Genomic DNA, 66,957 nt, shown 5'->3' with positions numbered 1-66,957 from the left:
ATGCATTCATCATTATTATGTTTGAAACTTATAACCAATTGGGATATGACAGCAAAAAATCATATAACAGAGGTCTTAGGAAAATATGTACTGTTCTTTTTATCTTCATAGAATGTTTGCGTAAAAAATTTCAAGTAAAATTTTGTTACAAAACTGCATGTTACTCTTTGTGTTTTTTAGACTTTGTAACACATGAACACAACTTTTAAATTCATACAATTGACAATTATTAAGTTTAAGATTGTGTCACTTAAATTTAAAAAATATTAAATAGAATAAATGTTTTAAAATTTATGTAGATATTGTAGCTGATGCAAGTAGTATACAAGGTATTCCTCCAACTCTGTTCACTTCATTTTTATTGTTTCAAATAATAAGAGAAGAATAAGAATTATTTACAAAAAATTAGGAGGAAGACATACTTTGTTGTAATAGTTTCTTTGTAGGCGAAAAGGTAAAACGCTCTGTAGAATTTGTGTTGTCAAGGCATATAACTTTTATGTCTGACTTCAATAGAATAGGGATTATATTGAAAATAATTCCTTATACATTTGAGTTTGTCGAATTTATTACTTGCATTGTGAAATATTTCTATTATATTTTGCAGTGTTACTGATATACTACCCAACAAAACATCCAAAAATAACAATTGTAAGGTTCGAGCGGGCCAAAAAATTGTGTTTCTGGTATGAAAAATATGTGTGGTTTAGACTTTCACAATGTCTCAATATCAATATTCTTGTAAGAATAACGCCAACAATCTAACACTGCTGTTTGTAATAGTCACTATTTACTGTTTGCTTGTATCTAAAATATTAAACGTGTACTTATCTAAGCAAATGTTGTACTAAATTACAAGCCTCATTACGATAAACAATATATGCACACATACACATCTAAAAAATACTAATAAAATTAATCATTCTGTAAAGAAAGATAGAAGGAATTTTAGTAACACTGAATTTTACAATTAATCTAATGAAGTACTTTTATGTTCATTATTCAACATTTTATGAAATTGGAATATAAGACACTTCACTAAAAAATGAAACTGACATGAAGGTCTTAAAAGGTCTTGAAAGGTCTCTGAAGATCTTTTGTATATGATATCACCATATATATATATATATATATATATAAAAGAAAATACATCGTCATCATATTAGATCTGTTTTAGAATCTAAATATATTTTATAACTTACTGTTTTCTGTTATTTAAAGTAATAAGAGATATTTCAGATAGACAAAGTTGGTATACATCTTTTATAATATCCTTTTGTAAGTTAGATTTAGGATACTCAGTAATTTGTTAAAGTATTTGAAGACGACCTCTAAATCTTTATTATACATGAAAATTGTAAAATAATATCATTCTTAATAGTTCGCTTAATAATGTTAAAACAGTCTGATAGAAATCATTTGTCGCTATGTCTATTTAATGAGGCTTATCATTTTTTTTTAGGCCATAAATCTCTTAAATATACTATAAATATTTACACATATTAATAAGTCTCTAAGTAGTAACCAGTCATACGAGGTTCTAAACATGGTTTCTTCTAAGTTACATGTACCATTTTATAATCATATAGGAGATATACATTATATTGTATACCTAAACAAATATTTTTTGAGTCGTTTGCTTAAATAAGAGAGAATTTATTTTAGTATAACCAAAGAAAAAAATCTAAATATTTTCAAAATGTATATGACTGACTGTTTTCATAATTACTATTACTAATATTTATTACTAGTAATAGTAGTTAGCAATACTAATATTACCAACTACTACTACTAATACTTTGTGGTCGTAGGCTTTTTGCAATAATAGCAGCGACACGGTAAAGTCCTAAGTTTCTATGTTATTCATTTCTGGTGGTTTTAGACAAGTCCACAGTAATTTTGTAAATAGGTAGATGTAAAATGACAAATGATAATATTAATTAAAATCGTTTTACATATTGTTTTTGGAATATACAGTAAAAAATTCAAATAATTGGAAATTTGCTGTACATATAAATATATATATATATATATATATAGATACATATCTTTTCTTTCTTTTTTTTCTTTTTTTCTCTTTTTTTTTTATTTAATTTGTACTTTACAATTTGTCCAGCTGGATATTTGGTAAATTTTTCTAACCTAACATACATACATATGTATGCAATATCTGTATAGATGTATATTTCAATATTAGAATATGAATGATTTCTTATATGTATAAAATTAAATTATAACTTACAATGTTTATAAAAGGTGACCTTCACGGATATTTAAATTGTCTGTTTTAGAACTTTAAGCGCTACATATGTACATAGAACACGAACGTGAAAACCACTAACTTTCAAATAATCTTTTTATGAGATATGGACGTCACAGCAGAAAGGAAGTTTCATACTATCACAATTATATAATAGAGGTTTATTTAATGGATGGAGTGTTTAAAGTGTTCAATTTGTTAATAGTAATTTTGATGGAAGTGCAGAAATGCTACCTACCTTTCCATTTCGATGATTCTTAGACATGTTCTAAAATTCAAAATTTCGAACAACTGTGAGACTGCAATAAATGTCTATTATAACGATAGATATACAAAGAGTTAGAGTACGCGAGTCATATAGTCTTAAATTATCGTGTAAGTGGATGCGACATAGGAGTAGAAAGAACGCTGCATAAAAGTGTCTTCTGTCCTTGTCTAATCAGGCATGACACTGACAATGTTTGTGTTGGCTATACACTTATATGTTTGCTATACGAATGACCATGCGTTATTAGACAAGGACACAAGAGGCCTTTATGCAGCGTTCTCTTTCGCTTTCGCTTTCGCTTTCTCAGCTCGCTCTCGCACTCTATCCTTATATCTCTATGATTATAATTTACAGCTAAATTAAAAGTGAATATGATCTATATTTCCGATTTGGTTTAGATTTTTCAATGCCGTTGCCAGAGGGTTGGGTTGCATGAAATAATAACGAATCAATTATTAGAATAGTAGGCGAATGATTAATTAGATGACATTATTCTATGAAAATAATATTTTTTATTATTTCACGTAGTGATTCGAGAAGCTAACTCAAACTCAATACATAGATAATATTCATTTTTGATTGAATTACGACAGATATTTCTTACAGCCTCGAGTATGTTGGTTGTGCACGGTATTTTAAGTTCGCTTGATCCCCGTTGATAACAATGGTTAAGATTACTCTATTTACATATTACAGTATAATAAGTATACTGCAGCAACCTGCATTTGGTATGGCAATGCTCGAGTGCCATGCTATGAAACTTCAACTCGTTTATATTTATATTATTTAAAATCTCGTCAACTTTATATTTATTTGTATTAAATTGCAATACATTGTAACAGAAAGTCCTTATAACAGTACATTATAACAGAAAGCTTGTATCTGTACTGATACAAATTACAGTAAATGTATTAATAGCGTGCGCGTTAATGGAATTATGCGGGATGTTCGGCCACAGGTGTAAAAATATTTAAGGGGTGATTCCTGAAACTAAAATAAAGCCAAAATCAAGGATAAAAAAAATTGCGTTTCGGGCTCTGTTTTTTTAGTTATTCGCAACTAAATATTAGTTTCTTTCTGAATGGACTCTCCACTACTATCTTGTTATATAACATGTTTAGATTTTAGAAATTTGGTAGGAGGGTAAAACAGTTCTGGAAGGGCAGGATCATTTCAACAGCCAAACATAAAGTACAAACATAAAGTTTAATTTAGTAGAGGTTTAGGTTATTCTACTGTAGATATTTTTGAGCCTTTCCGTTTTTAGTTTTTTAAACGTTTTGATTTCTTTTACTTTTAAATATTATTTGTCATTCATTTACGATTTTTCTTACAAAGCGTCGCGCAAGATGGTTTACATCGTCAAATGTCATAATATTCTTTTCTACGATTTGTGCTAGGCAAGCCTATGTGTCGTTCGATTTGAGGATCCCTGTGCGTCTCGCTGTTTAGGCTGACCTACTTTTGTTCAGTTAAGGAGGTTTGCTCGGACACAGAGACATTTCGGCTAAGTTTTAATTGACAATAACTAAAAAACAAAGCTGAAAACGCAATCTTTTTATTCTTGATTTGCATCTTATTTTAGCTTGAAGAATCGCTTAAATTTTTCAATTTTTCTACAGCTGTAGAGTATCGCCCTGTATATGTGTATATATATATATATATGCCCACAGAACCCTGAGAAACAAATAGCGTGGAAGAAATCTGAACACATTTACCATTTATAGAAGACTAAAGAGAAAACACCCCACTGACCTCGCTAAAGAAACAAAATAGTCAAACTCGAAGATAGTATCCCACTGGGGGTAGCCATCCACATATTATTTAGCAATTAAGTTAGAAAAATTTACCAAATTTCCAGCCGGACAAATGCTAAGTACAAATTAAATAATAATAATAATAATAATAAAACTTACCATTGGGGAGCTGAAGGTACTTGTTTAGTTTAGAAATTTAGCTGTGTCTGGCAATAAAAACGAACTGATCGCACGCTCGATGGCCGCTGACCATTGATATTGAGCCGATCGGAGGATGCTCGATCTTCGATTCCATCAGCGATTAGCACGAGCTGTAATTGGAAAATAATATCATTTAGGATTCAATAAAATCGTCGAAAGTATTAGTAGAGTACATTGGTTGACAGAAAGTAAGACAGAAATATTTTGGCAATTGTTTGAAATGCTCAAAGTTTTCGCCGACTAGTGGTAAAATCGAAGGATATTTGCGTAGTTGAGAAAAGGTAACGTACCTTTTCAAACGGTTATGCCCATGCCAGTCGACAAAGACATAAAAGGTTGGTGATTACCAATATGAGTTTTCATGACGAAATATTTTAGAACTTAAAGTAGACCCAGACGAGTAATTAGCAATCGAGGCTTTTGTTTTCTCGACTGGGCCATTCAAAGAATTCCTAACTAATAATGCGGTCGAACATGTTACATTCGGTACTCCACAGGCAAATGGAACACCGATGCTGGCAAAATTGTCGGAAACACCCGGGAAATGGCAGTCTTGAGTCTAGAGTCCAGTCGAATTCGCCTAGAACAATACAGTTTGCAGGTCAACGGGAGAAAGTCTTTCGCAATTGTTGTTTGAAATAAATCAGCTTGGCTTCATTAAGCGACAGGAATAAGTGACAAGCCTGAGCAAGAAAATGAACGCGTCTACGACAGAAAACCTAAAAATGCGACAGGGTATCAAACTCGACGATACGTGATGATCGGATACGTGATTCGGACGTCGCACCGGGAGTAGATAAGGAACTGGTACCGAAATTTGAAAGCCCCTACGTTATTAAAAAGATTTTAGAGAAAAATAGATATGTTGTTACAGATATAGGTGGGTTTTAATTAACACGTATGCCCTTTACAGGAATAGTAAGAGTCGATCAGATGAAATTTTGCATTTCAGAGGATAATTAACAATTAATAATTCGATTATTTATAAAGCACACCTTCTGTCATTTTACTTTTGTATTTGCGTGATTACCTCGAAAATGAAGATAAATTCGCCGGTGATATTTTCGATATGTGTGTATACCCATGCGATATACATAGGTTAAGAATATATTTTTGTAATATTTATCGGAAATCCGTGTCTACGTATGCATCGCATTATTTTAGATTTATTGTTACATCAGTTTTGGTTTGATTTTGCCGTCGGAATATCTTGCATTTCATTTGACTACATCGTACTGACAAGCTCTGTTTGGATTCGTTCTGTAGTTGGTATTTCTTTCGTTTATGCTAATGAGAAGTCGTAAATTCGTGACTATTATCAAGGTCGTCACTATTGTCAGGAATGGCTGTAGACGGTTATTTTACGACTTTCTCAATTGGCCTCTTTGGAAACTTAGAGACAGTTCAGACCATCACGAGCTCTGAAACAGTTAAGCATCCCTAAATATGCCCTGACCGTTTTTCCATCGTATTGTGTGCTAAACGCTTCAGTTGAAATCCAGGCATCTTTGTAAAGTTTTAACCCTTCTCCTTACACTTTGTACTCATCTTAACAATAAAGGTTATCTTTATATATGTATTTAGGATATGTCTATATATTGTAGTATCTTTAATTTTGCGCCACCTTCGAAAAGGTTGCGGTATATATAATATGCTGTTTAGTAAGTGAATGAGTAATCCTAACTATTGCCATACGTGCGTATAAATAAAATATAAATATGGTTGAAATTATTTAATCCTTGTAACATTCCTTATTTGTATAAATACAAAGAAAATTATTTGTCACTTTGCAATGCATTTCAAAATTGATAATATTTCTCTGGAAAAGATTTTTCATCTTATTCTACATTTTTTAGTGTAGCAACCAATAATACAGGGTGAACGTAAAATGGTTTTCATTGTTATTGATAAGGCGGTAATTTCTTTCTATCTATTTATTACTGTTGTTTCGTTTCTTTATACTTATTAATGAATAAACAATTGTGTGGGCTATCCAGTGCTGTATGCGAATAAGGAGTAAACCAGCTATACTGCGCCAGCAGTATTATACTTTGAACAGTGACAGAGAAGGATATTTCTATAACTTAATAGTGCGTCAGACATCACGTCGCGGCGAACAGATTTCCGTCGAAAATGAATAATTCGCAGAAGATCGTATCCTGTGACGATTTATGCCGACTAAAGAATATACAATGACCAATTAGATTTATATGTCGGGTTATCGTTAGAAATTTTAGGCGTGAAATAATTAATAAGTATAGCAAAAGCTATTGACAATGTTTCTGGGCTCAATAACGAATCCACGGTCAACGGGTAAACTCTTTGTACAATGGAATACATTTTGTAGCACGCAGACACGTTAACTCAGACGCTGGGTTACTTTCAGACTGACAGCCAAGACGATGACAGTAAACTCTCCAAGGTGATTGCAAAATAAAAGACAGATACAGTCACATATGTCAAATACATATCGATCGGGAATATCAACAAATTCCCAAGCGCCGTAACTAGGCAGTCCCGCGTAAACCAGCATTGCTCCTGATCGAGACTTGATTGCTTATACAGCGTGTCCCTCAACATCGGTACCTCCTCTGTAAGACATTTCGTTCATCCCGTGACCGTGGCTACGTTCGGCGACCAGTTACGTCACCTCGAGCCCAAGTATTGGGGATCTTCCTAAAGAAAGGCCCGATGTCCCTACATCTCCGACATATATAAAGATTGACGTTACTGTCGTTGAAATATTTGGGATAATTTTGTATCTGTCTGTTTCCCCTTGCCTATTGAGAAAGGCACTGCTATAACCGCGTGACAGGACAAAAGTTTGAACAGGAGGAACGAAAGTGACGTCATAAAAGATAGTTGATTGTTGATGAGATCTCAATGGTATCTTACGAGAATTTGCGAATAATTCATTTAAGACTGCAAGAATTCAAGATATATAAAAAAATATTTGGTGACAGAAATGTATTTCTCTTCGATGACATCTCTTTCATGCAATTATTCCCAGCAAAAGAACATTGTTGTATTGTATAAAAACAGTGGTGTGCTGTAAAGATTAATTTATAGTACCAAGTTTCATTCTGCGAACTCATCATTAATATGAGGTAAAAGGATGATACAGAGTTTATCGACCTATTAGATAATTTACAGTTTGGCGAAATAACAACTTCTGAGTTTGAAATACTATGAGTGCGAAGGAGTGATATATAGCAGTAAGAATATTCCAGATAGTAAGATTCGTAGACGAATATAACACAAAAATGATTGATGAATTAGCGAAATTACGTCGTGTGTACGTTATTCATTGAGTAGGCGAGAGTCGGGAAGCAGCTACATGCGAGAAAAAAACTTCCGAAAATATTATTCATGCAGATGTAAATAATCATGGATAACTGTTGCATGCAATAACATTAGCCGAGGGATCACGAGTTATGTTGCGACGAAACATACCAATTTCCGTTGGTTCGATAAACGACGCAATGGGAATGGCAAAGAAATTTATTTGTCAGTACTTCGAAGAGGTCAGCTGAAAGTGAGAGAATTGGAAGCAGATTCAAATATGCTGACGGCTACATTCCCATATCTCCAGTAATAGCAATGTTTCAACTGACGAAACGTTTCGGAGATGTTGAATAAAGAATGTCATCGCTTGTGCTAAGCTGGACAGTAGCGGTACACAGATTACAAATGGCTATAATAGATAGGACCGTAATTGATCTTGGCAAAGAGAATTTTGCAAAAGTGCAAATCTATGCCGCTTCTAGTCGTGTGGAAAGTTTAGGCAGCTTGGACATATCTGAATCTGAATAGCATCGAATGAAATTTTTATCAAACCATGTGACGAAAGAGCACTTGCAGCGACCAGTTTCCATGGAGAAACGCTCAGACACAAAGAAATGAAATTGGCGAATAATAACATATCATTCGCAATAACAATAGTTAAGAATGGAAAAGTAGGAAATTTGCAAGCTATCTCTACAAGACGTATAAGATTACGTCACAATAGCTTAATTCAATCCAAAGTAATCAATAAACCTTTAGAATTCTATCTTGCTTTTGGCATCAAATGTGAACAAATGGTTATTTATAACAGTGTCCTCTGCGGGAACCAATGCGGCTTCGCAAATCGTGCCCAAAGACGAGCAGGTTATTATCCGCTAACTGTGAGAGGGCGATTGCGAAAACCGGTAGGCGTTTTCAGCTACTGAAGATACCGTAACCCGTTGCGATTCTTTCAACCGCAGCAGGGTCGAAGGTTACAACAGCGAATAGTTGTTTGTAGATATTTGCTATTATTAATTATTATATCAGGAAATCAGAATTTATATTTCGAACGAATATATATTTCAAATCGAATTTATATTTTCAAAATAACGCCCTTGTAAGTTGGTAATAAGTTGAACGCCCTTCGCCGACAAGAGGTCGGATTGATAGCTCGTCTACGCACTACCTCAAATTCTCTTGCAGCCGCCTCATTCTCGCTTTTGGTTCGTTTCTTAGAATTCGCGACAGAATTTGTTTGTACAACTCTACAATTCGCGCGATGCTCGGTGCATCCTACAAAAACTTCATCGCAACCGTCCGTCTCGTTTCCACCCGACGCTATTGCGGTTATGTTTGTCGCAACCGATTCATCTAACGAAATTTTGTTCATTACGACGGTGTCCTTGAGACAAGCACTCGTGGGAACTACAACTGCCTGCTTGTGTTGCACGTTCTCGACACGAGATAGATCTACCTCACGCGCTCCCGTCTCTATGTATACTTTAAGGACCTCTGGAAACCCATCGGAATTCTCGTTTTTTATTCTACTAATGGAGATATCTCCCCTCTTCATGTTTATCTCGACGGTATCCAGGAAGTCTGTACCTATCAACAACGAGTGTTGCATCGCAGTGTTCGAAACTACGTGTATCGTTATATGATACAATTCACCGTCTATAATAATATCCGTCGGAAATTTCCCGAGCGTAAAATTTCTTTTAGACCCGATACTGTGAAATTCAATAATGTCTCGACTTAATTTGGGCGCTCCGATTCTTACATACTGATTATACCGCATCAAGGTTAACTCGCTACCGGTGTCTACCAGCGCGCTCAGTTCGAAATTTCCGATCTTCACGTCTTTACCACGCTTCGTCGGTAACAATCGAAACACACTACCAACCTCTTTAATGGACTCGCTCAGATTGTCGCACCTCGATGCAATGTATCCGTATTCTCTACACTTGAAACATTTAGGTCCCCTCGACTTGTTCGGACACTCTGCACACACGTGTTCTTCATCACCGCAATTATAACACCTTTTATACTTCGCTACATCTTCCGACTGCTTGTATCTTCCATTGTCCTTAGCTCTCACCGGTCTCATAGTTGACTCTGCTATACGGGATTTTTGTTCCTCATAGATGATAAGATTTTCTTTTAGCTCTTTTATTGATTTAGCCCCGTACAATATTGTTTTATTGACTTCTTTGTCTCTTATTCCATCTATGATGTACCTTATCTTTGCTGCTTCTTCCATATTCATTTGACTGGCTATACCAAGCATTCGGTACATGTACGCTGTACATCCTTCGTCGTCTCTTTCTCTCTTTTTTTTTTTTTTTGTTTCCTGCAGTTTGCGGTGTATCTGCCAAATGTTAAATTTGTTCGAAAACTCCCTTATCAGACCTTCTTTTAACTCGCACCAAGTTCTAGCATGGCACTCATAATTCACAATTATCTTTGCCGATCCGTTCATCAACTTTTTTGCATAAAGTACCTTTTGTTCTTTTCCACCTACATATGCTTGCAGTTTCTTCGAACGCCTCGAACCATTGATTAATATTTTCGTTGTTTTCGCCTGTAAAAACTTCTAAGGCGTCTTGGACATCCTGAAAACTTACTGTTGTATACCTACGTATTTTCCTACGGAATTTGTCAGGTTTCTGATATACACCTCGCACGTTCCTTTTGCTTATTCTTTCGTCTCCTTCGTCGTCTTCAGTTTCGTTTTCGTCGCCGCTCTCTTCTTCCGACGACGTATTCTCTTCTTCCATCGCCGCTTGTAGTCTCACATGTAGTTCAGCTTTTCTTCCTCTCGTCTCTAGCCCCATACTAGCAAGACGTTCTCTTAATTGTTTGTCCTAAGCTTCTCGAGATCTTCGTCTTCGTCTCGATCACGCTTAGTTTTTGGTATTGCCCCTGAACCTTGCTTCTCCGTGGTCTTTTTACCGTTTGCTGGCTCTTTAGTACTTGGTTGTCCAGTACTATATGCTCGACTTAGCCTGGCAACCAACACTGTCCTTGCACCAGATATTGGTAGATTTAACTGTGCAAGCTTGTTTCTTAATTCTTCCAGCGTTGGATTTTCCTCACTTGAAAACTGTTCTTCTTCACAATTTGCCATTTTCAACTCTTTTCTTTTCAGCACGAGTAGTTCCGTAAAACGTGTCGTTCTCGGTCTGATTTCAATCCCGGACGAGCCCCCAAAATGTAGTATCGGAAAGGATAGGATTAGGATAATTTAGATTTGTAAAATTCTCCTAATGCTATTTATTTAAGATAAATAAAATAACAGAGGTTTATTTTACAGAGAACGATAAATGTTCAACTTGAACTGAACGCAAAAATCTTATTCTACTCAAATCACTCTCGCAACTCTATAACTCTAACAACCCAATCTCACAACAACGCTAGCAACTCAGGCAACTCCGCTGACTCTTTCAACTATACAAATCTACTCCTCCGCATCTCGACTAACTCTGACCTCTCGATAAAACGATCTCACTTCTCGATCAACGTTATTTTGTCCTTTTCCTAATCCGGTCCTGTTTTCGTGCCGCAAGGACTAGGTGACTTTAGTCAATAGGTTTTTCTCTTATGTAAACCAACAGCCGAAGGTCAGACGACAATGTTTTGGTTTGTTTCTAACCAGGTTTTTTCCTCGCGATACTACAATACACATGTATATATATATATATATCCATATACAGGGTGGTTGGTAACTGGTGGTAAAAGCGGAGAGGGAGTGATTCTACGCGAAGAAAGAAGTCGAAAATATAGAATAAAAATTTTTCGTTTGAGGCTTTGTTTTCGAGAAAATCGACTTTGAAAGTGTTCATAGAAATTTAATTAGAAGAGCAGAAGTATGTGTTCGGCAGAATGGGCAACATTTTCAGCAATTTTTGTAGTAATAAGCTTTATGATTACTTCATATTATTTCATTATGTATTCCTAATTTTCCGTTACGGCAGAAACAAACTTAAACTGCAATAATATCCATCGAGACAACGATCTACAGGGAGATCCGTTATAACGAGACGTGATAAAGTGCACGCGTACCGAGCGAACATTCAAAGTCGATTTTCTCGAAAACAAAGCCTCAAACGAAAAATTGTTATTCTATATTTTCGACTTCTTTTTTCGCGTAGAATCACCCCCTTTCCGCTTGTACCACCATCCTGCAGTTGCCAACCACCCTGTATATAATATATTGTCTATCGCATTACGAGAGTATGTGGTTATTGATAGTGGCTCTTAATATTTATTGCGTAACTGCAGAATCTGATGGACCGTAATTGCTCCGGAACATAATTGTGACTAACTTCTTAATGACTGACTGTTGTTGTAGGCGACAACTCCTATTTATAATAAAACTACCATGGGATAATTGCCTCGTGACGGTTTATTCCCACGAGAACGCGTAGTTTCGGCACGTAGTGATCTCTGCGGACGCTACAGTCTTCGCTTCTGCTGATTTCCTTCCCAAGTGTGTTACGGTTTCATCCACCTGCTGATACGATCTCCCAACGAGCGTTGCAGTTTTACGTTTTGCTGATAATGAGTCGAACTCTTCTCGGCACGTGGTTATCTCTGCTCGCGGTGATACTCGACCCTTTGGCGCGTCGCAGCTGCTTCCCTCTGCTGACTTTACCTGAGAACATCATCGTCCCTCAGCTCCCATTCGCTGCTTACTGCACTGTGTACTGTGGTGGGGAGAGCGCGCGCAAGGCAGAGCGCATCAGCGGACGTCTCAATGTTACGCCAACTCTGAACCGCGCAACACCTATCCCTACGTAGTCTTCGATACAACGAAGTATCTCTACGAAATTTCTTGAAGTGTTTAACGATTCGTAACGAGTATTTTACGTGAGTTTCTTTAACATTTTATTGAAAACGACGCAATGTGGATTTTACTGATCGCGGTGTGCGCGTTTCGTGAATTCCGGTTATTTTTCTTATCGCTTTATTAATCCTATCTTATCCATGGTGGCATATTGTGAAATTTATTGATCGCAGCGCGCATTGTAATGTAAAGTGCAATCTTATGGGGATATACGTTGAAACCTGTTGCTTTTCCGCTCGAATAAGGGATATCCTGTCAACTAAGCACTCTTTTTACTCTGTTTCGATGCCGAATGCATCGCATGGATGTTTTACACGAAGTGCGCACATATCTGTAAAATGCAATTTCTTGGAGAATTTCGTTGAAATCTTCTTGTCGCGTCTCGCGCTCAACACGAGCCGTAACTTGAGACAGAGTAAGAATTCGTCATAACTCGCGAATGATGCGAGACACTACTCTGGGGATAATAGAATTAGGCAAAGAACGTTTAGGGGAATAAAGACGCAAAACGTTCTGATATCTTCACTTTTTACAATATTAATCTACAACCAAAATTCAAATAATATGATGGGGGAAATTCGCGAACTGCCAACGTCCGAACACCGTATAATAATTACAAACGGGAATTATAGAAACCTGTCAATTACAACACGCTCAGATACTTTTACTATGTATTAATTTGCCAATCAAAATTAAAAAGATACTATCAGGAAAACTCGCGAACCGGCAACGCGTGGGCACCGATTATAATAATGAACGGAAACTGCAAACGCCTGTCAATTACAATGTAACGTATTAATCTAGAACTGAAGTTGAAACAATAAGTAACGATCGTGTAAAAAAACTGATCGCAGCTTACGGAACTTGCACATGTTACATGGAATAGGGAGATGGGAAAGCAACAAGTACGTGAAACTAATTGAATCTCGTGAAATACGCGTGCCATAAGCAGTTAATTACGTAACATGCCACTTTGGATAAATAGGAGTAATAGAACAACGAGCCTGTGAAAGACCAACGAGAAGTCGCGAAATGTGCGCGCCGAGATCAATCAACTATAAAACATGCCACTTTGAGTTAGGGAGAAACGATAAGACAACGAATATGAAAACCCCAATTGAAACTCAGGAAGTGTGCGCGCTGCAATCAGTAAATTCCACAATATGTCACCATAAATAAATTGTAAGTAGTTCATAATCGCAATAGACAATGACGGATCGACAAACGGGCAAACTAAGGACAACGAATACACGAACGTGCAAATAATACGAAATTTTTCTATCTTTACAGAATGTGCATCAACCTTTGCAACAGAGAACAAGTACAAGCAAATTATGGTGTTTTGAATATGATAATTCCAAGACAACTGACACGCCATGTTGACCTACCTAGATATTATTGTTTGATACGAGTCGCACCTGCCTACCGCACCAACGACTATTCACTTTGTGGATTTTGCTACAGAAATTTACTTATGATGGAAGCGGACGTACGGATGTACGAAGAAGCAAATTATCATAGCATTTGCGGAGTCTCAGGCCGCGCACGTGTCCTTCGTTGCGACTCATGCGAAAAACGAATAGGACGGCTAATACCCGCAGACGAGTGTCGGCTGTGCGCCGAGCAGTTGCCTATACTGACTACAAATCAGATAAATTCGTTAGCTCAGGGGAAATTAGTACGCATTGATTATCATCCGTGATAACAATTTTTTTGCTGTCACATAATCGGAACTATGTACGGAACTGTTGCGATTCTTTCAACCGCACGCGGATCAAAGGTTACAGCAGCGAATGATCGTTTATAATATTTTCTTCTTATTATATTATTAATATTCTTGTTATTATAAATAAACTATATTATTAATATTCGTTCTTGTTATAATTATTTAATTCCACAAATTAACGTATATGGAAGCAAGAATGTATGTTTCAAACCAACTGATTACTTACGTCGGTGTTGTCTGCTGAAACCAACCTGGCTTCGCATATCATGCCCAAGGACGAGCAAGTGATTTCCTGCTAATAGTGAGAGGAGAAATGCGAAAACCCGTAAGTGTCGTCTGCTATTGATGGCACCGTAACTCGTTGTGATTCTTTCAACCGTAGCAGAGTCAAAGGTTACAAGAGCGAACGATTGTTTATGGATACAGAAATAATATAGCCTTTATAACTATATATAACAGCTACAACAAATAGTTTTTTGATATCCTATTTTATCTAAAAAATATTTTGTTATAAAACTGTAATCGCATTGTGAATAAAGTTACTTTAAAAATTATTAAAACTTTATTTCTTTATTTTTTCGAGAGAAAGGGCCGTTTGCGATGAGTACAATATGTAATGGAATTTATTTACCAATCGCACTGATACGCTAGTTAACGTTACTAGTTCGGTTATACTAAGAAATTGGAATTCTAAGAACACAACAGTTTGAGATATTAAATACAGCGTTGCGCTTTAGAAAGCAACAACAAGTTTTCGAAACTATTTTATTCAGTTGTTCGTCTTCTTTCGAAAATAACAAACGAGAGTCGACTTAATCTAAATAGTTTATCGACCATCAATCTGTCGGCGGTCCTTCAGTCGAGTAGTTACGCGGAAGAAGGCGTGCGTGACTATTATCGCCAACGACCGTTAAACAGTTCAGGCAGTTCATAGGGTTAGCTCCGTACTTCCGAAAATTCATCCCTAAATTCTCACAGACGATGAAGCCCCTGTATGCGCTCATCTCAGATGACAGAAATATAACTTGGACAGATAGACACGAGAAAATAAGACAACAGGTAGTTTCCGCCCTGACCGACGCGCCGGTGCTAACGATATTCAACCCCAATTACCCGATAGAACTACATACTGACGCTAGCTCGGAGAGTTACGGGGTGATTTTGACGCATCAAGCCGAAGGTAAGAACAAGGTAATAGAGTATTACAGTAAAAGAACCAGCCCCGCGGAATCCAGATATCACTCCTATGAACTCAATACATTAGCTATGGTAAACGCCGTAAAACATTTCTGTCACTATCTATAGGGACGGGAATTTCTTGTCGTCACGGATTGCAACTCGTTGAAAGCATCGAGTGATAAAGTACATTTAAATGACAGGGACCATAGGTGATGGGCTTACTTGCAGACTTTTATTTTTGACATTATGTATCGGGAAAGTAAACGGACGGCTCACAAATTTCTTGTCGCGAAACCCCACAGGCGTTGACCCTATTAAATTCGACAAAATCAAAGAGAAAATAGTTGACTGGCCGAAATTTCGGAAGATTGGCTATTAGCGGGACAACGTTGTGATTCTCAAACCTTGGAAATCGTCAAGGGATTGCAAAACGATGGACTCGCGGAAGACATCTCGAATACATACGAATTACGGTTCGGTACTCTGCACCGTAGGATACAAAGAAAAGGCAGGATTCTCTGTGTACCTATAGTCCCAAGATGTTTTAGATAGTCTGTTATTAACCATGTGCACCGGTCAATTATGCACTTAGGTTGGGAGAAAACGCTGAAGAGACTATACGAGTATTACTGGTTCGAAGGGATGGCGAAGTACGTTAGCCGATTCATTGAGAACTGTCCTGCTTGTCAAGTTTCGAAAGCTAGTTTAGGTAAGATACAAGCCGAACTGCATCCTATACCTAAGACCAGCATACCCTTTTTTTTTTTTTTTTTTTACGTGGAGAGATCCTCATGGACACCCAGCTGCAAGCAGCATGGGTAGTGTCGGACTCTTACCGACTAAAACTCCACGGTGGTCTTCCAGACGGCTGTTCGAGGAGGGCTCAGGATCTCTTGCGAATACTACCAAGCGCTCCTCGTCGTCTATCTCCCTGCTGGGCGGGAGACTTCCTTGTTAGACAGAAGATCGGGGCCGCCAGGGGGGACTACGCCCCCTAGCGCCCCTTTCCTTGGGTCTTGTTACTTCCTCGATGACTCCTTGGGCGCGTTTACGGCGGGGGCACCGCCGCTCCGTGACGCGCGGAGACTCCTTGATGTCGCGCTCTGCTGGTATGCTGGGCTTTCTCTCTTTCTCTCTCCGCTCGCTCCTTCACGAGCATGACTTGCTCGCAAAAGGTGCGGACGGCTGTGTACTCCTGGAGTCCCCTGAGCATAGCTTCGATGAGCGTATCAGGGGCCAATCTCTCGCCGATCTCGAGTCGTAAGACACGTCGCGGTACCTCCCACGCCGGGCAAGCCTCCAGCGTGTGCTGCACCGTGTCCTCCCCCTCCCCACAGTGGTGACAGATGGACGTCACCTCTCGCCGGATCTTGAGCAGGTACTCGCCGAACACCCCTTGGCCGGTGAGCACCTGAGTCGTTCTGAATGTTAGCGGGACCCCGCCTTTGTCTCTCCACTTGTCCCAGTTGGGCAGGACGGCGCGGACGGCCCGATGAGGGCGTACCGCATCCTCTTCCAACAGCTGCGAGTGCCACCGCTCCCATGCTTCTAGTCTTGCTTCCTCCCGAACATCCACGGTTGGTGCCGTCGGCGTGGCCCGTCGGTCCAAGGTCGCGGCCCTCCGATGTTCGTACACCCGACGAAGGGCAAGGGCCTGTAGCTCGAATGGGGGGGACGCGGCCAGCACGGTCGCTGTCGCGTAGGACACCGTCCTGTATCCCCTCGCTGCCCGGATGGCGATCGTCCTGTGGAGCCTTCTCACCAGAGTCAGGTTACGCCGGCTCGCCGCCAGATCTTCGGCCCATACAGGTGCTCCGTACTCGTGACCGGATCACTCCTTCGTAGAGCCTGCGCACTCCCAATCCTGCCCCGCCGATGTTAGGTAATAGGCCGCATAAGGTGTTGGCTGCGGCCGTCACTTTCGGGGAAGACCAGCATACCCTGGCATACGGTCCACATGGACATAACAGGCAAGTTGAGTGTTAAAAGCAATCAAAGGAGTACGTCATTGTTTTGATCGACGTCTTCACTAAATTCGTATACCTGCATCATACTCGTAAGATAGATTCCCTTAACACAATTAAAGCGCTTAAATCCGCTATATTTTTATTCGGGAGTCCCTGCCGGATAATAGTAGATCTTGGAAGATGTTTTAAGGGTAAAAGAATTTCGAGAATTCTGCGAAAGCAAACGAATTAAAGTTCACTTGATAGCGATCGGTGCTAGTAGAGCCAATGGACAGGTAGAGCGTGTTATGGGTACATTGAAAATTATGTTCACGGAAGTAGATATATATATATATATATATATATATGTAAGGTCGTAAATCTTGGGATAATTCAGGGATCGATTCTGTAGTCTATATATATATATATATATATATCGGAGACGAAAGGACACTGAGGCCTTCCCTTTGGAGTTCTTCGGAAACCCCCCAATATATTAGTCTCTATGATTTAACTCGATTATAATTGTCGGATATTTGTGATAGTGAGTTTGGGCTCGAAGGGACAAGTCACTGAACGTAGCCGCGGTCGTGGGATAAACGTTTTTACCTAACATAGGGATGGAGTAGTCCTATAGCTCTCCTTAAAAGAAATAGTTGTAACGGTACGCGACAGTAAACATTCCAACGGTTTCTGTCTCGTGGCTCGCCACACACAGACTTTATTCTTCGGGCACGATGATTACCAGATGTCGATGCATCTTCGCAGTGCATGTTCAGCTAGCCTAAAGACCCGCTATAAATCTTAGGATTTTGTTAACTAAGGTCCTTCAAACGGACAAATAGTCTATAATCTAACCGTCCCTAAATCTATCACCTACTACGGGAGGATGCGGGACATACGTTTTCTCACGACCGACGCTTCCCGCTAGCAACTTTCTCTCAAGGGCGGTTAGCATCCTTCTTCAACCACCAACATAGAAATTAATCGATTAACAGGAGCGTCCATTTCCCTCACTTTCCGAACGAAGGCTTTTCTCGACGAATCTGATGATCTCGTGTCCTTAAACACACCCCATCATAATTTTCCTCTTGCAGCATCATCGTGACGGAAAGTCATTCTCTCGTGCGATCACATCGACGAAAAGAGTATCGTCTTTACGATCAGTGAATATTTCACGTTTTGTTAAAAAAAGAGTTAGACTTGGACTTTGTGATAACGTACATCTTTCATCCCGTTGACCGCGGATTCGTTATTGAACCTAGGATCGTTGTCATTATCATCTCGAGTATCTAATTACCGCGGTTACGTGTTAAACTCTATGATACACATACTTGTACTAGTAAATATACTCTCTATTGCATAACGACAACGTCTAATCCAAATGAAGATTTGTTTCACGCCCCTATAGCTATAGAATTACTCCATGTCTTTGTTCGACAAAACGATCAGCCCTTGACCGCGGCTACGTTCGGTGACTGGTTGTCGCCTCGAACCCAAGCCCACTATCATAAATCTCTAATAAATAAAGTTCGATTGAATGACTACAATTGCTTAATTACGGCTACGGTAGAATCTATATTACAGTATTAAGGAGTTTCCCTTAAGTCCCAAAAGGGAAGCTGTCTCTCTGGAGGTGGCGGACTTCCATTACATATTGTACTCATCGCAAACGGCCCTTTCTCTCGAAAAAATAAAGAAATAAAGTTTTAATAATTTTTAAAGTAACTTTATTCACAATGCGATTACAGTTTTATAACAAAATATTTTTTAGATAAAATAGGATATCAAAAAACTATTTGTTGTAGCTGTTATATATAGTTATAAAGGCTATATTATTTCTGTATCCATAAACAATCGTTCGCTCTTGTAACCTTTGACTCTGCTACGGTTGAAAGAATCACAACGAGTTACGGTGCCATCAATAGCAGACGACACTTACGGGTTTTCGCATTTCTCCTCTCACTATTAGCAGGAAATCACTTGCTCGTCCTTGGGCATGATATGCGAAGCCAGGTTGGTTTCAGCAGACAACACCGACGTAAGTAATCAGTTGGTTTGAAACATACATTCTTGCTTCCATATACGTTAATTTGTGGAATTAAATAATTATAACAAGAACGAATATTAATAATATAGTTTATTTATAATAACAAGAATATTAATAATATAATAAGAAGAAAATATTATAAACGATCATTCGCTGCTGTAACCTTTGATCCGCGTGCGGTTGAAAGAATCGCAACAGTTCCGTACATAGTTCCGATTATGTGACAGCAAAAAAATTGTTATCACGGATGATAATCAATGCGTACTAATTTCCCCTGAGCTAACGAATTTATCTGATTTGTAGTCAGTATAGGCAACTGCTCGGCGCACAGCCGACACTCGTCTGCGGGTATTAGCCGTCCTATTCGTTTTTCGCATGAGTCGCAACGAAGGACACGTGCGCGGCCTGAGACTCCGCAAATGCTATGATAATTTGCTTCTTCGTACATCCGTACGTCCGCTTCCATCATAAGTAAATTTCTGTAGCAAAATCCACAAAGTGAATAGTCGTTGGTGCGGTAGGCAGGTGCGACTCGTATCAAACAATAATATCTAGGTAGGTCAACATGGCGTGTCAGTTGTCTTGGAATTATCATATTCAAAACACCATAATTTGCTTGTACTTGTTCTCTGTTGCAAAGGTTGATGCACATTCTGTAAAGATAGAAAAATTTCGTATTATTTGCACGTTCGTGTATTCGTTGTCCTTAGTTTGCCCGTTTGTCGATCCGTCATTGTCTATTGCGATTATGAACTACTTACAATTTATTTATGGTGACATATTGTGGAATTTACTGATTGCAGCGCGCACACTTCCTGAGTTTCAATTGGGGTTTTCATATTCGTTGTCTTATCGTTTCTCCCTAACTCAAAGTGGCATGTTTTATAGTTGATTGATCTCGGCGCGCACATTTCGCGACTTCTCGTTGGTCTTTCACAGGCTCGTTGTTCTATTACTCCTATTTATCCAAAGTGGCATGTTACGTAATTAACTGCTTATGGCACGCGTATTTCACGAGATTCAATTAGTTTCACGTACTTGTTGCTTTCCCATCTCCCTATTCCATGTAACATGTGCAAGTTCCGTAAGCTGCGATCAGTTTTTTTACACGATCGTTACTTATTGTTTCAACTTCAGTTCTAGATTAATACGTTACATTGTAATTGACAGGCGTTTGCAGTTTCCGTTCATTATTATAATCGGTGCCCACGCGTTGCCGGTTCGCGAGTTTTCCTGATAGTATCTTTTTAATTTTGATTGGCAAATTAATACATAGTAAAAGTATCTGAGCGTGTTGTAATTGACAGGTTTCTATAATTCCCGTTTGTAATTATTATACGGTGTTCGGACGTTGGCAGTTCGCGAATTTCCCCCATCATATTATTTGAATTTTGGTTGTAGATTAATATTGTAAAAAGTGAAGATATCAGAACGTTTTGCGTCTTTATTCCCCTAAACGTTCTTTGCCTAATTCTATTATCCCCAGAGTAGTGTCTCGCATCATTCGCGAGTTATGACGAATTCTTACTCTGTCTCAAGTTACGGCTCGTGTTGAGCGCGAGACGCGACAAGAAGATTTCAACGAAATTCTCCAAGAAATTGCATTTTACAGATATGTGCGCACTTCGTGCAAAACATCCATGCGATGCATTCGGCATCGAAACAGAGTAAAAAGAGTGCTTAGTTGACAGGATATCCCTTATTCGAGCGGAAAAGCAACAGGTTTCAACGTATATCCCCATAAGATTGCACTTTACATTACAATGCGCGCTGCGATCAATAAATTTCACAATATGCCACCATGGATAAGATAGGATTAATAAAGCGATAAGAAAAATAACCGGAATTCACGAAACGCGCACACCGCGATCAGTAAAATCCACATTGCGTCGTTTTCAATAAAATGTTAAAGAAACTCACGTAAAATACTCGTTACGAATCGTTAAACACTTCAAGAAATTTCGTAGAGATACTTCGTTGTATCGAAGACTACGTAGGGATAGGTGTTGCGCGGTTCAGAGTTGGCGTAACATTGAGACGTCCGCTGATGCGCTCTGCCTTGCGCGCGCTCTCCCCACCACAGTACACAGTGCAGTAAGCAGCGAATGGGAGCTGAGGGACGATGATGTTCTCAGGTAAAGTCAGCAGAGGGAAGCAGCTGCGACGCGCCAAAGGGTCGAGTATCACCGCGAGCAGAGATAACCACGTGCCGAGAAGAGTTCGACTCATTATCAGCAAAACGTAAAACTGCAACGCTCGTTGGGAGATCGTATCAGCAGGTGGATGAAACCGTAACACACTTGGGAAGGAAATCAGCAGAAGCGAAGACTGTAGCGTCCGCAGAGATCACTACGTGCCGAAACTACGCGTTCTCGTGGGAATAAACCGTCACGAGGCAATTATCCCATGGTAGTTTTATTATAAATAGGAGTTGTCGCCTACAACAACAGTCAGTCATTAAGAAGTTAGTCACAATTATGTTCCGGAGCAATTACGGTCCATCAGATTCTGCAGTTACGCAATAAATATTAAGAGCCACTATCAATAACCACATACTCTCGTAATGCGATAGACAATATATTATATACAGGGTGGTTGGTAACTGCAGGATGGTGGTACAAGCGGAAAGGGGGTGATTCTACGCGAAAAAAGAAGTCGAAAATATAGAATAACAATTTTTCGTTTGAGGCTTTGTTTTCGAGAAAATCGACTTTGAATGTTCGCTCGGTACGCGTGCACTTTATCACGTCTCGTTATAACGGATCTCCCTGTAGATCGTTGTCTCGATGGATATTATTGCAGTTTAAGTTTGTTTCTGCCGTAACGGAAAATTAGGAATACATAATGAAATAATATGAAGTAATCATAAAGTTTATTACTACAAAAATTGCTGAAAATGTTGCCCATTCTGCCGAACACATACTTCTGCTCTTCTAATTAAATTTCTATGAACACTTTCAAAGTCGATTTTCTCGAAAACAAAGCCTCAAACGAAAAATTTTTATTCTATATTTTCGACTTCTTTCTTCGCGTAGAATCACTCCCTCTCCGCTTTTACCACCAGTTACCAACCACCCTGTATATGGATATATATATATATATACATGTGTATTGTAGTATCGCGAGGAAAAAACCTGGTTAGAAACAAACCAAAACATTGTCGTCTGACCTTCGGCTGTTGGTTTACATAAGAGAAAAACCTATTGACTAAAGTCACCTAGTCCTTGCGGCACGAAAACAGGACCGGATTAGGAAAAGGACAAAATAACGTTGATCGAGAAGTGAGATCGTTTTATCGAGAGGTCAGAGTTAGTCGAGATGCGGAGGAGTAGATTTGTATAGTTGAAAGAGTCAGCGGAGTTGCCTGAGTTGCTAGCGTTGTTGTGAGATTGGGTTGTTAGAGTTATAGAGTTGCGAGAGTGATTTGAGTAGAATAAGATTTTTGCGTTCAGTTCAAGTTGAACATTTATCGTTCTCTGTAAAATAAACCTGTGTTATTTTATTTATCTTAAATAAATAGCATTAGGAGAATTTTACAAATCTAAATTATCCTAATCCTATCCTTTCCGATACTACATTTTGGGGGCTCGTCCGGGATTGAAATCAGACCGAGAACGACACGTTTTACGGAACTACTCGTGCTGAAAAGAAAAGAGTTGAAAATGGCAAATTGTGAAGAAGAACAGTTTTCAAGTGAGGAAAATCCAACGCTGGAAGAATTAAGAAACAAGCTTGCACAGTTAAATCTACCAATATCTGGTGCAAGGACAGTGTTGGTTGCCAGGCTAAGTCGAGCATATAGTACTGGACAACCAAGTACTAAAGAGCCAGCAAACGGTAAAAAGACCACGGAGAAGCAAGGTTCAGGGGCAATACCAAAAACTAAGCGTGATCGAGACGAAGACGAAGATCTCGAGAAGCTTAGGACAAACAATTAAGAGAACGTCTTGCTAGTATGGGGCTAGAGACGAGAGGAAGAAAAGCTGAACTACATGTGAGACTACAAGCGGCGATGGAAGAAGAGAATACGTCGTCGGAAGAAGAGAGCGGCGACGAAAACGAAACTGAAGACGACGAAGAAGACGAAAGAGAAAGCAAAAGGAACACGCGAGGTGTATATCAAAAACCTGACAAATTCTGTTGGAAAGCACGTAGGTATACAACAGTAAGTTTTCAGGATGTCCAAGACGCCTTAGAAGTTTTTACAGGCGAAAACAACGAAAATATTAATCAATGGTTCGAGGCGTTCGAAGAAACTGCAAGCATATGTAGGTGGAAAAGAACAAAAGGTAATTTATGCAAAAAAGTTGATGAACGGATCGGCAAACATATTTGTGAATTATAAGTGCCATGCTAGAACTTGGCGCGAGTTAAAAGAAGGTCTGATAAGAGAGTTTTCGAAAAAATTCAGCACTTGGCAAATACACCGCAAACTGCAGGAAACAAGAAAAAAAAAAAAGAGAAAGAGACGACGAAGGATGTACAGCGTACATGTACCGAATGCTTGGTATAGCCAGTCAAATGAATATGGAAGAAGCAGCAAAGATAAGGTACATCATAGATGGAATAAGAGACAAAGAAGTCAATAAAACAATATTGTACGGGGCTAAATCAATAAAAGAGCTAAAAGAAAATCTTATCATCTATGAGGAACAAAAATCCCGTATAGCAGAGTCAACTATGAGACCGGTGAGAGCTAAGGACAATGGAAGATACAAGCAGTCGGAAGATGTAGCGAAGTATAATAGGTGTTATAATTGCGGTGATGAAGAACACGTGTGTGCAGAGTGTCCGAACAAGTCGAGGGGACCTAAATGTTTCAAGTGTAGATAATACGGATACATTGCATCGAGGTGCGACAATCTGAGCGAGTCCATTAAAGAGGTTGGTAGTGTGTTTCGATTGTTACCGACGAAGCGTGGTAAAGACGTGAAGATCGGAAATTTCGAACTGAGCGCGCTGGTAGACACCGGTAGCGAGTTAACCTTGATGCGGTATAATCAGTATGTAAGAATCGGAGCGCCCAAATTAAGTCGAGACATTATTGAATTTCACAGTATCGGGTCTAAAAGAAATTTTACGCTCGGGAAATTTCCGACGGATATTATTATAGACGGTGAATTGTATCATATAACGATGCACGTAGTTTCGAACACTGCGATGCAACACTCGTTGTTGATAGGTACAGACTTCCTGGATACCGTCGAGATAAACATGAAGAGGGGAGATATCTCCATTAGTAGAATAAAAAACGAGAATTCCGATGGGTTTCCAGAGGTCCTTAAAGTATACATAGAGACAGGAGCGCGTGAGGTAGATCTATCTCGTGTCGAGAACGTGTAACACAAGCAGGCAGTTGTAGTTCCCACGAGTGCTTGTCTCAAGGACACCGTCGTAATGAACAAAATTTCGTTAGATAAATCGGTTGCGACAAACATAACCGCAATAGCGTCGGGTGGAAACGAGACGGACGGTTGCGATGAAGTTTTTGTAGGATGCACCGAGCATCGCGCGAATTGTAGAGTTGTACAAACAAATTCTGTCGCGAGTTCTAAGAAACGAACCAAAAGCGAGAATGAGGCGGCTGCAAGATAATTTGAGGTAGTGCGTAGACGAGCTATCAATCCGACCTCTTGTCGGCGAAGGGCGTTCAACTTATTACCAACTTACAAGGGCGTTATTTTGAAAATATAAATTCGATTTGAAATATATATTCGTTCGAAATATAAATTCTGATTTCCTGATATAATAATTAATAATAGCAAATATCTACAAACAACTATTCGCTGTTGTAACCTTCGACCCTGCTGCGGTTGAAAGAATCGCAACGGGTTACGGTATCTTCAGTAGCTGAAAACGCCTACCGGTTTTCGCAATCGCCCTCTCACAGTTAGGGGATAATAACCTGCTCGTCTTTGGGCACGATTTGCGAAGCCGCATTGGTTCCCGCAGAGGACACTGTTATAAATAACCATTTGTTCACATTTGATGCCAAAAGCAAGATAGAATTCTAAAGGTTTATTGATTACTTTGGATTGAATTAAGCTATTGTGACGTAATCTTATACGTCTTGTAGAGATAGCTTGCAAATTTCCTACTTTTCCATTCTTAACTATTGTTATTGCGAATGATATGTTATTATTCGCCAATTTCATTTCTTTGTGTCTGAGCGTTTCTCCATGGAAACTGGTCGCTGCAAGTGCTCTTTCGTCACATGGTTTGATAAAAATTTCATTCGATGCTATTCAGATTCAGATATGTCCAAGCTGCCTAAACTTTCCACACGACTAGAAGCGGCATAGATTTGCACTTTTGCAAAATTCTCTTTGCCAAGATCAATTACGGTCCTATCTATTATAGCCATTTGTAATCTGTGTACCGCTACTGTCCAGCTTAGCACAAGCGATGACATTCTTTATTCAACATCTCCGAAACGTTTCGTCAGTTGAAACATTGCTATTACTGGAGATATGGGAATGTAGCCGTCAGCATATTTGAATCTGCTTCCAATTCTCTCACTTTCAGCTGACCTCTTCGAAGTACTGACAAATAAATTTCTTTGCCATTCCCATTGCGTCGTTTATCGAACCAACGGAAATTGGTATGTTTCGTCGCAACATAACTCGTGATCCCTCGGCTAATGTTATTGCATGCAACAGTTATCCATGATTATTTACATCTGCATGAATAATATTTTCGGAAGTTTTTTTCTCGCATGTAGCTGCTTCCCGACTCTCGCCTACTCAATGAATAACGTACACACGACGTAATTTCGCTAATTCATCAATCATTTTTGTGTTATATTCGTCTACGAATCTTACTATCTGGAATATTCTTACTGCTATATATCACTCCTTCGCACTCATAGTATTTCAAACTCAGAAGTTGTTATTTCGCCAAACTGTAAATTATCTAATAGGTCGATAAACTCTGTATCATCCTTTTACCTCATATTAATGATGAGTTCGCAGAATGAAACTTGGTACTATAAATTAATCTTTACAGCACACCACTGTTTTTATACAATACAACAATGTTCTTTTGCTGGGAATAATTGCATGAAAGAGATGTCATCGAAGAGAAATACATTTCTGTCACCAAATATTTTTTTATATATCTTGAATTCTTGCAGTCTTAAATGAATTATTCGCAAATTCTCGTAAGATACCATTGAGATCTCATCAACAATCAACTATCTTTTATGACGTCACTTTCGTTCCTCCTGTTCAAACTTTTGTCCTGTCACGCGGTTATAGCAGTGCCTTTCTCAATAGGCAAGGGGAAACAGACAGATACAAAATTATCCCAAATATTTCAACGACAGTAACGTCAATCTTTATATATGTCGGAGATGTAGGGACATCGGGCCTTTCTTTAGGAAGATCCCCAATACTTGGGCTCGAGGTGACGTAACTGGTCGCCGAACGTAGCCACGGTCACGGGATGAACGAAATGTCTTACAGAGGAGGTACCGATGTTGAGGGACACGCTGTATAAGCAATCAAGTCTCGATCAGGAGCAATGCTGGTTTACGCGGGACTGCCTAGTTACGGCGCTTGGGAATTTGTTGATATTCCCGATCGATATGTATTTGACATATGTGACTGTATCTGTCTTTTATTTTGCAATCACCTTGGAGAGTTTACTGTCATCGTCTTGGCTGTCAGTCTGAAAGTAACCCAGCGTCTGAGTTAACGTGTCTGCGTGCTACAAAATGTATTCCATTGTACAAAGAGTTTACCCGTTGACCGTGGATTCGTTATTGAGCCCAGAAACATTGTCAATAGCTTTTGCTATACTTATTAATTATTTCACGCCTAAAATTTCTAACGATAACCCGACATATAAATCTAATTGGTCATTGTATATTCTTTAGTCGGCATAAATCGTCACAGGATACGATCTTCTGCGAATTATTCATTTTCGACGGATATCTGTTCGCCGCGACGTGATGTCTGACGCACTATTAAGTTATAGAAATATCCTTCTCTGTCACTGTTCAAAGTATAATACTGCTGGCGCAGTATAGCTGGTTTACTCCTTATTCGCATACAGCACTGGATAGCCCACACAATTGTTTATTCATTAATAAGTATAAAGAAACGAAACAACAGTAATAAATAGATAGAAAGAAATTACCGCCTTATCAATAACAATGAAAACCATTTTACGTTCACCCTGTATTATTGGTTGCTACACTAAAAAATGTAGAATAAGATGAAAAATCTTTTCCAGAGAAATATTATCAATTTTGAAATGCATTGCAAAGTGACAAATAATTTTCTTTGTATTTATACAAATAAGGAATGTTACAAGGATTAAATAATTTCAACCATATTTATATTTTATTTATACGCACGTATGGCAATAGTTAGGATTACTCATTCACTTACTAAACAGCATATTATATATACCGCAACCTTTTCGAAGGTGGCGCAAAATTAAAGATACTACAATATATAGACATATCCTAAATACATATATAAAGATAACCTTTATTGTTAAGATGAGTACAAAGTGTAAGGAGAAGGGTTAAAACTTTACAAAGATGCCTGGATTTCAACTGAAGCGTTTAGCACACAATACGATGGAAAAACGGTCAGGGCATATTTAGGGATGCTTAACTGTTTCAGAGCTCGTGATGGTCTGAACTGTCTCTAAGTTTCCAAAGAGGCCAATTGAGAAAGTCGTAAAATAACCGTCTACAGCCATTCCTGACAATAGTGACGACCTTGATAATAGTCACGAATTTACGACTTCTCATTAGCATAAACGAAAGAAATACCAACTACAGAACGAATCCAAACAGAGCTTGTCAGTACGATGTAGTCAAATGAAATGCAAGATATTCCGACGGCAAAATCAAACCAAAACTGATGTAACAATAAATCTAAAATAATGCGATGCATACGTAGACACGGATTTCCGATAAATATTACAAAAATATATTCTTAACCTATGTATATCGCATGGGTATACACACATATCGAAAATATCACCGGCGAATTTATCTTCATTTTCGAGGTAATCACGCAAATACAAAAGTAAAATGACAGAAGGTGTGCTTTATAAATAATCGAATTATTAATTGTTAATTATCCTCTGAAATGCAAAATTTCATCTGATCGACTCTTACTATTCCTGTAAAGGGCATACGTGTTAATTAAAACCCACCTATATCTGTAACAACATATCTATTTTTCTCTAAAATCTTTTTAATAACGTAGGGGCTTTCAAATTTCGGTACCAATTCCTTATCTACTCCCGGTGCGACGTCCGAATCACGTATCCGATCATCACGTATCGTCGATTTTGATACCCTGTCGCATTTTTATGTTTTCTGTCGTAGACGCGTTCATTTTCTTGCTCAGGCTTGTCACTTATTCCTGTCGCTTAATGAAGCCAAGCTGATTTATTTCAAACAACAATTGCGAAAGACTTTCTCCCGTTGACCTGCAAACTGTATTGTTCTAGGCGAATTCGACTGGACTCTAGACTCAAAACTGCCATTTCCCGGGTGTTTCCGACAATTTTGCCAGCATCGGTGTTCCGTTTGCCTGTGGAGTACCGAATGTAACATGTTCGACCGCATTATTAGTTAGGAATTCTTTGAATGGCCCAGTCGAGAAAACAAAAGCCTCGATTGCTAATTACTCGTCTGGGTCTACTTTAAGTTCTAAAATATTTCGTCATGAAAACTCATATTGGTAAACACCAACCTTTTATGTCTTTGTCGACTGGCATGGGCATAACCGTTTGAAAAGGTACGTTACCTTTTCTCAACTACGCAAATATCCTTCGATTTTACCACTAGTCGGCGAAAACTTTGAGCATTTCAAACAATTGCCAAAATATTTCTGTCTTACTTTCTGTCTACCAATGTACTCTACTAATACTTTCGACGATTTTATTGAATCCTAAATGATATTATTTTCCAATTACAGCTCGTGCTAATCGCTGATGGAATCGAAGATCGAGCATCCTCCGATCGGCTCAATATCAATGGTCAGCGGCCATCGAGCGTGCGATCAGTTCGTTTTTATTGCCAGACACAGCTAAATTTCTAAACTAAACAAGTACCTTCAGCTTCCCAATGGTAAGTTTTATTATTATTATTATTATTATTTAATTTGTACTTAGCATTTGTCCGGCTGGAAATTTGGTAAATTTTTCTAACTTAATTGCTAAATAATATGTGGATGGCTACCCCCAGTGGGATACTATCTTCGAGTTTGACTATTTTGTTTCTTTAGCGAGGTCAGTGGGGTGTTTTCTCTTTAGTCTTCTATAAATGGTAAATGTGTTCAGATTTCTTCCACGCTATTTGTTTCTCAGGGTTCTGTGGGCATATATATATATATATACACATATACAGGGCGATACTCTACAGCTGTAGAAAAATTGAAAAATTTAAGCGATTCTTCAAGCTAAAATAAGATGCAAATCAAGAATAAAAAGATTGCGTTTTCAGCTTTGTTTTTTAGTTATTGTCAATTAAAACTTAGCCGAAATGTCTCTGTGTCCGAGCAAACCTCCTTAACTGAACAAAAGTAGGTCAGCCTAAACAGCGAGACGCACAGGGATCCTCAAATCGAACGACACATAGGCTTGCCTAGCACAAATCGTAGAAAAGAATATTATGACATTTGACGATGTAAACCATCTTGCGCGACGCTTTGTAAGAAAAATCGTAAATGAATGACAAATAATATTTAAAAGTAAAAGAAATCAAAACGTTTAAAAAACTAAAAACGGAAAGGCTCAAAAATATCTACAGTAGAATAACCTAAACCTCTACTAAATTAAACTTTATGTTTGTACTTTATGTTTGGCTGTTGAAATGATCCTGCCCTTCCAGAACTGTTTTACCCTCCTACCAAATTTCTAAAATCTAAACATGTTATATAACAAGATAGTAGTGGAGAGTCCATTCAGAAAGAAACTAATATTTAGTTGCGAATAACTAAAAAAACAGAGCCCGAAACGCAATTTTTTTTATCCTTGATTTTGGCTTTATTTTAGTTTCAGGAATCACCCCTTAAATATTTTTACACCTGTGGCCGAACATCCCGCATAATTCCATTAACGCGCACGCTATTAATACATTTACTGCAATTTGTATCAGTACAGATACAAGCTTTCTGTTATAATGTACTGTTATAAGGACTTTCTGTTACAATGTATTGCAATTTAATACAAATAAATATAAAGTTGACGAGATTTTAAATAATATAAATATAAACGAGTTGAAGTTTCATAGCATGGCACTCGAGCATTGCCATACCAAATGCAGGTTGCTGCAGTATACTTATTATACTGTAATATGTAAATAGAGTAATCTTAACCATTGTTATCAACGGGGATCAAGCGAACTTAAAATACCGTGCACGACCAACATACTCGAGGCTGTAAGAAATATCTGTCGTAATTCAATCAAAAATGAATATTATCTATGTATTGAGTTTGAGTTAGCTTCTCGAATCACTACGTGAAATAATAAAAAATATTATTATCATAGAATAATGTTATCTAATTAATCATTCGCCTACTATTCTAATAATTGATTCGTTATTATTTCATGCAACCCAACCCTCTGGCAACGGCATTGAAAAATCTAAACCAAATCGGAAACATAGATCATATTCACTTTTAATTTAGCTGTAAATTATAATCATAGAGATATAAGGATAGAGTGCGAGAGCGAGCTGAGAAAGCGAAAGCGAAAGCGAAAGAGAACGCTGCATAAAGGCCTCTTGTGTCCTTGTCTAATAACGCATGGTCATTCGTATAGCAAACATATAAGTGTATAGCCAACACAAACATTGTCAGTGTCATGCCTGATTAGACAAGGACAGAAGACACTTTTATGCAGCGTTCTTTCTACTCCTATGTCGCATCCACTTACACGATAATTTAAGACTATATGACTCGCGTACTCTAACTCTTTGTATATCTATGGTTATAATAGACATTTATTGCAGTCTCACAGTTGTTCGAAATTTTGAATTTTAGAACATGTCTAAGAATCATCGAAATGGAAAGGTAGGTAGCATTTCTGCACTTCCATCAAAATTACTATTAACAAATTGAACACTTTAAACACTCCATCCATTAAATAAACCTCTATTATATAATTGTGATAGTATGAAACTTCCTTTCTGCTGTGACGTCCATATCTCATAAAAAGATTATTTGAAAGTTAGTGGTTTTCACGTTCGTGTTCTATGTACATATGTAGCGCTTAAAGTTCTAAAACAGACAATTTAAATATCCGTGAAGGTCACCTTTTATAAACATTGTAAGTTATAATTTAATTTTATACATATAAGAAATCATTCATATTCTAATATTGAAATATACATCTATACAGATATTGCATACATATGTATGTATGTTAGGTTAGAAAAATTTACCAAATATCCAGCTGGACAAATTGTAAAGTACAAATTAAATAAAAAAAAAAAAAAGAAAAAAAGAAAAAAAAGAAAGAAAAGATATGTATCTATATATATATATATATATATTTATATGTACAGCAAATTTCCAATTGGATGAATTTTTTACTGTATATTCCAAAAACAATATGTAAAACGATTTTAATTAATATTATCATTTGTCATTTTACATCCACCTATTTACAAAATTACTGTGGACTTGTCTAAAACCACCAGAAATGAATAACATAGAAACTTAGGACTTTACCTTGTCGCTGCTATTACTGCAAAAAGCCTACGACCACAAAGTATTAGTAGTAGTAGTTGGTAATATTAGTATTGCTAACTACTATTACTAGTAATAAATATTAGTAATAGTAATTATGAAAACAGTCAATCATATACATTTTGAAAATATTTAGATTTTTTTCTTTGGTTATACTAAAATAAATTCTCTCTTATTTAAGCAAACGACTCAAAAAATATTTGTTTAGGTATACAATATAATGTATATCTCCTATATGATTATAAAATGGTACATGTAACTTAGAATAAACCATGTTTAGAACCTCGTATGACTGGTTACTACTTACAGACTTATTAATATGTGTAAATATTTATAGTATATTTAAGAGATTTATGGCCTAACAAAATGATAAGCCTCATTAAATAGACATAGCGACAAATGATTTCTATCAGACTGTTTTAACATTATTAAGCGAACTATTAAGAATGATATTATTTTACAATTTTCATGTATAATAAAGATTTAGAGGTCTTCAAATACTTTAACAAATTACTGAGTATCCTAAATCTAACTTACAAAATGATATTATAAAAGATGTATACCAACTTTGTCTATATGAAATATCTCTTATTACTTTAAATAACAGAAAACAGTAAGTTATAAAATATATTTAGATTCTAAAACAGATCTAATATGATGACGATGTATTTTCTTTTATATATATATATATATGGTGATATCATATACAAAAGATCTTCAGAGACCTTTCAAGACCTTTTAAGACCTTCATGTCAGTTTCATTTTTTAGTGAAGTGTCTTATATTCCAATTTCATAAAATGTTGAATAATGAACATAAAAGTACTTCATTAGATTAATTGTAAAATTCAGTGTTACTAAGATTCCTTCTATCTTTCTTTACAGAATGATTAATTTTATTAGTATTTTTTAGATCTGTATGTGTGCATATATTTTTTATCGTAATGTGGCTTGTAATTTAGTACAACCTTTGCTTAGATAAGTACACGTTTAATATTTTAGATACAAGCAAACAGTAAATAGTGACTATTACAAACAGCAGTGTTAGATTGTTGGCGTTATTCTTACAAGAATATTGATATTGAGACACTGTGAAAGTCTAAACCACACATATTTTTCATACCAGAAACACAATTTTTTGGCCCGCTCGAACCTTACAATTGTTATTTTTGGATGTTTTGTTGGGTAGTATATCAGTAACACTGCAAAATATAATAGAAATATTTCACAATGCAAGTAATAAATTCGACAAACTCAAATGTATGAGGAATTATTTTCAATATAATCCCTATTCTATTGAAGTCAGACATAAAAGTTATATGCCTTGACAACACAAATTCTACAGAGCGTCTTACCTTTTCGCCTACAAAGAAACTATTACAACAAAGTATGTCCTCCTCCTAAATTTTTGTAAATAATTCTTATTCTTCTCTTATTATTTGAAACAATAAAAATGAAGTGAACAGAGTTGGAGGAATACCTTGTATACTACTTACAGCAGCTACAATATCTACATAAATTTTAAAACATTTATCCTATTTAATATTTTTTAAATTTAAGTGACACAATCTTAAACTTAATAATTGTCAATTGTATGAATTTAAAAGTTGTGTTCATGTGTCACAAAGCCTAAAAAACACAAAGAGTAACATGCAGTTTTGTAACAAAATTTTACTTGAAATTTTTTACGCAAACATTCTATGAAGATAAAAAGAACAGTACATATTTTCCTAAGACCTCTGTTATATGATTTTTTGCTGTCATATCCCAATTGGTTATAAGTTTCAAACATAATAATGATGAATGCATATAATTCTGTTCATATTCAATTGTCAGTAGTCGTTGAAATCCATGATTGTTTTCCAGATTGGGGTTAGGTTATATAAACTTTTATATGAATAATCTAATATAATAAAAGAATATTTATATGTATCTAATGTTGATATTGACAAGATTTTATGTAATTATTCTATTATACGTATACAATTAGCGATATTTAATTTTATTACTAAATGTATACACATATTCGTATTTACGAGTTATATTTCTTTAAATATTTATACGCTATTATTCTTCAACCTATTTGTTATTAGAAGTAAAAATACTACTCTTATTTATGTAAAAATATCTCTAGAATCTTCAGGCGACTCTTATCATTTTAAATGGGACTAAATGTAACATTTAAACATGATAAATTATGTATGAATTTTTTTCTAAAGCTCAAAAATTGCCTTCATTATAACGTATAGTCTAACCTATATTCTAATATTCTACATTTCTGATATTTTAGTGTATTCTAATATTCTAACGTATTCTAATATTTTATAACTCTGGTATTCTCATATATTCTAATATTCTATAATTCTGGTATTTTAATATATTCTAATATTTATATGTCGGAGATGAAAGAACACCGGAACCCGTCCCTGGATTCGCGGGAATACCGTAACGTTGTAACTTAGATTAAACAAATGCCGCTCCGACTATTCGAGATTTATGATCATGAGCTTGGGCTCGAGGCGACAATCAGTCGCCGAACGTAGCCGCGGTCAAAGGGATGAACGTTTTATCTAACAAAGGCACAGAGTAACTCTATACCTCTCCTTAAAAGAAATAGTCGTGGCGACACGTGGTAGTAAATACTTCAATAGTTTCTATCCCGCGGCCCGCCACACGCAGATTTTGTTCTCCGGGTAAGATGATCGCCGAGTGTCGGCATGCCTTTCTAGTGTATGTTTAGCTAACGTGAGGACCCGCTATAGATCTTAAGATTTAGTCAAGCGAAGTCCTTCAAATAGACTTTGTTGCAACTACGGGAAGATAGGAGAAACCTATCTTCCACGAACGATGCCACCCGTCAACAACCTCCCCTCAAGGGCGGCCAGCATCTCTTTCAAAACGCCGATATGGAGATCGACCAATTAGCAACAGCGCTAATTTCCCTCACCTTTGGAACGAAAGCTTTCGTTGACGAATCCGAGGATCTCATGTCCTTAGACACACCCATTATAGTTTTCCTCGACGGCATCATCGAGACGGAGATTCATTCTTTCGCACGATCTCATCGACGAATAACAGTACCACCTTACAACCAGTGAATACCTTACATCTAGTTAACAAAGAGTTAGACTTGAACTGTGCGAGAACATACGTTTATCATCCCGTGACCGCGGATTCGTTTCGAACCTAAGGTCATTATCACTAGTGCTACGAGTGCCTAATCTTGTTAATAAGCCTGTGCTAGTAAACTCTTTATTGTATCACGGCAATGGCTAATTGTAATGAGAACTCATCAAACGCCCCTCTCCATAATCCTGACCCTAATCCGACATATATAAAAGCATTGTTCTTTATTACTTAACGTACATAATATACGTCACCGTGATTCTTCAGGACTAACGTTACTCTATTAAACCAGTTGCACTACCAGCCAAATCTGCATTAACGGATTCTGCTATTAGCTTTTGTGAACAGAAAGGCTGCAGATTTGATATGGGATCAGTTTTATTCGGTTATGTTACCAGCTTTTCCGTTAGGCAATTTTTTCGTTTTTCCCTTTAGGTAACTACTTCCTTTCTTCGTAATTTGGAAGAATGTACAATAGACCTAAGGACCTTTTAAGTACCAGTAATAAACTGAAAATACTTGTACGGTTAAAGCTTCCTGCCAACTAATAAGACTCGGTTTATGGTGGGGCCTTAGGTTTATTGAGTGTTTCTCTAACGGTGCTTGGGCCTTGACGGTCAGACAATGAAGGACGTCGCGCGGACCTTTTCACGCGACGTTACAATATTATTGGAAACACTCGAGAAATGGTGGTTGGTATTAAACAATATACCCTGTATATCTTATAGGAGTATTGAAATATACATACATACATATTTTATATATATGTAACTTATTGTATCTTAGGCATATATATATATGTAGGAAAATGGTATAGTGCTAGTAGATTTGGTAACGGCATGATTGTTACAATATCGTTTGATGCTCCGGCAATCTATGTTTGCGCAATCACTATTCGTTACTCACTAACTTCGTTACAACGATTCTTTTTAAAATATGGTGACAACAGTCTATGACAACGCTGATAACACTCTATGACAATTTCTTTTTTAAGAGTTTCATATATAGGAAAACAACTACTACTCCAAATACCTTCCATTAAGAACAACTTCTTCTGCTTTGCTAAATTTATCAACTCTGTTGTTTGCTTCAAATTCATAGTTAAAGGTTTTTCACATAAAACATGTTTCCCATGATTTAACATTAATTTTGCAATGTCAAAGTGTTGAGGATGTAACGTTCCAATATATACGACATCTGTAAATGTAAAAAAATACAAAACAATAGATTACAACAATTTTGTGTTATTTCACAAAAACTGGCTATCGTATTCAGCTTTCGGTATTTCGGAGGTGCGTATCTGTAGAGTAATTGCGCATGCGAAGTTAGAGAGTGTCGAAGTGATGAAAAAACGTGTGGTAAATGAATTGCGTGTATGATTTCCTTGCCGAGTGGCGAGTATGTACAGTGTACAATGTACAGGGTGTATGAAAAGTATGTGTAAAAACCACCGTAGCGTGATTCTAAACATCTGGATCGGTGAAGATTTGTAATAAAATGTGCAAAATTGATCTGGAGCATGATTTTCAAGGCCAAATTTGTTTTTTATTGTAACGTATTCCACTCATTATGAGGATAAGAGGTCCCAAAGGAACCATGGTATGGGTCGCACTCAAGCGAGGAACTGAACGTGCGTTCTCTTGCTCTTGCGTGCTCTTGCGTTTCCAGAGGCAAGGAGAGTAAGGCGGATTTGTTAGATTCAATAACGTTCAAAAACGTTTATAAAAAGATTATTTCTATATTAATTCAACTTAAAAAAACACGAAACATACCAATATTCTTGTCTTTCGCTAACTCTACATAATTGTAGAGCTAGCTTTACATAATTGTAATAACGCCTTTTTAATTTTATGTAAGCTAGAAAAGTTCTGTGCCCTTGATAGTTCACGTGCCGCTACTGCAAGAACTACATGTTCGGATTCTGGTAATGTTCGTAAGCATGTTACAAAACCATGTGATATTTTTCCAGCACCTGCTATACCCCAATGAATGGACATCTGTAATAATGTAATTTTAAAAGAAGCTAATTATTTACTAAATAATATAATGGTAAACAATTATAAATTAAGTTAAAGTTATAAATAGTAACATTGTTATTCTCTTATATACTAGAATTGATTGAGAAAATCAGTACATGTTTTCAATTGGTATTTCTTATTAATGTATATATATGTCGAGCTCTCATCGGGGTTAGGGGCGTGTAACGAATCTTCATTTGGATTAGTCATTGTTGTTATACAATAGAGATGATATTTACTGGTACAAATATGATTATTACAGAATTTAACAAGTAACCATGGTGATTAGATACTCGAGATGCTAATGACAATGATCAACGGGATGGCAAATGCGCTTTCTTCCAAAGTCTAAGTCGAACTCCAACTTACTTGTCCACAATTCAAGTGTAACTCAACTTACTTGTCCACAGTACAAGTAGAACTCTAACTAACTCTTGTTGAAGCGTAGAGAGTATATCTTCAACAATAAAAGATACAAAAATGTTCGCTAGGACGTGTGTAACTCGCTGATGTTGGATCAACGCACATAATTGAGACTGATGAAACTCTTCTCTCCTTACGACCGCGTTCGTTTACATTATATTGGTCGAGGGGGTACCGATAAAATTCCAATCGCCTTTGTTAGACGGTTCCACGTAACGGCGACATTGTTTCTGCTCGGAGTTTGATTATTAATGCAATATGTGTGTGTCCTACGATAATGATACTCCGAGGCAAAACTACTCGTGGCTTGATTTGTCCTCGAGCATGTGTGCCGCTACAACTATATTTTTAAGGAGAGCTATACAGCAACTCCATACCTCTGTTAGGTAAAAACGTCCATCCCGTGACCGTGGCTACGTTTAGTAACCAGTTGTGTCACTTCGAGCTCAAGCCTACTGTCATAAATCTCGAGCAAACATAATCGGATTAAATTATAGACAACTACTTCTGAGCTTTATTATTTATTATTATTTTACCGGGGTTGTCTGTCCTCAAAGCAGAGGAAGAAGGAGGAGGGGTTTTTAGTGGGTATGGCAACAACATCCGCCCGAGTCCCACATAACCCAGTGATGCGGGTCACTGGGCATGCGTAACAGCATTTTCCCCTCCTCACGCAAAAAAAAAACACACATTACATATCTTACATTTTGTTTATGTCATGGTATCAGGTAATATATATTAACTATAAACAAAGGCTAGGCCAGCTTGAGTATTTCATTGAGTATACCTATTATATATCCTGCATATTGCAGTCCTGTGTACAACTGCATAGTGAAAAAAATTATCATTAATGACCTGCGTTAAGTTTGACTTAATCTTTAAATCCAACTGTCACACCGTAAAACGGCTGACTATGATTTTGGATAATAAATAATAATATAATTACAATTCATATTAGCCTTTTACATCGTATTGCTATTATTAAAAATTGCAAACATCTCAACCATAATATCAAGGAATTTAATTGTTCGACTGTCAAAATTGTCGTCGAAGTAGGTTTTTAGAAAAATCTCTTGCAGTCTCACATATGCAGTTGTAAACGATTATTTAGTTTTGTAAAATTTAACACCAAGGTAAACAGATCAATGACTGATGGATGTAAACAGATCGTCAAGCGGCTATGCTAGTGAGCTTCACAAATACACACATATGGGCTGAATTGACTGTAGTGGTATCGACTGTTTTTTGCAAATATCTCGATAATGAAGAACCCGCGAGTAACATACAACGGCAAAAGTAATTCAAAATGACTGTAAGATAAACAAACAGAAGAAAACCCCAATAAATGCAACCATATTACATTTACACTACGAAAACAGAAACCACCAAATATCCAATTGGATGGCACGCACATAAGACAAACAAAGCAAGAAGTTAAATATCTAGGACTCCAGTTAGACACACAACTTACATGGAAGTAGCATACTAAATCAATTATAGACAAAATATGAATAAAAGAAAGACAGATGTACTGGATAACTAGTCGAAAGTCTAAGCTCAGCATGGAAAATAGACTAAAAATTTACAAAACGATAATAAAACTAATTTGAACGTACGGAATACCACTATGGGAGACAGCAGCAATGAGTCACATAAATAAACTCGAGTCGCTACAATCGAAGATACTCAGAGCAATAGTCAACGGCCCCATGGTATGTCAGAATCAAGGATTTACGGAGAGACCTAAAAATACCAACGATCAAAGAAAAAATCGGCAGATACGCAAAAAAATATAAGAAAAGAATGACAACACATACAAATCAGCTGAAACGAGCAGAAATCTCATAAAAAGAAGACTAAAGAGAAAACACCCCCCTGATCTCACTAAAGAAATAAAATAGACAAACTAGAAGATGGTATTCCGTTAGGGCTGGCCATTCACATGTTAGTTAGCAATAAAGATAGAAAAATTGACCGAATGTCCAGCTGGACAAATTGTAAAGTACAAATTAAATAAAAAAAAAAAAAAAAATGGAAATTTACAACGTGACTTCAGTCCCCTTCATGCGTGGATTCGATTTCTGGAATGCATCATTCATATATCTCGCAGAATGAGAACTGAAAAATGGTAAATAAAACAAAAAGACGACAAAAAATAGCTTCTTCATTGAAAAAAAAATAAATATAACAGTTATTCCTAAACCTGCAGGTAGCGAGAATTCAAATGACGAGAACGCAGCTCGTCGAGCATTTCAACAAACACAAATATTGGCAAACACAACAGGTGTAAACATCAACCTACCCTAGAATTTACGAACGATTGTAATAACAATATCTTGCCAATTTGCTATAGATTTAAAGAAATTTAAATCACATTGTTTTCACAATGCAAAATTATTTAAAAAGGCATCCTCGTGGTATCCAATGCCACAAACCATACACAAAATTTTAATACGTAGCAAGCAGATTTTCAACAATGCATTTTAATCTCAAGGCCACTTAGCAGAAGACGCAGCGGAATCTAAAAACAAATTTTACAAATATGATAGACAATTTTCACGCTTGCAAAAATAGTTGTAAGAACAATTTACAGCATACATATATTTAATAGAGCTACGGAAACATCAGATCCATATATCTCATGCATTAGCCTTAAAAACAGAGTTCATAAGCAATAACTAAAGAATTTAAGTAAATCAAAAGTACCGTCATTATTACGTACCCCATACATCCAATCAGAACCATTAACCATCAACATGTAACATAAATCCAGAACAAGCAATGGACGAAGAAGACCAGTCTGCTGATAATGAAGAATGCGAAGAAAATTTGCCAATATTTAGACATTTAGACAATTCAGAACTAAACTCGGGCGAACTATTATTATAACTGTGACCATATTTTTAATTTTACTTTTACTATTTTCTTCGGTATATCTTTTATTATTTTTCCCAGTATTTTATTACAAATAGATAGATTAGATTAATGAACAGAATCTGTTTGATTTCTGCGAAGATCCGCTGCACGAGGTTTTCTTATATTTCTATTGACAGTCCGCTAACATAACCGAATAAAACTGATCCCATATCAAATCTGCAGCCTTTCTGTTCACAAAAGCTAATAGCAGAATCCGTTAATGCAGATTTGGCTGGTAGTGCAACTGGTTTAATAGAGTAACGTTAGTCCTGAAGAATCACGGTGACGTATATTATGTACGTTAAGTAATAAAGAACAATGCTTTTATATAAATATTAGAATATATTAAAATACCAGAATTATAGAATATTAGAATATATGAAAATACCAGAGTTATAAAATATTAGAATACGTTAGAATATTAGAATACAATAAAATATCAGAAATGTAGAATATTAGAATATAGGTTAGACTATACGTTATAATAAAGGCAATTTTTGAGCTTTAGAAAAAAATTCATACATAATTTGTCATGTTTAAATGTTACATTTAGTCCCATTTAAAAAGATAAGAGTCGCCTGAAGATTCTAGAGATATTTTTACATAAATAAGAGTAGTATTTTTACTTCTAATAACAAATAGGTTGAAGAATAATTGCGTATAAATATTTAAAGAAATATAACTCGTAAATACGAATATGTGTATACATTTAGTAATAAAATTAAATATCGCTAATTGTATACGTATAATAGAATAATTACATAAAATCTTGTCAATATCAACATTAGATACATATAAATATTCTTTTTTTATATTAGATTATTCATATAAAAGTTTATATAACCTAACCCCAATCTGGAAAACAATCATGGATTTCAACGACTACTGACAATTGAATATGAACAGAATTATATGCATTCATCATTATTATGTTTGAAACTTATAACCAATTGGGATATGACAGCAAAAAATCATATAACAGAGGTCTTAGGAAAATATGTACTGTTCTTTTTATCTTCATAGAATGTTTGCGTAAAAAATTTCAAGTAAAATTTTGTTACAAAACTGCATGTTACTCTTTGTGTTTTTTAGAGTTTGTAACACATGAACACAACTTTTAAATTCATACAATTGACAATTATTAAGTTTAAGATTGTGTCACTTAAATTTAAAAAATATTAAATAGGATAAATGTTTTAAAATTTATGTAGATATTGTAGCTGCTGTAAGTATTATACAAGGTATTCCTCCAACTCTGTTCACTTCATTTTTATTGTTTCAAATAATAAGAGAAGAATAAGAATTATTTACAAAAAATTAGGAGGAAGACATACTTTGTTGTAATAGTTTCTTTGTAGGCGAAAAGGTAAAACGCTCTGTAGAATTTGTGTTGTCAAGGCATATAACTTTTATGTCTGACTTCAATAGAATAGGGATTATATTGAAAATAATTCCTCATACATTTGAGTTTGTCGAATTTATTACTTGCATTGTGAAATATTTCTATTATATTTTGCAGTGTTACTGATATACTACCCAACAAAACATCCAAAAATAACAATTGTAAGGTTCAAGCGGGCCAAAAAATTGTGTTTCTGGTATGAAAAATATGTGTGGTTTAGACTTTCACAGTGTCTCAATATCAATATTCTTGTAAGAATAACGCCAACAATCTAACACTGCTGTTTGTAATAGTCACTATTTACTGTTTGCTTGTATCTAAAATATTAAACGTGTACTTATCTAAGCAAAGGTTGTACTAAATTACAAGCCTCATTACGATAAACAATATATGCACACATACACATCTAAAAAAGACTAATAAAATTAATCATTCTGTAAAGAAAGATAGAAGGAATCTTAGTAACACTGAATTTTACAATTAATCTAATGAAGTACTTTTATGTTCATTATTCAACATTTTATGTAATTGGAATATAAGACACTTCACTAAAAAATGAAACTGACATGAAGGTCTTAAAAGGTCTTGAAAGGTCTCTGAAGATCTTTTGTATATGATATCACCATATATATATATATATATATATATAAAAGAAAATACATCGTCATCATATTAGATCTGTTTTAGAATCTAAATATATTTTATAACTTACTCTTTTCTGTTATTTGAAGTAATAAGAGATATTTCAGATAGACAAAGTTGGTATACATCTTTTATAATATCCTTTTGTAAGTTAGATTTAGGATACTCAGTAATTTGTTAAAGTATTTGAAGACGACCTCTAAATCTTTATTATACATGAAAATTGTAAAATAATATCATTCTTAATAGTTCGCTTAATAATGTTAAAACAGTCTGATAGAAATCATTTGTCGCTATGTCTATTTAATGAGGCTTATCATTTTGTTAGGCCATAAATCTCTTAAATATACTATAAATATTTACACATATTAATAAGTCTGTAAGTAGTAACCAGTCATACGAGGTTCTAAACATGGTTTCTTCTAAGTTACATGTACCATTTTATAATCATATAGGAGATATACATTATATTGTATACCTAAACAAATATTTTTTGAGTCGTTTGCTTAAATAAGAGAGAATTTATTTTAGTATAACCAAAGAAAAAAATCTAAATATTTTCAAAATGTATATGATTGACTGTTTTCATAATTACTATTACTAATATTTATTACTAGTAATAGTAGTTAGCAATACTAATATTACCAACTACTACTACTAATACTTTGTGGTCGTAGGCTTTTTGCAGTAATAGCAGCGACAAGGTAAAGTCCTAAGTTTCTATGTTATTCATTTCTGGTGGTTTTAGACAAGTCCACAGTAATTTTGTAAATAGGTAGATGTAAAATGACAAATGATAATATTAATTAAAATCGTTTTACATATTGTTTTTGGAATATACAGTAAAAAATTCATCTAATTGGAAATTTGCTGTACATATAAATATATATATATATATATATATATATAGATACATATCTTTTCTTTCTTTTTTTTCTTTTTTTCTTTTTTTTTTTTTTTATTTAATTTGTGCTTTACAATTTGTCCAGCTGGATATTTGATAAATTTTTCTAACCTAACATACATACATATGTATGCAATATCTGTATAGATGTATATTTCAATATTAGAATATGAATGATTTCTTATATGTATAAAATTAAATTATAACTTACAATGTTTATAAAAGGTGACCTTCACGGATATTTAAATTGTCTGTTTTAGAACTTTAAGCGCTACATATGTACATAGAACACGAACGTGAAAACCACTAACTTTCAAATAATCTTTTTATGAGATATGGACGTCACAGCAGAAAGGAAGTTTCATACTATCACAATTATATAATAGAGGTTTATTTAATGGATGGAGTGTTTAAAGTGTTCAATTTGTTAATAGTAATTTTGATGGAAGTGCAGAAATGCTACCTACCTTTCCATTTCGATGATTCTTAGACATGTTCTAAAATTCAAAATTTCGAACAACTGTGAGACTGCAATAAATGTCTATTATAACGATAGATATACAAAGAGTTAGAGTACGCGAGTCATATAGTCTTAAATTATCGTGTAAGTGGATGCGACATAGGAGTAGAAAGAACGCTGCATAAAAGTGTCTTCTGTCCTTGTCTAATCAGGCATGACACTGACAATGTTTGTGTTGGCTATACACTTATATGTTTGCTATACGAATGACCATGCGTTATTAGACAAGGACACAAGAGGCCTTTATGCAGCGTTCTCTTTCGCTTTCGCTTTCGCTTTCTCAGCTCGCTCTCGCACTCTATCCTTATATCTCTATGATTATAATTTACAGCTAAATTAAAAGTGAATATGATCTATGTTTCCGATTTGGTTTAGATTTTTCAATGCCGTTGCCAGAGGGTTGGGTTGCATGAAATAATAACGAATCAATTATTAGAATAGTAGGCGAATGATTAATTAGATAACATTATTCTATGATAATAATATTTTTTATTATTTCACGTAGTGATTCGAGAAGCTAACTCAAACTCAATACATAGATAATATTCATTTTTGATTGAATTACGACAGATATTTCTTACAGCCTCGAGTATGTTGGTCGTGCACGGTATTTTAAGTTCGCTTGATCCCCGTTGATAACAATGGTTAAGATTACTCTATTTACATATTACAGTATAATAAGTATACTGCAGCAACCTGCATTTGGTATGGCAATGCTCGAGTGCCATGCTATGAAACTTCAACTCGTTTATATTTATATTATTTAAAATCTCGTCAACTTTATATTTATTTGTATTAAATTGCAATACATTGTAACAGAAAGTCCTTATAACAGTACATTATAACAGAAAGCTTGTATCTGTACTGATACAAATTGCAGTAAATGTATTAATAGCGTGCGCGTTAATGGAATTATGCGGGATGTTCGGCCACAGGTGTAAAAATATTTAAGGGGTGATTCCTGAAACTAAAATAAAGCCAAAATCAAGGATAAAAAAAATTGCGTTTCGGGCTCTGTTTTTTTAGTTATTCGCAACTAAATATTAGTTTCTTTCTGAATGGACTCTCCACTACTATCTTGTTATATAACATGTTTAGATTTTAGAAATTTGGTAGGAGGGTAAAACAGTTCTGGAAGGGCAGGATCATTTCAACAGCCAAACATAAAGTACAAACATAAAGTTTAATTTAGTAGAGGTTTAGGTTATTCTACTGTAGATATTTTTGAGCCTTTCCGTTTTTAGTTTTTTAAACGTTTTGATTTCTTTTACTTTTAAATATTATTTGTCATTCATTTACGATTTTTCTTACAAAGCGTCGCGCAAGATGGTTTACATCGTCAAATGTCATAATATTCTTTTCTACGATTTGTGCTAGGCAAGCCTATGTGTCGTTCGATTTGAGGATCCCTGTGCGTCTCGCTGTTTAGGCTGACCTACTTTTGTTCAGTTAAGGAGGTTTGCTCGGACACAGAGACATTTCGGCTAAGTTTTAATTGACAATAACTAAAAAACAAAGCTGAAAACGCAATCTTTTTATTCTTGATTTGCATCTTATTTTAGCTTGAAGAATCGCTTAAATTTTTCAATTTTTCTACAGCTGTAGAGTATCGCCCTGTATATGTGTATATATATATATATATGCCCACAGAACCCTGAGAAACAAATAGCGTGGAAGAAATCTGAACACATTTACCATTTATAGAAGACTAAAGAGAAAACACCCCACTGACCTCGCTAAAGAAACAAAATAGTCAAACTCGAAGATAGTATCCCACTGGGGGTAGCCATCCACATATTATTTAGCAATTAAGTTAGAAAAATTTACCAAATTTCCAGCCGGACAAATGCTAAGTACAAATTAAATAATAATAATAATAATAATAAAACTTACCATTGGGAAGCTGAAGGTACTTGTTTAGTTTAGAAATTTAGCTGTGTCTGGCAATAAAAACGAACTGATCGCACGCTCGATGGCCGCTGACCATTGATATTGAGCCGATCGGAGGATGCTCGATCTTCGATTCCATCAGCGATTAGCACGAGCTGTAATTGGAAAATAATATCATTTAGGATTCAATAAAATCGTCGAAAGTATTAGTAGAGTACATTGGTAGACAGAAAGTAAGACAGAAATATTTTGGCAATTGTTTGAAATGCTCAAAGTTTTCGCCGACTAGTGGTAAAATCGAAGGATATTTGCGTAGTTGAGAAAAGGTAACGTACCTTTTCAAACGGTTATGCCCATGCCAGTCGACAAAGACATAAAAGGTTGGTGTTTACCAATATGAGTTTTCATGACGAAATATTTTAGAACTTAAAGTAGACCCAGACGAGTAATTAGCAATCGAGGCTTTTGTTTTCTCGACTGGGCCATTCAAAGAATTCCTAACTAATAATGCGGTCGAACATGTTACATTCGGTACTCCACAGGCAAACGGAACACCGATGCTGGCAAAATTGTCGGAAACACCCGGGAAATGGCAGTTTTGAGTCTAGAGTCCAGTCGAATTCGCCTAGAACAATACAGTTTGCAGGTCAACGGGAGAAAGTCTTTCGCAATTGTTGTTTGAAATAAATCAGCTTGGCTTCATTAAGCGACAGGAATAAGTGACAAGCCTGAGCAAGAAAATGAACGCGTCTACGACAGAAAACATAAAAATGCGACAGGGTATCAAAATCGACGATACGTGATGATCGGATACGTGATTCGGACGTCGCACCGGGAGTAGATAAGGAATTGGTACCGAAATTTGAAAGCCCCTACGTTATTAAAAAGATTTTAGAGAAAAATAGATATGTTGTTACAGATATAGGTGGGTTTTAATTAACACGTATGCCCTTTACAGGAATAGTAAGAGTCGATCAGATGAAATTTTGCATTTCAGAGGATAATTAACAATTAATAATTCGATTATTTATAAAGCACACCTTCTGTCATTTTACTTTTGTATTTGCGTGATTACCTCGAAAATGAAGGTAAATTCGCCGGCGATATTTTCGATATGTGTGTATACCCTATACGATATACATAGGTTAAGAATATATTTTTGTAATATTTATCGGAAATCCGTGTCTACGTATGCATCGCATTATTTTAGATTTATTGTTACATCAGCTTTGGTTTGATTTTGCCGTCGGAATATCTTGCATTTTATTTGACTACATCGTACTGACAAGCTCTGTTTGGATTCGTTCTGTAGTTCGTATTTCTTCGTTTATGCTAATGAGAAGTCGTAAATTCGTGACTATTATCAAGGTCGTCATTATTGTCAGGAATGGCTGTAGACGGTTATTTTACGACTTTCTCAATTGGCCTCTTTGGAAACTTAGAGACGGTTCAGACCATCACGAGCTCTGAAACAGTTAAGCATCCCTAAATATGCCCTGACCGTTTTTCCATCGTATTGTGTGCTAAACGCTTCAGTTGAAATCCAGGCATCTTTGTAAAGTTTTAACCCTTCTCCTTACACTTTGTACTCATCTTAACAATAAAGGTTATCTTTATATGTGTATTTAGGATATGTCTATATATTGTAGTATCTTTAATTTTGCGCCACCTTCGAAAAGGTTGCGGTATATATAATATGCTGTTTAGTAAGTGAATGAGTAATCCTAACTATTGTTATACGTGCGTAGAAATAAAATATAAATATGGTTGAAATTATTTAATCCTTGTAACATTCCTTATTTGTATAAATACAAAGAAAATTATTTGTCACTTTGCAATGCATTTCAAAATTGATAATATTTCTTTGGAAAAGATTTTTCATCTTATTATACATTCTTTAGTGTAGCGACCAATAATACAGGGTGAACGTAAAACGGTTTTCATTGTTATTGATAAGACGGTAATTTCTTTCTATCTATTTATTACTCTTGTTTCGTTTCTTTATACTTATTAATGAATAAACAATTGTGTGGGCTATCCAGTGCTGTATGCGAATAAGGAATAAACCAGCTATACTGCGCCAGCAGTATTATACTTTGAACAGTGACAGAGAAGGATATTTCTATAACTTAATAGTGCGTCAGATATCACTTCGCGGCGAACAGATTTCCGTCGAAAAATGAATAATTCGCAGAAGAACGTATCCTGTGACGATTTATGCCGACTAAAGAATATACAATGACCACTTAGATTTATATGTCGGGTTACCGTTAGAAATTTTAGGCGTGAAATAATTAATAAGTATAACAAAAGCTATTGACAGTGTTCCTGGGCTCAATAACGAATCCACGGTCAACGGGTAAACTCTTTGTACAATGGAATACATTTTGTAGCACGCAGACACGTTAACTCAGACGCTGGGTTACTTTCAGACTGACAGCCAAGACGATGACAGTAAACTCTCCAAGGTGATTGCAAAATAAAAGACAGATACAGTCACATATGTCAAATACATATCGATCGGGAATATCAACAAATTCCCAAGCGCCGTAACTAGGCAGTCCCGCGTAAACCAGCATTGCTCCTGATCGAGACTTGATTGCTTATACAGCGTGTCCCTCAACATCGGTACCTCCTCTGTAAGACATTTCGTTCATCCCGTGACCGTGGCTACGTTCGGCGACCAGTTACGTCACCTCGAGCCCAAGTATTGGGGATCTTCCTAAAGAAAGGCCCGATGTCCCTACATCTCCGACATATATAAAGATTGACGTTACTGTCGTTGAAATATTTGGGATAATTTTGTATCTGTCTGTTTCCCCTTGCCTATTGAGAAAGGCACTGCTATAACCGCGTGACAGGACAAAAGTTTGAACAGGAGGAACGAAAGTGACGTCATAAAAGATAGTTGATTGTTGATGAGATCTTAATGGTATCTTACGAGAATTTGCGAATAATTCATTTAAGACTGCAAGAATTCAAGATATATAAAAAAATATTTGGTGACAGAAATGTATTTCTCTTCGATGACATCTCTTTCATGCAATTATTCCCAGCAAAAGAACATTGTTGTATTGTATAAAAACAGTGGTGTGCTGTAAAGATTAATTTATAGTACCAAGTTTCATTCTGCGAACTCATCATTAATATGAGGTAAAAGGATGATACAGAGTTTATCGACCTATTAGATAATTTACAGTTTGGCGAAATAACAACTTCTGAGTTTGAAATACTATGAGTGCGAAGGAGTGATATATAGCAGTAAGAATATTCCAGATAGTAAGATTCGTAGACGAATATAACACAAAAATGATTGATGAATTAGCGAAATTACGTCGTGTGTACGTTATTCATTGAGTAGGCGAGAGTCGGGAAGCAGCTACATGCGAGAAAAAAACTTCCGAAAATATTATTCATGCAGATGTAAATAATCATGGATAACTGTTGCATGCAATAACATTAGCCGAGGGATCACGAGTTATGTTGCGACGAAACATACCAATTTCCGTTGGTTCGATAAACGACGCAATGGGAATGGCAAAGAAATTTATTTGTCAGTACTTCGAAGAGGTCAGCTGAAAGTGAGAGAATTGGAAGCAGATTCAAATATGCTGACGGCTACATTCCCATATCTCCAGTAATAGCAATGTTTCAACTGACGAAACGTTTCGGAGATGTTGAATAAAGAATGTCATCGCTTGTGCTAAGCTGGACAGTAGCGGTACACAGATTACAAATGGCTATAATAGATAGGACCGTAATTGATCTTGGCAAAGAGAATTTTGCAAAAATGCAAATCTATGGCGCTTCTAGTCGTGTGGAAAGTTTAGGCAGCTTGAACATATCTGAATCTGAATAGCATCGAATGAAATTTTTATCAAACCATGTGACGAAAGAGCACTTGCCGACCAGTTTCCATGGAGAAACACTCAGACACAAAGAAATGAAATTGGCGAATAATAACATATCATTCGCAATAACAATAGTTAAGAATGGAAAAGTAGGAAATTTGCAAGCTATCTCTACAAGACGTATAAGATTACGTCACAATAGCTTAATTCAATCCAAAGTAATCAATAAACCTTTAGAATTCTATCTTGCTTTTGGCATCAAATGTAAACAAATGGTTATTTATAACAGTGTCCTCTGCGGGAACCAATGCGGCTTCGCAAATCGTGCCCAAAGACGAGCAGGTTATTATCCGCTAACTGTGAGAGGGCGATTGCGAAAACCGGTAGGCGTTTTCAGCTACTGAAGATACCGTAACCCGTTGCGATTCTTTCAACCGCAGCAGGGTCGAAGGTTACAACAGCGAATAGTTGTTTGTAGATATTTGCTATTATTAATTATTATATCAGGAAATCAGAATTTATATTTCGAACGAATATATATTTCAAATCGAATTTATATTTTCAAAATAACGCCCTTGTAAGTTGGTAATAAGTTGAACGCCCTTCGCCGACAAGAGGTCGGATTGATAGCTCGTCTACGCACTACCTCAAATTCTCTTGCAGCCGCCTCATTCTCGCTTTTGGTTCGTTTCTTAGAACTCGCGACAGAATTTGTTTGTACAACTCTACAATTCGCGCGATGCTCGGTGCATCCTACAAAAACTTCATCGCAACCGTCCGTCTCGTTTCCACCCGACGCTATTGCGGTTATGTTTGTCGCAACCGATTCATCTAACGAAATTTTGTTCATTACGACGGTGTCCTTGAGACAAGCACTCGTGGGAACTACAACTGCCTGCTTGTGTTGCACGTTCTCGACACGAGATAGATCTACCTCACGCGCTCCCGTCTCTATGTATACTTTAAGGACCTCTGGAAACCCATCGGAATTCTCGTTTTTTATTCTACTAATGGAGATATCTCCCCTCTTCATGTTTATCTCGACGGTATCCAGGAAGTCTGTACCTATCAACAACGAGTGTTGCATCGCAGTGTTCGAAACTACGTGTATCGTTATATGATACAATTCACCGTCTATAATAATATCCGTCGGAAATTTCCCGAGCGTAAAATTTCTTTTAGACCCGATACTGTGAAATTCAATAATGTCTCGACTTAATTTGGGCGCTCCGATTCTTACATACTGATTATACCGCATCAAGGTTAACTCGCTACCGGTGTCTACCAGCGCGCTCAGTTCGAAATTTCCGATCTTCACGTCTTTACCACGCTTCGTCGGTAACAATCGAAACACACTACCAACCTCTTTAATGGACTCGCTCAGATTGTCGCACCTCGATGCAATGTATCCGTATTCTCTACACTTGAAACATTTAGGTCCCCTCGACTTGTTCGGACACTCTGCACACACGTGTTCTTCATCACCGCAATTATAACACCTTTTATACTTCGCTACATCTTCCGACTGCTTGTATCTTCCATTGTCCTTAGCTCTCACCGGTCTCATAGTTGACTCTGCTATACGGGATTTTTGTTCCTCATAGATGATAAGATTTTCTTTTAGCTCTTTTATTGATTTAGCCCCGTACAATATTGTTTTATTGACTTCTTTGTCTCTTATTCCATCTATGATGTACCTTATCTTTGCTGCTTCTTCCATATTCATTTGACTGGCTATACCAAGCATTCGGTACATGTACGCTGTACATCCTTCGTCGTCTCTTTCTCTTTTTTTTTTTTTTTTGTTTCCTGCAGTTTGCGGTGTATCTGCCAAATGTTAAATTTGTTCGAAAACTCCCTTATCAGACCTTCTTTTAACTCGCACCAAGTTCTAGCATGGCACTCATAATTCACAATTATCTTTGCCGATCCGTTCATCAACTTTTTTGCATAAAGTACCTTTTGTTCTTTTCCACCTACATATGCTTGCAGTTTCTTCGAACGCCTCGAACCATTGATTAATATTTTCGTTGTTTTCGCCTGTAAAAACTTCTAAGGCGTCTTGGACATCCTGAAAACTTACTGTTGTATACCTACGTATTTTCCTACGGAATTTGTCAGGTTTCTGATATACACCTCGCACGTTCCTTTTGCTTATTCTTTCGTCTCCTTCGTCGTCTTCAGTTTCGCTTTCGTCGCCGCTATCTTCTTCCGACGACGTATTCTCTTCTTCCATCGCCGCCTGTAGTCTCACACGTAGTTCAGCCTTCTTCCTCTCGTCTCTAGCCCCATACTAGCAAGACGTTCTCTTAATTCTTTTGTCCTAAGCTTCTCGAGATCTTCGTCTTCGTCTCGATCACGCTTAATTTTTGGTATTGCCCCTGAACCTTGCTTCTCCGTGGTCTTTTTACCGTTTGCTGGCTCTTTAGTACTTGGTTGTCCAGTACTATATGCTCGACTTAGCCTGGCAACCAACACTGTCCTTGCACCAGATATTGGTAGATTTAACTGTGCAAGCTTGTTTCTTAATTCTTCCAGCGTTGGATTTTCCTCACTTGAAAACTGTTCTTCTTCACAATTTGCCATTTTCAACTCTTTTCTTTTCAGCACGAGTAGTTCCGTAAAACGTGTCGTTCTCGGTCTGATTTCAATCCCGGACGAGCCCCCAAAATGTAGTATCGGAAAGGATAGGATTAGGATAATTTAGATTTGTAAAATTCTCCTAATGCTATTTATTTAAGATAAATAAAAATAACAGAGGTTTATTTTACAGAGAACGATAAATGTTCAACTTGAACTAAACGCAAAAATCTTATTCTACTCAAATCACTCTCGCAACTCTATAACTCTAACAACACAATCTCACAACAACGCTAGCAACTCAGGCAACTCCGCTGACTCTTTCAACTCTACAAATCTACTCCTCCGCTTCTCGACTAACTCTGACCTCTCGATAAAACGATCTCACTTCTCGATCAACGTTATTTTGTCCTTTTCCTAATCCGGTCCTGTTTTCGTGCCGCAAGGACTAGGTGACTTTAGTCAATAGGTTTTTCTCTTATGTAAACCAACAGCCGAAGGTCAGACGACAATGTTTTGGTTTGTTTCTAACCAGGTTTTTTCCTCGCGATACTACAATACACATGTATATATATATATATATCCATATACAGGGTGGTTGGTAACTGGTGGTAAAAGCGGAAAGGGAGTGATTCTACGCGAAGAAAGAAGTCGAAAATATAGAATAAAAATTTTTCGTTTGAGGCTTTGTTTTCGAGAAAATCGACTTTGAAAGTGTTCATAGAAATTTAATTAGAAGAACAGAAGTATGTGTTCGGCAGAATGGGCAACATTTTCAGCAATTTTTGTAGTAATAAACTTTATGATTACTTCATATTATTTCATTATGTATTCCTAATTTTCCGTTACGGCAGAAACAAACTTAAACTGCAATAATATCCATCGAGACAACGATCTACAGGGAGATCCGTTATAACGAGACGTGATAAAGTGCACGCGTACCGAGCGAACATTCAAAGTCGATTTTCTCGAAAACAAAGCCTCAAACGAAAAATTGTTATTCTATATTTTCGACTTCTTTTTTCGAGTAGAATCACCCCCTTTCCGCTTGTACCACCATCCTGCAGTTGCCAACCACCCTGTATATAATATATTGTCTATCGCATTACGAGAGTATGTGGTTATTGATAGTGGCTCTTAATATTTATTGCGTAACTGCAGAATCTGATGGACCGTAATTGCTCCGGAACATAATTGTGACTAACTTCTTAATGACTGACTGTTGTTGTAGGCGACAACTCCTGTTTATAATAAAACTACCATGGGATAATTGCCTCGTGACGGTTTATTCCCACGAGAACGCGTAGTTTCGGCACGTAGTTATCTCTGCGGACGCTACAGTCTTCGCTTCTGCTGATTTCCTTCCCAAGTGTGTTACGGTTTCATCCACCTGCTGATACGATCTCCCAACGAGCGTTGCAGTTTTACGTTTTGCTGATAATGAGTCGAACTCTTCTCGGCACGTGGTTATCTCTGCTCGCGGTGATACTCGACCCTTTGGCGCGTCGCAGCTGCTTCCCTCTGCTGGCTTTACCTGAGAACATCATCGTCCCTCAGCTCCCATTCGCTGTTTACTGCACTTTGTACTGTGGTGGGGAGAGCGCGCGCAAGGCAGAGCGCATCAGCGGACGTCTTAATGTTACGCCAACTCTGAACCGCGCAACACCTATCCCTACGTAGTCTTCGATACAACGAAGTATCTCTACGAAATTTCTTGAAGTGTTTAACGATTCGTAACGAGTATTTTACGTGAGTTTCTTTATTAATTTATTGAAAACGACGCAATGTGGATTTTACTGATCGCGGTGTGCACGTTTCGTGAATTCCGGTTATTTTTCTTATCGCTTTATTAATCCTATCTTATCCATGGTGGCATATTGTGAAATTTATTGATCGCAGCGCGCATTGTAATGTAAAGTGCAATCTTATGGGGATATACGTTGAAACCTGTTGCTTTTCCGCTCGAATAAGGGATATCCTGTCAACTAAGCACTCTTTTTACTCTGTTTCGATGCCGAATGCATCGCATGGATGTTTTGCACGAAGTGCGCACATATCTGTAAAATGCAATTTCTTGGAGAATTTCGTTGAAATCTTCTTGTCGCGTCTCGCGCTCAACACGAGCCGTAACTTGAGACAGAGTAAGAATTCGTCATAACTCGCGAATGATGCGAGACACTACTCTGGGGATAATAGAATTAGGCAAAGAACGTTGAGGGGAATAAAGACGCAAAACGTTCTGATATCTTCACTTTTTACAATATTAATCTACAACCAAAATTCAAATAACATGATGGTGGAAATTCGCGAACTGCCAACATCCGAACACCGTATAATAATAAGAAACGGGAATTATAGAAACCTGTCAATTGCAACACGCTCAGATACTTTTACTATGTATTAATTTGCCAATCAAAATTAAAAAGATACTATCAGGAAAACTCGCGAAACGGCAACGCGTGGGCACCGAATATAATAATGAACGGAAACTGCAAACGCCTGTCAATTACAATGTAACGTATTAATCTAGAACTGAAGTTGAAACAATAAGTAACGATCGTGTGAAGAAACTGATCGCAGCTTACGGAACTTGCAGATGATACATGGAATAGGGAGATGGGAAAGCAACAAGTACGTGAAACTAATTGAATCTCGTGAAATACGCGTGCCATAAGCAGTTAATTACGTAACATGCCACTTTGTATAAATAGGAGTAACAGAACAACGAGCCTGTGAAAGACCAACGAGAAGTCGCGAAATGTGCGCGCCGAGATCAATCAACTATAAAACATGCCACTTTGAGTTAGGGAGAAACGATAAGACAACGAATATGAAAACCCCAATTGAAACTCAGGAAGTGTGCGCGCTGCAATCAGTAAATTCCACAATATGTCACCATAAATAAATTGAAAGTAGTTCATAATCGCAATAGACAATGACGGATCGACAAACGGGCAAACTAAGGACAACGAATACACGAACGTGCAAATAATACGAAATTTTTCTATCTTTACAGAATGTGCATCAACCTTTGCAACAGGGAAGAAGTACAAGCAAATTATGGTCTTTTGAATATGATAATTCCAAGACAACTGACACGCCAAGTTGACCGACCTAGATATTATTGTTTGATACGAGTCGCACCTGCCTACCGCACCAACGACTATTCACTTTGTGGATTTTGTTACAGAAATTTACTTATGATGAAAGCGGACGTAAGGATGTACGAAGAAGCAAATTATCATAGCATTTGCGGAGTCTCAGGCCGCGCACGTGTCCTTCGTTGCGACTCATGCGAAAAACGAATAGGACGGCTAATACCCGCAGACGAGTGTCGGCTGTGCGCCGAGCAGTTGCCTATACTGACTACAAATCAGATAAATTCGTTAGCTCAGGGGAAATTAGTACGCATTGATTATCATCCGTGATAACAATTTTTTTGCCGTCACATAACCGGAACTATGTACGGAACTGTTGCGATTCTTTCAACCGCACGCGGATCAAAGGTTACAGCAGCGAATGATCGTTTATAATATTTTCTTCTTATTATATTATTAATATTCTTGTTATTATAAATAAACTATATTATTAATATTCGTTCTTTTTATAATTATTTAATTCCACAAATTAACCTATAAGGAAGCAAGAATGTATGTTTCAAACCAACTGATTACTTACGTCGGTGTTGTCTGCTGAAACCAACCTGGCTTCGCATATCATGCCCAAGGACGAGCAAGTGATTTCCTGCTAATAGTGAGAGGAGAAATGCGAAAACCCGTAAGTGTCGTCTGCTATTAATGGATCCGTAACTCGTTGTGATCCTTTCAACCGTAGCAGAGTCAAAGGTTACAAGAGCGAACGATTGTTTATGGATACAGAAATAATATAGCCTTTATAACTATATATAACAGCTACAACAAATAGTTTTTTGATATCCTATTTTATCTAAAAAATATTTTGTTATAAAACTGTAATCGCATTGTGAATAAAGCTACTTTAAAAATTATTAAAACTTTATTTCTTTATTTTTTCGAGAGAAAGGGCCGTTTGCGATGAGTACAATATGTAATGGAATTTATTTACCAATCGCACTGATACGCTAGTTAACGTTACTCGTTCGGTTATACTAACAAATTGGAATTCGAAGAACACAACAGTTTGAGATATTAAAAACAGCGTTGCGCTTTAGAAAGCAACAACAAGTTTTCGAAACTAATTTATTCAGTTGTTCGTCTTCTGTCGAAAATAACAAACGGGAGTCGACTTAATCTAAATAGTTTATCGACCATCAATCTGTCGGCGGTCCTTCAGTCGAGTAGTTACGCGGAAGAAGGCGTGCGTGACTATGATCGCGAACGCTTACGTACGTGGTAGGCGTATGAGAAGACGACAAGGGGATAATATAATGTAAAATGATACAATAATATAAAATACAATTATATACATAGATATAATAATTAAAAAGCTAGCCGAAGAAAAATTTATAGAATTAAGAAAATGTTGCAAGGTATAATGTTGCAAAGGCATCCATCGCCGTCTGGTATTTCGAAGGGAGCAGAATGGGGCGGAAAAACTGTTTAAGCAGTAAATAACCGAAATTGCAGACGCGGATGACCGTTCTAATTCCTGCGACGGGCAAACAGTTTGATTAGCGAAAGTCCGCCGCCTCCAGAGAGACAGCTTCCCTTTTTCCGCTAACGAGTGAGGACGCAGAGGAGAAGGTGGATAGATAAAGAAAAAGGAAACGATGGGGGTGGCAGAGTTGGAGAGAATAGAATATTAGAGAAACGAGAATAAAGTATTTTCTTTAATGGATGTGGAAAAGAAGAGATGGAAGTTGAGGGCGACGGAAAAAGAAGGAAAAGGTTCGATTGCAATTGGAGTGCCAATGGTACGGAAAAAGTGGAAGCGCGAGTGGTCGAAAGGTCAGTAGACTCGACGTGTCTGGCGAGCTGCACGAAATCGGTAACAAACATGCCGCGAAATCTCCCCCGACCTCTTCGCAATCTCATTCGCTGCACCGTCCCGGCGGCCGTAGGTGTTCGGAGAAAAGAGGATAACAAGAAGTGAAACTCAATTTCGGCTGGCTTGTATTTCCCTCTTGCGGACGAAGGAGGGAAGAAGGGAACACGGAAGAAGCGTTTCGCAGTCGTTTGTTTCAATATTTTGGAGCGGTAGCGTGTTGCCGATAGGCGAGGAACCACGTGGATGTTGGAACATGACTCGTTTACCCGCGATTACCTCTTACGGGTCGATAGGTCTGATAATCCGGCGGATCGTGGATAACAACGGTGGGCTGCTCTCGTCGTTCGTTAACGAAATATTAAATAGAGAAAGAGCGAGGGTAGATGGGGGCACGACGCGTTGTTTGTTCGGAACGCGATAACGGTCAATTGAGCAGAAGCAATACCGATCGATGCTCGCTCACGTGCATGTTGGTTCATCTACGGTCTCGAAAAACAGGCAGATATCACCGTTCATGCAGAAGTCTCCAGCTATCGGACGCGGCTGCTACTGCCTCGGCCGCTGTCGCTGCAACAAAATCAGAAAAAATATATTCGTCAGCATTGGAAACGGAATGCGCATAAATTCCGCCAGCTCCTCCGGCGAGCCTGAAAGTGATCCTCGTCGATACGACGCTTCCCTGTTCCACTCTCGTCATTATTCCTTCCTTTTTTTCATTCTTTCTTTATCCCGTTTCTTTTCATCGTCGACTTTCACACGATCGCGAGCTTTGGCCTCGTTTACTCGCGCGATTAAATCGGCTACTGTTGAAGCTTTGTCCGCCGCGCGAGAAACTTGGACGAGGTATTGCCTCCCATGGCAACGTAATAAAGTCACCAGGCACGTATCTTCACCATTCGGAACGTTCAAAGCGTTAGCAGACCGGTTCAAGCATATACACGTAGACATTATCGAAATGCAGTATTCGCAAGGCTATCGATATTGTCTAATGTGTATCGACCGTTTTTCGCGTTGGCCCGAAGCCGTTCCTATCGCCAACATGGAAGCGCCAACCGTTGCTTCTGCCCTGCTTTCTACATGGATAGCTCGTTTCGGCGTATCCTTAAAGATAATGATCGACCAAGGACGCCAATTTGAATCGCGACTGTTTGAGGAATTATGCCGGTTGCTCGGCATCAAACATTTACGCACGACGGCCTATCATCCCGCGTCTAATGGGATGGTAGAGCGCCTGCATAGACAACTGAAAGCGGCAATCAAGTGTCACGACACGAGCAACTGGGTTGAAATTCTGCCGATCGTTCTGTTAGGCATTAAAACCGCGATAAAGGACGACCTAAACGCAACGGCTGCCGAGATGATCTACGGTACTGGTATACAATTGCCGGCGGAGTTCTTTTTGCCAAACAAGCAGCGGGCCAATACCAGCGGGAATACGCGAACCGGCTAAAAGAACGGATGGAGAAAGTCATGCCACAGCCTGTTATACGACATGGCGAAAAGAAAATATTCATTTTTCGCGAGTTGGAATCTTCGCCATATGAATTTTTACGACATGACGCGATTAGAGGCCCTTTACAACCGCCTTACGACGGGCCGCGTAAGGTAACGCAAAGAGGCGAAAAAACGTACATAATAAAAGTAAACAATCGCGACGTAACGTTGTTTCACGGACAGAGCGATCCTCTTTTGTTTTACGCACAACCATTTTTGAGAGGCACGCATTTTCCCAAACGGACGGACAGAGAGTTACATTAGAGACAGACAAGGTTACAGAATAGTTATTTAAGATTTTAAAGACTGAAGAAGAAAGATCGGTAGCTCAGGACGTTGAAAATCGATTCTCGATTTTCAGGTAAACATTGTACAAAATTTGTTATTTCTCGTTTATATAATTATTGTTATTTATTGTTATAGACGGATATTAATTGTTCTTTATTTTTGTATTTTATCTAATTACTTTATAATAAAAAACTCGATTTTCAGACTACATAAGCGATCCCTGAATTATATATATATATATATATATGTAAGGTCGTAAATCTTGGGATAATTCAGGGATCGATTCTGTAGTCTATATATATATATCGGAGATGATAGGACACTGAGGCCTTCCCTTTGGAGTTCTTCGGAAAACCCCCACTATATTAGTCTCTATGATTTAACTCGATTATAGTTGTCGGATATTTGTGATAGTGAGCTTGGGCTCGAAGCGACAAGTCACTGAACGTAGCCGCGGTCACGGGATAAACGTTTTTACCTAACATAGGGATGGAGTAATCCTATAGCTCTCGAAATTAATCGATTAACAGGAGCGTCCATTTCCCTCACTTTCCGAACGAAGGCTTTTCTCGACGAATCTGATGATCTCGTGTCCTTAAACACACCCCATCATAATTTTCCTCTTGCAGCATCATCGTGACGGAAAGTCATTCTCTCGTGCGATCACATCGACGAAAAGAGTATCGTCTTTACGATCAGTGAATATTTCACGTTTTGTTAAAAAAAGAGTTAGACTTGGACTTTGTGATAACGTACATCTTTCATCCCGTTGACCGCGGATTCGTTATTGAACCTAGGATCGTTGTCATTATCATCTCGAGTATCTAATTACCGCGGTTACTTGTTAAACTCTATGATACTCATACTTGTACTAGTAAATATACTCTCTATTGCATAACGACAACGTCTATTCCAAATGAAGATTTGTTTCACGCCCCTATAGCTATAGAATTACTCCATGTCTTTGTTCGACAAAACGATCATCCCTTGACCGCGGCTACGTTCGGTGACTGGTTGTCGCCTCGAGCCCAAGCCCACCATCATAAATCTCTAACAAATAAAGTCCGATTGAATGACTACAATTGCTTAATTACGGCTATGGTAGAATCTATATTACAGTATTAAGGAGTTTCCCTAAAGTTCCAAAAGGGAAGCTGTCTCTCTGGAGGTGGCGAACTTCCATTACATATTGTACTCATCGCAAACGGCCCTTTCTCTCGAAAAAATAAAGAAATAAAGTTTTAACAATTTTTAAAGTAGCTTTATTCACAATGCGATTGCAGTTTTATAACAAAATATTTTTTAGATAAAATAGGATATCAAAAAACTATTTGTTGTAGCTGTTATATATAGTTATAAAGGCTATATTATTTCTGTATCCATAAACAATCGTTCGCTCTTGTAACCTTTGACTTTGCTACGGTTGAAAGAATCACAACGAGTTACGGTGCCATCAATAGCAGACGACACTTACGGGTTTTCGAATTTCTCCTCTCACTATTAGCAGGAAATCACTTGCTCGTCCTTGGGCATGATATGCGAAGCCAGGTTGGTTTCAGCAGACAACACCGACGTAAGTAATCAGTTGATTTGAAACATACATTCTTGCTTCCTTATACGTTAATTTGTGGAATTAAATAATTATAAAAAGAACGAATATTAATAATATAGTTTATTTATAATAACAAGAATATTAATAATATAATAAGAAGAAAATATTATAAACGATCATTCGCTGCTGTAACCTCTGATCCGCGTGCGGTTGAAAGAATCGCAACAGTTCCGTACATAGTTCCGATTATGTGACAGCAAAAAAATTGTTATCACGGATGATAATCAATGCGTACTAATTTCCCCTGAGCTAACGAATTTATCTGATTTGTAGTCAGTATAGGCAACTGCTCGGCGCACAGCCGACACTCGTCTGCGGGTATTAGCCGTCCTATTCGTTTTTCGCATGAGTCGCAACGAAGGACACGTGCGCGGCCTGAGACTCCGCAAATGCTATGATAATTTGCTTCTTCGTACATCCGTACGTCCGCTTCCATCATAAGTAAATTTCTGTAGCAAAATCCACAAAGTGAATAGTCGTTGGTGCGGTAGGCAGGTGCGACTCGTATCAAACAATAATATCTAGGCCGGTCAACTTGGCGTGTCAGTTGTCTTGGAATTATCATATTCAAAAGACCATAATTTGCTTGTACTTCTTCCCTGTTGCAAAGGTTGATGCACATTCTGTAAAGATAGAAAAATTTCGTATTATTTGCACGTTCGTGTATTCGTTGTCCTTAGTTTGCCCGTTTGTCGATCCGTCATTGTCTATTGCGATTATGAACTACTTTCAATTTATTTATGGTGACATATTGTGGAATTTACTGATTGCAGCGCGCACACTTCCTGAGTTTCAATTGGGGTTTTCATATTCGTTGTCTTATCGTTTCTCCCTAACTCAAAGTGGCATGTTTTATAGTTGATTGATCTCGGCGCGCACATTTCGCGACTTCTCGTTGGTCTTTCACAGGCTCGTTGTTCTGTTACTCCTATTTATCCAAAGTGGCATGTTACGTAATTAACTGCTTATGGCACGCGTATTTCACGAGTTTCAATTAGTTTCACGTACTTGTTGCATTCCCATCTCCCTATTCCATGTATCATCTGCAAGTTCCGTAAGCTGCGATCAGTTTTTTCACACGATCGTTACTTATTGTTTCAACTTCAGTTCTAGATTAATACGTTACATTGTAATTGACAGGCGTTTGCAGTTTCCGTTCATTATTATATTCGGTGCCCACGCGTTGCCGTTTCGCGAGTTTTCCTGATAGTATCTTTTTAATTTTGATTGGCAAATTAATACATAGTAAAAGTATCTGAGCGTGTTGCAATTGACAGGTTTCTATAATTCCCGTTTCTTATTATTATACGGTGTTCGGATGTTGGCAGTTCGCGAATTTCCCCCATCATATTATTTGAATTTTGGTTGTAGATTAATATTGTAAAAAGTGAAAATATCTGAACGTTTTGCGTCTTTATTCCCCTAAACGTTCTTTACCTAATTCTATTATCCCCAGAGTAGTGTCTCGCATCATTCGCGAGTTATGACATATTCTTACTCTGTCTCAAGTTTCGGCTCGTGTTCAGCGCGAGACGCGACAAGAAGATTTCAACGAAATTCTCCAAGAAATTGCATTTTACAGATATGCGCGCACTTCGTGCAAAACTTCCATGAGATGCATTCGGCATCAAAACAGAGTAAAAAGAGTGCTTAGTTGACAGGATATCCCTTATTCGAGCGGAAAAGCAACAGGTTTCAACGTATATCCCCATAAGATTGCACTTTACATTACAATGCGCGCTGCGATCAATAAATTTCACAATATGCCACCATGGATAAGATAGGATTAATAAAGCGATAAGAAAAATAACCGGAATTCACGAAACGTGCACACCGCGATCAGTAAAATCCACATTGCGCCGTTTTCAATAAAATAATAAAGAAACTCACGTAAAATACTCGTTACGAATCGTTAAACACTTCAAGAAATTTCGTAGAGATACTTCGCTGTATCGAAGACTACGTAGGGATAGGTGTTGCGCGGTTCAGAGTTGGCGTAACATTAAGACGTCCGCTGATGCGCTCTGCCTTGCGCGCGCTCTCCCCACCACAGTACACAGTGCAGTAAGCAGCGAATGGGAGCTGAGGGACGATGATGTTCTCAGGTAAAGTCAGCAGAGGGAAGCAGCTGCGACGCGCCAAAGGGTCGAGTATCACCGCGAGCAGAGATAACCACGTGCCGAGAAGAGTTCGACTCATTATCAGCAAAACGTAAAACTGCAACGCTCGTTGGGAGATCGTATCAGCAGGTGGATGAAACCGTAACACACTTGGGAAGGAAATCAGCAGAAGCGAAGACTGTAGCGTCCGCAGAGATAACTACGTGCCGAAACTACGCGTTCTCGTGGGAATAAACCGTCACGAGGCAATTATCCCATGGTAGTTTTATTATAAACAGGAGTTGTCGCCTACAACAACAGTCAGTCATTAAGAAGTTAGTCACAATTATGTTCCGGAGCAATTACGGTCCATCAGATTCTGCAGTTACGCAATAAATATTAAGAGCCACTATCAATAACCACATACTCTCGTAATGCGATAGACAATATATTATATACAGGGTGGTTGGTAACTGCAGGATGGTGGTACAAGCGGAAAGGGGGTGATTCTACGCGAAAAAAGAAGTCGAAAATATAGAATAACAATTTTTCGTTTGAGGCTTTGTTTTCGAGAAAATCGACTTTGAATGTTCGCTCGGTACGCGTGCACTTTATCACGTCTCGTTATAACGGATCTCCCTGTAGATCGTTGTCTCGATGGATATTATTGCAGTTTAAGTTTGTTTCTGCCGTAACGGAAAATTAGGAATACATAATGAAATAATATGAAGTAATCATAAAGTTTATTACTACAAAAATTGCTGAAAATGTTGCCCATTCTGCCGAACACATACTTCTGCTCTTCTAATTAAATTTCTATGAACACTTTCAAAGTCGATTTTCTCGAAAACAAAGCCTCAAACGAAAAATTTTTATTCTATATTTTCGACTTCTTTCTTCGCGTAGAATCACTCCCTTTCCGCTTTTACCACCAGTTACCAACCACCCTGTATATGGATATATATATATATATACATGTGTATTGTAGTATCGCGAGGAAAAAACCTGGTTAGAAACAAACCAAAACATTGTCGTCTGACCTTCGGCTGTTGGTTTACATAAGAGAAAAACCTATTGACTAAAGTCACCTAGTCCTTGCGGCACGAAAACAGGACCGGATTAGGAAAAGGACAAAATAACGTTGATCGAGAAGTGAGATCGTTTTATCGAGAGGTCAGAGTTAGTCGAGAAGCGGAGGAGTAGATTTGTAGAGTTGAAAGAGTCAGCGGAGTTGCCTGAGTTGCTAGCGTTGTTGTGAGATTGTGTTGTTAGAGTTATAGAGTTGCGAGAGTGATTTGAGTAGAATAAGATTTTTGCGTTTAGTTCAAGTTGAACATTTATCGTTCTCTGTAAAATAAACCTCTGTTATTTTTATTTATCTTAAATAAATAGCATTAGGAGAATTTTACAAATCTAAATTATCCTAATCCTATCCTTTCCGATACTACATTTTGGGGGCTCGTCCGGGATTGAAATCAGACCGAGAACGACACGTTTTACGGAACTACTCGTGCTGAAAAGAAAAGAGTTGAAAATGGCAAATTGTGAAGAAGAACAGTTTTCAAGTGAGGAAAATCCAACGCTGGAAGAATTAAGAAACAAGCTTGCACAGTTAAATCTACCAATATCTGGTGCAAGGACAGTGTTGGTTGCCAGGCTAAGTCGAGCATATAGTACTGGACAACCAAGTACTAAAGAGCCAGCAAACGGTAAAAAGACCACGGAGAAGCAAGGTTCAGGGGCAATACCAAAAATTAAGCGTGATCGAGACGAAGACGAAGATCTCGAGAAGCTTAGGACAAAAGAATTAAGAGAACGTCTTGCTAGTATGGGGCTAGAGACGAGAGGAAGAAGGCTGAACTACGTGTGAGACTACAGGCGGCGATGGAAGAAGAGAATACGTCGTCGGAAGAAGATAGCGGCGACGAAAGCGAAACTGAAGACGACGAAGGAGACGAAAGAATAAGCAAAAGGAACGTGCGAGGTGTATATCAGAAACCTGACAAATTCCGTAGGAAAATACGTAGGTATACAACAGTAAGTTTTCAGGATGTCCAAGACGCCTTAGAAGTTTTTACAGGCGAAAACAACGAAAATATTAATCAATGGTTCGAGGCGTTCGAAGAAACTGCAAGCATATGTAGGTGGAAAAGAACAAAAGGTACTTTATGCAAAAAAGTTGATGAACGGATCGGCAAACATATTTGTGAATTATAAGTGCCATGCTAGAACTTGGCGCGAGTTAAAAGAAGGTCTGATAAGAGAGTTTTCGAAAAAATTCAGCACTTGGCAAATACACCGCAAACTGCAGGAAACAAGAAAAAAAAAAAAGAGAAAGAGACGACGAAGGATGTACAGCGTACATGTACCGAATGCTTGGTATAGCCAGTCAAATGAATATGGAAGAAGCAGCAAAGATAAGGTACATCATAGATGGAATAAGAGACAAAGAAGTCAATAAAACAATATTGTACGGGGCTAAATCAATAAAAGAGCTAAAAGAAAATCTTATCATCTATGAGGAACAAAAATCCCGTATAGCAGAGTCAACTATGAGACCGGTGAGAGCTAAGGACAATGGAAGATACAAGCAGTCGGAAGATGTAGCGAAGTATAATAGGTGTTATAATTGCGGTGATGAAGAACACGTGTGTGCAGAGTGTCCGAACAAGTCGAGGGGACCTAAATGTTTCAAGTGTAGATAATACGGATACATTGCATCGAGGTGCGACAATCTGAGCGAGTCCATTAAAGAGGTTGGTAGTGTGTTTCGATTGTTACCGACGAAGCGTGGTAAAGACGTGAAGATCGGAAATTTCGAACTGAGCGCGCTGGTAGACACCGGTAGCGAGTTAACCTTGATGCGGTATAATCAGTATGTAAGAATCGGAGCGCCCAAATTAAGTCGAGACATTATTGAATTTCACAGTATCGGGTCTAAAAGAAATTTTACGCTCGGGAAATTTCCGACGGATATTATTATAGACGGTGAATTGTATCATATAACGATGCACGTAGTTTCGAACACTGCGATGCAACACTCGTTGTTGATAGGTACAGACTTCCTGGATACCGTCGAGATAAACATGAAGAGGGGAGATATCTCCATTAGTAGAATAAAAAACGAGAATTCCGATGGGTTTCCAGAGGTCCTTAAAGTATACATAGAGACAGGAGCGCGTGAGGTAGATCTATCTCGTGTCGAGAACGTGTAACACAAGCAGGCAGTTGTAGTTCCCACGAGTGCTTGTCTCAAGGACACCGTCGTAATGAACAAAATTTCGTTAGATAAATCGGTTGCGACAAACATAACCGCAATAGCGTCGGGTGGAAACGAGACGGACGGTTGCGATGAAGTTTTTGTAGGATGCACCGAGCATCGCGCGAATTGTAGAGTTGTACAAACAAATTCTGTCGCGAGTTCTAAGAAACGAACCAAAAGCGAGAATGAGGCGGCTGCAAGAGAATTTGAGGTAGTGCGTAGACGAGCTATCAATCCGACCTCTTGTCGGCGAAGGGCGTTCAACTTATTACCAACTTACAAGGGCGTTATTTTGAAAATATAAATTCGATTTGAAATATATATTCGTTCGAAATATAAATTCTGATTTCCTGATATAATAATTAATAATAGCAAATATCTACAAACAACTATTCGCTGTTGTAACCTTCGACCCTGCTGCGGTTGAAAGAATCGCAACGGGTTACGGTATCTTCAGTAGCTGAAAACGCCTACCGGTTTTCGCAATCGCCCTCTCACAGTTAGGGGATAATAACCTGCTCGTCTTTGGGCACGATTTGCGAAGCCGCATTGGTTCCCGCAGAGGACACTGTTATAAATAACCATTTGTTCACATTTGATGCCAAAAGCAAGATAGAATTCTAAAGGTTTATTGATTACTTTGGATTGAATTAAGCTATTGTGACGTAATCTTATACGTCTTGTAGAGATAGCTTGCAAATTTCCTACTTTTCCATTCTTAACTATTGTTATTGCGAATGATATGTT

The 66,957-nt window shown here is 37.4% G+C and overlaps 1 protein-coding gene and 6 long non-coding RNA genes across 7 annotated transcripts; 3 read left to right on the top strand and 4 right to left on the bottom strand.

The window, feature by feature from the left end:
- Positions 1 to 11,888: 11,888 nt before the first annotated feature.
- Positions 11,889 to 14,470, top strand: LOC125386793. The gene is made up of 2 exons (XR_007227186.1): positions 11,889 to 12,622; positions 13,890 to 14,470. It is a non-coding gene; the product is annotated as an uncharacterized LOC125386793 (long non-coding RNA).
- A 5,102-nt stretch (positions 14,471 to 19,572) lies between these two features.
- LOC125386794 lies at positions 19,573 to 22,087 on the bottom strand. The gene is made up of 2 exons (XR_007227187.1): positions 21,421 to 22,087; positions 19,573 to 20,153 (listed from the first exon to the last, which is right to left on the bottom strand). It is a non-coding gene; the product is annotated as an uncharacterized LOC125386794 (long non-coding RNA).
- Positions 22,088 to 28,712: 6,625 nt separating this feature from the next.
- LOC125386782 lies at positions 28,713 to 29,451 on the bottom strand. The gene is made up of 2 exons (XR_007227174.1): positions 29,220 to 29,451; positions 28,713 to 29,057 (listed from the first exon to the last, which is right to left on the bottom strand). It is a non-coding gene; the product is annotated as an uncharacterized LOC125386782 (long non-coding RNA).
- Positions 29,452 to 35,817: 6,366 nt separating this feature from the next.
- On the bottom strand, positions 35,818 to 44,386 carry LOC125386777 (trans-1,2-dihydrobenzene-1,2-diol dehydrogenase-like). The gene is given in 4 exon segments (XM_048413907.1): positions 35,818 to 36,541; positions 37,117 to 37,177; positions 37,180 to 37,341; positions 44,117 to 44,386. Coding segments are annotated over 4 exon segments (549 nt in total). The 5' UTR covers positions 44,144 to 44,386; the 3' UTR covers positions 35,818 to 36,242.
- Positions 44,387 to 46,207: 1,821 nt separating this feature from the next.
- LOC125386784 lies at positions 46,208 to 46,946 on the top strand. The gene is made up of 2 exons (XR_007227176.1): positions 46,208 to 46,439; positions 46,602 to 46,946. It is a non-coding gene; the product is annotated as an uncharacterized LOC125386784 (long non-coding RNA).
- A 7,137-nt stretch (positions 46,947 to 54,083) lies between these two features.
- LOC125386786 lies at positions 54,084 to 56,087 on the top strand. Its single transcript, XR_007227178.1, has 2 exons — positions 54,084 to 54,239; positions 55,507 to 56,087. It is a non-coding gene; the product is annotated as an uncharacterized LOC125386786 (long non-coding RNA).
- A 4,804-nt stretch (positions 56,088 to 60,891) lies between these two features.
- LOC125386789 lies at positions 60,892 to 63,406 on the bottom strand. Its single transcript, XR_007227182.1, has 2 exons — positions 62,740 to 63,406; positions 60,892 to 61,472 (listed from the first exon to the last, which is right to left on the bottom strand). It is a non-coding gene; the product is annotated as an uncharacterized LOC125386789 (long non-coding RNA).
- Positions 63,407 to 66,957: the final 3,551 nt, after the last annotated feature.

Source organism: Bombus terrestris, chromosome 17 (assembly GCF_910591885.1).
Source record: "Bombus terrestris chromosome 17, iyBomTerr1.2, whole genome shotgun sequence".
NCBI classification, from domain to species: domain Eukaryota; kingdom Metazoa; phylum Arthropoda; class Insecta; order Hymenoptera; family Apidae; genus Bombus; species Bombus terrestris.
Note: the sequence above shows the minus strand (reverse complement) of the source record. Positions and strands in the feature narration are given on the sequence as shown.